Raw genomic sequence first — 72,089 nt, forward strand, 5'->3', positions numbered from 1 at the left:
TATCTATCCCAAGTGTGTCTGTATTGTACATGTGACATATTTATAGATTATACTGGAACATAAAGCTCCTCCCTATCCCAGGTGTATATTGTACATGTGACATGTATAGATTACACTGGAACATAAAGCTCCTCCATATCTATCCCAGGTGTCTCTTTATTGTACATATGTCATATTTATACATTACACTGGAACATAAAACTCCTCCATATCTATCCCAGGTGTCTCTGTATTGTACATGTGTCATATGTATAAAATTACACTTGAACATAAAGCTCCTCCATATTTATCACAGGTGTGTCTGTATTGTACATGTGACATATTAATAGATTACACTGGAACATAAAGCTCCTCCATATCTATCCCAGGTGTCTCTTTATTGTACATATGTCATATTTATAGATTACACTGGAACATAAAGCTCCTCCATATCTATCCCAGGTGTCTCTGTATTGTACATGTGTCATTTGTATAGATTACACTGGAACATAAAGCTCCTCCATATCTATCCCAGATGTCTCTGTATTGTACATGTGACATGTATAGATTACACTGGAACATAAAGCTCCTCCATATCTATCCCAGGTGTCTCTGTATTGTACATGTGACATATTTATAGATTACACTGGAACATAAAGCTCCTCCATATCTATCCCAGGCGTCTCTGTATTGTACATGTGTCATATGTATAGATTACACTGGAACATAAAGCTCCTCCATATCTATCCCAGGTGTCTCTGTATTGTACATGTGTCATATTTATAGATTACACTGGAACATAAAGCTCCTCCATATCTATCCCAGGTGTCTCTGTATTGTACATGTGACATATTTATAGATTACACTGGAACATAAAGCTCCTCCCTATCCCAGGTTTCGATTGTACATGTGACATGTATAGATTACACTGGAACATAAAGCTCCTCCATATCTACCCCAGGTGTTTCTGTATTGTACATGTGAACATATGTATAGATTACACTGGAACAGAAAGCTCCTCCATATCTATCCCAGGTGTCTCTGTATTGTACATGTTTCATATTTAAAGATTACACTGGAACATAAAGCTCCTCCATATCTATCCCAGGTGTCTCTGTATTGTACATGTGACATATTTATAGATTACACTGGAACATAAAGCTCCTCCATATCCCAGGTGTCTATTGTACATGTGACATGTATAGATTGCACTGGAACATAAAGCTCCTCCATATCTATCCCAGGTGTCTCTGTATTGTACATGTGTCATATTTATAGATTACAATGGAACATAAAGCTCCTCCATATCTATCCCAGGTGTCTCTGTATTGTACATGTGACATATTTATAGATTACACTGGAACATAAAGCTCCTCCCTATCCCATTTGTCTATTGTACATGTGACATGTATAGATTACTCTGGAACATAAAGCTCCTCCATATCTATCCCAGGTGTCTCTGTATTGTACATGTGACATGTATAGATTACACTGGAACATAAAGCTCCTCCATATCTATCCCAGGTGTCTCTGTATTGTACATGTGACATATTTATAGATTACACTGGAACATAAAGCTCCTCCATATCTATCCAAGGTGTCTCTTTATTGTACATATGTCAAATTTATAGATTACACTGGAACATAAAGCTCCTCCATATCTATCCCAGGTGTCTCTGTATTGTACATGTGTCATATCTATAGATTACACTGGAACATAAAGCTCCTCCATATCTATCCCAGGTGTCTCTGTATTGTACATGTGTCATATTTATAGATTACAATGGAAAATAAAGCTCCTCCATATCTATCCCAGGTGTCTCTGTATTGTACATGTGACATATTTATAGATTACACTGGAACATAAAGCTCCTCCCTATCCCAGGTGTCTATTGTACATGTAGCATGTGTAGATTACACTGCAACATAAAGCTCCTCCATATCTATCCCAGGTGTCTCTTTATTGTACATATGTCATATTTATAGATTACACTGGAACATAAAGCTCCTCCATATCTATCCCAGGTGTCTCTGTATTGTACATGTGTCATATGTATAGATTACACTGGAACATAAAGCTCCTCCATATCTATCCCAGGTGTCTCTGTATTGTACATGTGTCATATTTATAGATTACACTGGAACATGAAGCTCCTCCATATCTATCCCAGGTGTCTCTGTATTGTACATATGTGATATTTATAGATTACAATGGAACATAAAGCTCCTCCATATGTATCCCAATTGTGTCTGTATTGTACATGTGACATATTTATAGATTACACTGGAACGTAAAGCTCCTCCATATCTATCCCAGGTGTCTCTTTATTGTCCATATGTCATATTTATAGATTACACTGGAACATAAAGCTCCTCCATATCTATCCCAGGTGTCTCTGTATTGTACATGTGTCATATGTATAGATTACACTGGAACATAAAGCTCCTCCATATCTATCCCAGGTGTCTCTTTATTGCACATATGTCATATTTATAGATTACACTGTAACATAAAGCTCCTCCATATCTATCCCAGGTGTCTCTGTATTGTACATGTGTCATAAGTATAGATTACACTGGAACATAAAGCTCCTCCATATCTATCCCAAGTGTCTCTGTATTGTACATGTGTCATATTTATAGTTTACACTGGAACATAAAGCTCCTCCATATCTAACCCAGGTGTCTCTGTATTGTACATGTGACATATTTATAGATTACACTGGAACATAAAGCTACTCCATATCCCATTTGTCTATTGTACATGTGACATGTATAGATTACACTGGAACATAAAGCTCCTCCATATCTATCCCAGGTGTCTCTTTATTGTACATGTGTCATATTTATAGATTACACTGGAACATAAAGCTCCTCCATATCTATCCCAGGTGTCTTTGTATTGTACATGTGACATGTATAGATTTCACTGGAACATAAAGCTCCTCCATATCTATCCCAGGTGTCTCTGTATTGTACATGTGACATATTTATAGATTACACTGGAACATAAAGCTCCTCCATATCTATCCCAGGTGTCTCTGTATTGTACATGTGTCATATTTATAGTTTACACTGGAACATAAAGCTCCTCCATATCTATCCCAGGTGTCTCTGTATTGTACATGTGACATATTTATAGATTACACTGGAACATAAAGCTACTCCCTATCCCATTTGTCAATTGTACATGTGACATGTATAGATTACACTGGAACATAAAGCTCCTCCATATCTATCCCAGGTGTCTCTTTATTGTACATGTGTCATATTTATAGATTACACAGGAACATAAAGCTCCTCCAAATCTTTCCCAGGTGTCTCTGTTTTGTACATGTGTCATATGTATAGATTACACTGGAACATAAAGCTCCTCCATATCTATCCCAGGTGTCTCTGTATTGTACATGTGACATGTATAGATTTCACTGGAACATAAAGCTCCTCCATATCTATCCCAGGTGTCTCTGTATTGTATATGTTTCATATTTAAAGATTACACTGGAACATAAAGCTCCTCCATATCTATCCCAGGTGTCTCTGTATTGTACATGTGACATATTTATAGATTACACTGGAACATAAAGCTCCTCCATATCCCAGGTGTCTATTGTACATGTGACATGTATAGATTGCACTGGAACATAAAGCTCCTCCATATCTATCCCAGGTGTCTCTGTATTGTACATGTGTCATATTGATAGATTACAATGGAACATAAAGCTCCTCCATATCTATCCCAGGTGTCTCTGTATTGTACATGTGACATATTTATAGATTACACTGGAACATAAAGCTCCTCCCTATCCCATTTGTCTATTGTACATGTGACATGTATAGATTACTCTCGAACATAAAGCTCCTCCATATCTATCCCAGGTGTCTCTGTATTGTACATGTGACATGTATAGATAACACTGGAACATAAAGCTCCTCCATATCTATCCCAGGTATCTCTGTATTGTACATGTGACATATTTATAGATTACACTGGAACATAAAGCTCCTCCATATCTATCCAAGGTGTCTCTTTAATGTACATATGTCAAATTTATAGATTACACTGGAACATAAAGCTCCTCCATATCTATCCCAGGTGTCTCTGTATTGTACATGTGTCATATCTATAGATTACACTGGAACATAAAGCTCCTCCATATCTATCCCAGGTGTCTCTGTATTGTACATGTGTCATATTTATAGATTACAATGGAAAATAAAGCTCCTCCATATCTATCCCAGGTGTCTCTGTATTGTACATGTGACATATTTATAGATTACACTGGAACATAAAGCTCCTCCCTATCCCAGGTGTCTATTGTACATGTAGCATGTGTAGATTACAATGGAACATAAAGCTCCTCCATATGTATCCCAATTGTGTCTGTATTGTACATGTGACATATTTATAGATTACACTGGAACATAAAGCTCCTCCATATCTATCCCAGGTGTCTCTTTATTGTCCATATGTCATATTTATAGATTACACTGGAACATAAAGCTCCTCCATATCTATCCCAGGTGTCTCTGTATTGTACATGTGTCATATGTATAGATTACACTGGAACATAAAGCTCCTCCATATCTATCCCAGGTGTCTCTTTATTGCACATATGTCATATTTATAGATTACACTGGAACATAAAGCTCCTCCATATCTATCCCAGGTGTCTCTGTATTTTACATGTGTCATAAGTATAGATTACACTGGAACATAAAGCTCCTCCATATCTATCCCAAGTGTCTCTGTATTGTACATGTGTCATATTTATAGTTTACACTGGAACATAAAGCTCCTCCATATCTAACCCAGGTGTCTCTGTATTGTACATGTGACATATTTATAGATTACACTGGAACATAAAGCTACTCCATATCCCATTTGTCTATTGTACATGTGACATGTATAGATTACACTGGAACATAAACCTCCTCCATATCTATCCCAGGTGTCTCTTTATTGTACATGTGTCATATTTATAGATTACACTGGAACATAAAGCTCCTCCATATCTATCCCAGGTGTCTCTGTTTTGTACATGTGTCATATGTTTAGATTACACTGGAACATAAAGCTCCTCCATATCTATCCCAGGTGTCTTTGTATTGTACATGTGACATGTATAGATTTCACTGGAACATAAAGCTCCTCTATATCTATCCCAGGTGTCTCTGTATTGTACATGTGTCATATTTATAGTTTACACTGGAACTTAAAGCTCCTCCATATGTATCCCAGGTGTCTCTGTATTGTACATGTGACATAATTATAGATTACACTGGAACATAAAGCTACTCCCTATCCCATTTGTCAATTGTACATGTGACATGTATAGATTACACTGGAACATAAAGCTCCTCCATATCTATCCCAGGTGTCTCTGTATTGTACATGTGACATATTTATAGATTACACTGGAACATAAATCTCCTCCATATCTATCCCAGGTGTCTCTTTATTGTACATATGTCATATTTATAGATTACACTGGAACATAAAGCTCCTCCATATCTATCCCAGGTGTCTCTGTATTGTACATGTGTCGTATGTATAGATTACACTGGAACATAAAGCTCCTAAATATCTATCCCAGGTGTCTCTGTATTCTACATGTGTCATATTTATAGTTTACACTGGAACATAAAGCTCCTCCATATCTATCCCAGGTGTCTCTGTATTGTATATGTGACATATTTATAGATTACACTGGAACATAAAGCTCCTCCCTGTCCCAGGTGTCTATTGTACATGTGACATGTATAGATTACACTGGAACATAAAGCTCCTCCATATCTATCCCAGGTGTCTCTTTATTGTACATGTGTCACATTTATAGATTACACTGGAACATAAAGCTCCTCCATATCTATCCCAGGTGTCTCTGTTTTGTACATATGTGATATTTATAGATTACACTGGAACATAAAGCTCCTCCATATCTATCAAAGGTTTCTCTGTATTGTACATGTGACATATTTATAGATTACACTGGAACAAAAAGCTCCTCCATATCTATCCCAGGTGTCTCTGTATTGTACATGTGTCATATGTATAGATTACACTGGAACATAAAGCTCCAACATATCTATCCCAGGTGTCTCTGTATTGTACATGTGACATGTATAGATTACACTGGAACATAAAGCTCCTCCATATCTATCCCAGGTGTCTCTGTATTGTACATGTGACATATTTATAGATTACACAGGAACATAAAGCTCCTCCATATCTATCCCAGGTGTGTCTTTATTGTACATATGTCATATTTATAGATTACACTGGAACATAAAGCTCCTCCATATCTATCCCAGGTGTCTCTGTATTGTACATGTGTCATATGTATAGATTACACTGGAACATAAAGCTCCTAAATATCTATCCCAGGTGTCTCTGTATTGTACATGTGTCATATTTTAAGATTAAAGCTCCTCCATATCTATCCCAGGTGTGTCTGTATTGTACATGTGACATATTTATAGATTACACTGGAACATAAAGCTCCTCCATATCTATCCCAGGTGTCTCTGTATTGTACATGTGTCGTATGTATAGATTACACTGGAACATAAAGCTCCTCCATGTCTATCCCAGGTGTCTCTGTATTGTACATGTGTCATATTTATAGTTTACACTGGAACTTAAAGCTCCTCCATATGTATCCCAGGTGTCTCTGTATTGTACATGTGACATAATTATAGATTACACTGGAACATAAAGCTACTCCCTATCCCATTTGTCAATTGTACATGTGACATGTATAGATTACACTGGAACATAAAGCTCCTCCATATCTATCCCAGGTGTCTCTGTATTGTACATGTGACATATTTATAGATTACACTGGAACATAAAGCTCCTCCATATCTATCCCAGGTGTCTCTTTATTGTCCATATGTCATATTTATAGATTACACTGGAACATAAAGCTCCTCCATATCTATCCCAGGTGTCTCTGTATTGTACATGTGTCGTATGTATAGATTACACTGGAACATAAAGCTCCTAAATATCTATCCCAGGTGTCTCTGTATTCTACATGTGACATATTTATAGATTACACTGGAACATAAAGCTCCTCCCTATCCCAGGTGTCTATTGTACATGTGACATGTGTAGATTACACTGCAACATAAACCTCCTCCCTATCCCAGGTGTATATTGTACATGTGACATGTATAGATTACACTGGAACATAAAGCTCCTCCATATCTATCCCAGGTGTCTCTTTATTGTACATGTGTCATATGTATAGATTACACTGGAACATAAAGCTCCTCCATATCTATCCCAGGTGTCTCTGTATTGTACATGTGTCATATTTATAGTTTACACTGGAACATAAAGCTCCTCCATATCTAACCCAGGTGTCTCTGTATTGTACATGTGACATATTTATAGATTACACTGGAACATAAAGCTACTCCATATCCCATTTGTCAATTGTACATGTGACATGAATAGATTACACTGGAACATAAAGCTCCTCCATATCTATCCCAGGTGTCTCTTTATTGTACATGTGTCATATTTATAGATTACACTGGAACATAAAGCTCCTCCATATCTATCCCAGGTGTCTCTGTTTTGTACATGTGTCATATGTATAGATTACACTGGAACATAAAGCTCCTCCATATCTATCCCAGGTGTCTCTGTATTGTACATGTGACATGTATAGATTTCACTGGAACATAAAGCTCCTCCATATCTATCCCAGGTGTCTCTGTATTGTACATGTGACATATTTATAGATTACACTGGAACATAAAGCTCCTCCATATCTTTCCCAGGTGTCTCTTTATTGTACATATGTCATATTTATAGATTACACTGGAACATAAAGCTCCTCCATATCTATCCCAGGTGTCTCTGTATTGTACATGTGTCGTATGTATAGATTACACTGGAACATAAAGCTCCTCCATATCTATCCCAGGTGTCTCTGTATTGTACATGTGTCATATTTATAGTTTACACTGGAACATAAAGCTCCTCCATATATATCCCAGGTGTCTCTGTATTGTACATGTGACATAATTATAGATTACACTGGAACATAAAGCTACTCCCTATCCCATTTGTCAATTGTACATGTGACATGTATAGATTACACTGGAACATAAAGCTCCTCCATATCTATCCCAGGTGTCTCTGTATTGTATATGTTTCATATTTAAAGATTACACTTGAACATAAAGCTCCTCCATATCTCTCCCAGGTGTCTCTGTATTGTACATGTGACATATTTATAGATTACACTGGAACATAAAGCTCCTCCATATCCCAGGTGTCTATTGTACATGTGACATGTATAGATTGCACTGGAACATAAAGCTCCTCCATATCTATCCCAGGTGTCTCTGTATTGTACATGTGTCATATTTATAGATTACAATGGAACATAAAGCTCCTCCATATCTATCCCAGGTGTCTCTGTATTGTACATGTGACATATTTATAGATTACACTGGAACATAAAGCTCCTCCATATCTATCCAAGGTGTCTCTTTATTGTACATATGTCAAATTTATAGATTACACTGGAACATAAAGCTCCTCCATATCTATCCCAGGTGTCTCTGTATTGTACATGTGTCATATCTATAGATTACACTGGAACATAAAGCTCCTCCATATCTATCCCAGGTGTCTCTGTATTGTACATGTGTCATATTTATAGATTACAATGGAAAATAAAGCTCCTCCATATCTATCCCAGGTGTCTCTGTATTGTACATGTGACATATTTATAGATTACACTGGAACATAAAGCTCCTCCCTATCCCAGGTGTCTATTGTACATGTAGCATGTGTAGATTACACTGCAACATAAAGCTCCTCCATATCTATCCCAGGTGTCTCTTTATTGTACATATGTCATATTTATAGATTACACTGGAACATAAAGCTCCTCCATATCTATCCCAGGTGTCTCTGTATTGTACATGTGTCATATGTATAGATTACACTGGAACATAAAGCTCCTCCATATCTATCCCAGGTGTCTCTGTATTGTACATGTGTCATATTTATAGATTACACTGGAACATGAAGCTCCTCCATATCTATCCCAGGTGTCTCTGTATTGTACATATGTGATATTTATAGATTACAATGGAACATAAAGCTCCTCCATATGTATCCCAATTGTGTCTGTATTGTACATGTGACATATTTATAGATTACACTGGAACATAAAGCTCCTCCATATCTATCCCAGGTGTCTCTTTATTGTCCATATGTCATATTTATAGATTACACTGGAACATAAAGCTCCTCCATATCTATCCCAGGTGTCTCTGTATTGTACATGTGTCATATGTATAGATTACACTGGAACATAAAGCTCCTCCATATCTATCCCAGGTGTCTCTTTATTGCACATATGTCATATTTATAGATTACACTGGAACATAAAGCTCCTCCATATCTATCCCAGGTGTCTCTGTATTGTACATGTGTCATAAGTATAGATTACACTGGAACATAAAGCTCCTCCATATCTATCCCAAGTGTCTCTGTATTGTACATGTGTCATATTTATAGTTTACACTGGAACATAAAGCTCCTCCATATCTAACCCAGGTGTCTCTGTATTGTACATGTGACATATTTATAGATTACACTGGAACATAAAGCTACTCCATATCCCATTTGTCTATTGTACATGTGACATGTATAGATTACACTGGAACATAAAGCTCCTCCATATCTATCCCAGGTGTCTCTGTTTTGTAAATGTGTCATATGTTTAGATTACACTGGAACATAAAGCTCCTCCATATCTATCCCAGGTGTCTTCGTATTGTACATGTGACATGTATAGATTTCACTGGAACATAAAGCTCCTCCATATCTATCCCAGGTGTCTCTGTATTGTACATGTGACATATTTATAGATTACACTGGAACATAAAGCTCCTCCATATCTATCCCAGGTGTCTCTTTATTGTACATATGTCATATTTATAGATTACACTGGAACATAAAGCTCCTCCATATCTTTCCCAGGTGTCTCTGTATTGTACATGTGTCATATGTATAGATTACACTGGAACATAAAGCTCCTTCATATCTATCCCAGGTGTCTCTGTATTGTACATGTGTCATATTTATAGTTTACACTGGAACATAAAGCTCCTCCATATCTATCCCAGGTGTCTCTGTATTGTACATGTGTCATATGTATAGATTACACTGGAACATAAAGCTCCAACATATCTATCCCAGGTGTCTCTGTATTGTACATGTGACATGTATAGATTACACTGGAACATAAAGCTCCTCCATATCTATCCCAGGTGTCTCTGTATTGTACATGTGACATATTTATAGATTACACAGGAACATAAAGCTCCTCCATATCTATCCCAGGTGTGTCTTTATTGTACATATGTCATATTTATAGATTACACTGGAACATAAAGCTCCTCCATATCTATCCCAGGTGTCTCTGTATTGTACATGTGTCATATGTATAGATTACACTGGAACATAAAGCTCCTAAATATCTATCCCAGGTGTCTCTGTATTGTACATGTGTCATATTTTAAGATTAAAGCTCCTCCATATCTATCCCAGGTGTGTCTGTATTGTACATGTGACATATTTATAGATTACACTGGAACATAAAGCTCCTCCATATCTATCCCAGGTGTCTCTGTATTGTACATGTGTCGTATGTATAGATTACACTGGAACATAAAGCTCCTCCATGTCTATCCCAGGTGTCTCTGTATTGTACATGTGTCATATTTATAGTTTACACTGGAACTTAAAGCTCCTCCATATGTATCCCAGGTGTCTCTGTATTGTACATGTGACATAATTATAGATTACACTGGAACATAAAGCTACTCCCTATCCCATTTGTCAATTGTACATGTGACATGTATAGATTACACTGGAACATAAAGCTCCTCCATATCTATCCCAGGTGTCTCTGTATTGTACATGTGACATATTTATAGATTACACTGGAACATAAAGCTCCTCCATATCTATCCCAGGTGTCTCTTTATTGTCCATATGTCATATTTATAGATTACACTGGAACATAAAGCTCCTCCATATCTATCCCAGGTGTCTCTGTATTGTACATGTGTCGTATGTATAGATTACACTGGAACATAAAGCTCCTAAATATCTATCCCAGGTGTCTCTGTATTCTACATGTGACATATTTATAGATTACACTGGAACATAAAGCTCCTCCCTATCCCAGGTGTCTATTGTACATGTGACATGTGTAGATTACACTGCAACATAAACCTCCTCCCTATCCCAGGTGTATATTGTACATGTGACATGTATAGATTACACTGGAACATAAAGCTCCTCCATATCTATCCCAGGTGTCTCTTTATTGTACATGTGTCATATGTATAGATTACACTGGAACATAAAGCTCCTCCATATCTATCCCAGGTGTCTCTGTATTGTACATGTGTCATATTTATAGTTTACACTGGAACATAAAGCTCCTCCATATCTAACCCAGGTGTCTCTGTATTGTACATGTGACATATTTATAGATTACACTGGAACATAAAGCTACTCCATATCCCATTTGTCAATTGTACATGTGACATGAATAGATTACACTGGAACATAAAGCTCCTCCATATCTATCCCAGGTGTCTCTTTATTGTACATGTGTCATATTTATAGATTACACTGGAACATAAAGCTCCTCCATATCTATCCCAGGTGTCTCTGTTTTGTACATGTGTCATATGTATAGATTACACTGGAACATAAAGCTCCTCCATATCTATCCCAGGTGTCTCTGTATTGTACATGTGACATGTATAGATTTCACTGGAACATAAAGCTCCTCCATATCTATCCCAGGTGTCTCTGTATTGTACATGTGACATATTTATAGATTACACTGGAACATAAAGCTCCTCCATATCTTTCCCAGGTGTCTCTTTATTGTACATATGTCATATTTATAGATTACACTGGAACATAAAGCTCCTCCATATCTATCCCAGGTGTCTCTGTATTGTACATGTGTCGTATGTATAGATTACACTGGAACATAAAGCTCCTCCATATCTATCCCAGGTGTCTCTGTATTGTACATGTGTCATATTTATAGTTTACACTGGAACATAAAGCTCCTCCATATATATCCCAGGTGTCTCTGTATTGTACATGTGACATAATTATAGATTACACTGGAACATAAAGCTACTCCCTATCCCATTTGTCAATTGTACATGTGACATGTATAGATTACACTGGAACATAAAGCTCCTCCATATCTATCCCAGGTGTCTCTGTATTGTATATGTTTCATATTTAAAGATTACACTTGAACATAAAGCTCCTCCATATCTCTCCCAGGTGTCTCTGTATTGTACATGTGACATATTTATAGATTACACTGGAACATAAAGCTCCTCCATATCCCAGGTGTCTATTGTACATGTGACATGTATAGATTGCACTGGAACATAAAGCTCCTCCATATCTATCCCAGGTGTCTCTGTATTGTACATGTGTCATATTTATAGATTACAATGGAACATAAAGCTCCTCCATATCTATCCCAGGTGTCTCTGTATTGTACATGTGACATATTTATAGATTACACTGGAACATAAAGCTCCTCCATATCTATCCAAGGTGTCTCTTTATTGTACATATGTCAAATTTATAGATTACACTGGAACATAAAGCTCCTCCATATCTATCCCAGGTGTCTCTGTATTGTACATGTGTCATATCTATAGATTACACTGGAACATAAAGCTCCTCCATATCTATCCCAGGTGTCTCTGTATTGTACATGTGTCATATTTATAGATTACAATGGAAAATAAAGCTCCTCCATATCTATCCCAGGTGTCTCTGTATTGTACATGTGACATATTTATAGATTACACTGGAACATAAAGCTCCTCCCTATCCCAGGTGTCTATTGTACATGTAGCATGTGTAGATTACACTGCAACATAAAGCTCCTCCATATCTATCCCAGGTGTCTCTTTATTGTACATATGTCATATTTATAGATTACACTGGAACATAAAGCTCCTCCATATCTATCCCAGGTGTCTCTGTATTGTACATGTGTCATATGTATAGATTACACTGGAACATAAAGCTCCTCCATATCTATCCCAGGTGTCTCTGTATTGTACATGTGTCATATTTATAGATTACACTGGAACATGAAGCTCCTCCATATCTATCCCAGGTGTCTCTGTATTGTACATATGTGATATTTATAGATTACAATGGAACATAAAGCTCCTCCATATGTATCCCAATTGTGTCTGTATTGTACATGTGACATATTTATAGATTACACTGGAACATAAAGCTCCTCCATATCTATCCCAGGTGTCTCTTTATTGTCCATATGTCATATTTATAGATTACACTGGAACATAAAGCTCCTCCATATCTATCCCAGGTGTCTCTGTATTGTACATGTGTCATATGTATAGATTACACTGGAACATAAAGCTCCTCCATATCTATCCCAGGTGTCTCTTTATTGCACATATGTCATATTTATAGATTACACTGGAACATAAAGCTCCTCCATATCTATCCCAGGTGTCTCTGTATTGTACATGTGTCATAAGTATAGATTACACTGGAACATAAAGCTCCTCCATATCTATCCCAAGTGTCTCTGTATTGTACATGTGTCATATTTATAGTTTACACTGGAACATAAAGCTCCTCCATATCTAACCCAGGTGTCTCTGTATTGTACATGTGACATATTTATAGATTACACTGGAACATAAAGCTACTCCATATCCCATTTGTCTATTGTACATGTGACATGTATAGATTACACTGGAACATAAAGCTCCTCCATATCTATCCCAGGTGTCTCTGTTTTGTAAATGTGTCATATGTTTAGATTACACTGGAACATAAAGCTCCTCCATATCTATCCCAGGTGTCTTCGTATTGTACATGTGACATGTATAGATTTCACTGGAACATAAAGCTCCTCCATATCTATCCCAGGTGTCTCTGTATTGTACATGTGACATATTTATAGATTACACTGGAACATAAAGCTCCTCCATATCTATCCCAGGTGTCTCTTTATTGTACATATGTCATATTTATAGATTACACTGGAACATAAAGCTCCTCCATATCTTTCCCAGGTGTCTCTGTATTGTACATGTGTCATATGTATAGATTACACTGGAACATAAAGCTCCTTCATATCTATCCCAGGTGTCTCTGTATTGTACATGTGTCATATTTATAGTTTACACTGGAACATAAAGCTCCTCCATATCTATCCCAGGTGTCTCTGTATTGTACATGTGACATATTTATAGATTACACTGGAACATAAAGCTACTCCCTATCCCATTTGTCAATTGTACATGTGACATGTATAGATTACACTGGAACATAAAGCTCCTCCATATCTATCCCAGGTGTCTCTTTATTGACATTTGTGTCATATTTATAGATTACACAGGAACATAAAGCTCCTCCAAATCTTTCCCAGGTGTCTCTGTTTTGTACATGTGTCATATGTATAGATTACACTGGAACATAAAGCTCCTCCATATCTATCCCAGGTGTCTCTGTATTGTACATGTGACATGTATAGATTTCACTGGAACATAAAGCTCCTCCATATCTATCCCAGGTGTCTCTGTATTGTACATGTGACATATTTATAGATTACACTGGAACATAAAGCTCCTCCATATCTATCCCAGGTGTCTCTTTATTGTACATATGTCATATTTATAGATTACACTGGAACATAAAGCTCCTCCATATCTATCCCAGGTGTCTCTGTATTGTACATGTGTCGTATGTATAGATTACACTGGAACATAAAGCTCCTCCATGTCTATCCCAGGTGTCTCTGTATTGTACATGTGTCATATTTATAGTTTACACTGGAACTTAAAGCTCCTCCATATGTATCCCAGGTGTCTCTGTATTGTACATGTGACATAATTATAGATTACACTGGAACATAAAGCTACTCCCTATCCCATTTGTCAATTGTACATGTGACATGTATAGATTACACTGGAACATAAAGCTCCTCCATATCTATCCCAGGTGTCTCTGTATTGTACATGTGACATATTTATAGATTACACTGGAACATAAAGCTCCTCCATATCTATCCCAGGTGTCTCTTTATTGTACATATGTCATATTTATAGATTACACTGGAACATAAAGCTCCTCCATATCTATCCAAGGTGTCTCTGTATTGTACATGTGTCGTATGTATAGATTACACTGGAACATAAAGCTCCTAAATATCTATCCCAGGTGTCTCTGTATTCTACATGTGTCATATTTATAGTTTACACTGGAACATAAAGCTCCTCCATATCTATCCCAGGTGTCTCTGTACTGTATATGTGACATATTTATAGATTACACTGGAACATAAAGCTCCTCCCTGTCCCAGGTGTCTATTGTACATGTGACATGTATAGATTACACTGGAACATAAAGCTCCTCCATATCTATCCCAGGTGTCTCTTTATTGTACATGTGTCATATTTATAGATTACACTGGAACATAAAGCTCCTCCATATCTATCCCAGGTGTCTCTGTTTTGTACATATGTGATATTTATAGATTACACTGGAACATAAAGCTCCTCCATATCTATCAAAGGTTTCTCTGTATTGTACATGTGACATATTTATAGATTACACTGGAACAAAAAGCTCCTCCATATCTATCCCAGGTGTCTCTGTATTGTACATGTGTCATATGTATAGATTACACTGGAACATAAAGCTCCAACATATCTATCCCAGGTGTCTCTGTATTGTACATGTGACATGTATAGATTACACTGGAACATAAAGCTCCTCCATATCTATCCCAGGTGTCTCTGTATTGTACATGTGACATATTTATAGATTACACAGGAACACAAAGCTCCTCCATATCTATCCCAGGTGTGTCTTTATTGTACATATGTCATATTTATAGATTACACTGGAACATAAACTCCTCCATATCTATCCCAGGTGTCTCTGTATTGTACATGTGTCATATGTATAGATTACACTGGAACATAAAGCTCCTAAATATCTATCCCAGGTGTCTCTGTATTGTACATGTGTCATATTTTAAGATTAAAGCTCCTCCATATCTATCCCAGGTGTGTCTGTATTGTACATGTGACATATTTATAGATTACACTGGAACATAAAGCTCCTCCCTATCCCAGGTGTATATTGTACATGTGACATGTATAGATTACACTGGAACATAAAGCTCCTCCATATCTATCCCAGGTGTCTCTTTATTGTACATATGTCATATTTATAGATTACACTGGAACATAAAGCTCCACCATATCTATCCCAGGAATCTCTGTATTGTACATGTGACATGTATAGATTACAATGGAACATAAAGCTCCTCCATATCTATCCAAGGTGTCTCTGTATTGTACATGTGACATATTTATAGATTACACTGGAACATAAAGCTCCTCCATATCTGTCCCAGGTGTCTCTTTATTGTACATATGTCATATTTATAGATTACACTGGAATATAAAGCTCCTCCATATCTATCCCAGGTGTCTCTGTATTGTACATGTGTCATATGTATAGATTACACTGGAACATAAAGCTCCTCCATATCTATCCCAGGTGTCTCTGTATTGTACATGTGTCATATTTATAGATTTCAATGGAACATAAAGCTCCTCCATATCTATCCCAGGTGTCTCTGTATTGTACATGTGACATATTTATAGATTACACTGGAACATATAACTCCTCCCTATCCCAGGTGTCTATTGTACATGTGACATGTGTAGATTACACTGCAACATAAACCTCCTCCCTATCCCAGGTGTATATTGTACATGTGACATGTATAGATTACACTGGAACATAAAGCTCCTCCATATCTATCCCAGGTGTCTCTTTATTGTACATGTGTCATATGTATAGATTACACTGGAACATAAAGCTCCTCCATATCTATCCCAGGTGTCTCTGTATTGTACATGTGTCATATTTATAGTTTACACTGGAACATAAAGCTCCTCCATATCTAACCCAGGTGTCTCTGTATTGTACATGTGACATATTTATAGATTACACTGGAACATAAAGCTACTCCATATCCCATTTGTCAATTGTACATGTGACATGTATAGATTACACTGGAACATAAAGCTCCTCCATATCTATCCCAGGTGTCTCTTTATTGTACATGTGTCATATTTATAGATTACACTGGAACATAAAGCTCCTCCATATCTATCCCAGGTGTCTCTGTTTTGTACATGTGTCATATGTATAGATTACACTGGAACATAAAGCTCCTCCATATCTATCCCAGGTGTCTCTGTATTGTACATGTGACATGTATAGATTTCACTGGAACATAAAGCTCCTCCATATCTATCCCAGGTGTCTCTGTATTGTACATGTGACATATTTATAGATTACACTGGAACATAAAGCTCCTCCATATCTTTCCCAGGTGTCTCTTTATTGTACATATGTCATATTTATAGATTACACTGGAACATAAAGCTCCTCCATATCTATCCCAGGTGTCTCTGTATTGCACATGTGTCATATGTATAGATTACACTGGAACATAAAGCTCCTCCATATCTATCCCAGGTGTCTCTGTATTGTACATGTGTCATATTTATAGTTTACACTGGAACATAAAGCTCCTCCATATCTATCCGAGGTGTCTCTGTATTGTACATGTGACATAATTATAGATTACACTGGAACATAAAGCTACTCCCTATCCCATTTGTCAATTGTACATGTGACATGTATAGATTACACTGGAACATAAAGCTCCTCCATATCTACCCAGGTGTCTCTTTATTGTACATGTGTCATATTTATAGATTACACTGGAACATAAAGCTCCTCCATATCTATCCCAGGTGTCTCTGTATTGTACATGTGACATATTTATAGATTACACTGGAACATAAAGCTCCTCCATATCTATCCCAGGTGTCTCTTTATTGTACATATGTCATATTTATAGATTACACTGGAACATAAAGCTCCTCCATATCTATCCCAGGTGTCTCTGTATTGTACATGTGTCGTATGTATAGATTACACTGGAACATAAAGCTCCTAAATATCTATCCCTGGTGTCTCTGTATTCTACATGTGTCATATTTATAGTTTACACTGGAACATAAAGCTCTTCCATATCTATCCCAGGTGTCTCTGTATTGTATATGTGACATATTTATAGATTACACTGGAACATAAAGCTCCTCCCTATCCCAGGTGTCTATTGTACATGTGACATGTATAGATTACACTGGAACATAAAGCTCCTCCATATCTATCCCAGGTGTCTCTTTATTGTACATGTGTCTTATTTATAGATTACACTGGAACATAAAGCTCCTCCATATCTATCCCAGGTGTCTCTGTTTTGTACATATGTGATATTTATAGATTACACTGGAACATAAAGCTCCTCCATATCTATCAAAGGTGTCTCTGTATTGTACATGTGACATATTTATAGATTACACTGGAACATAAATCTCCTCCATATCTATCCCAGGTGTCTCTGTATTGTACATGTGTGATATTTATAGATTACACTGGAACATAAAGCTCCTTCATATCTATCCCAGGTGTGTCTGTATTGTACATGTGTCATATTTATAGATTACACTGGAACAAAAAGCTCCTCCATATCTATCCCAGGTGTCTCTGTATTGTACATGTGTCATATGTATAGATTACACTGGAACATAAAGCTCCAACATATCTATCCCAGGTGTCTCTGTATTGTACATGTGACCTGTATAGATTACACTGGAACATAATGCTCCTCCATATCTATCCCAGGTGTCTCTGTATTGTACATGTGACATATTTATAGATTACACTGGAACATAAAGCTCCTCCATATCTATCCCAGGTGTGTCTTTATTGTACATATGTCATATTTATAGATTACACTGGAACAAAAAGCTCCTCCATATCTATCCCAGGTGTCTCTGTATTGTACATGTGTCATATGTATAGATTACACTGGAACATAAAGCTCCTAAATATCTATCCCAGGTGTCTCTGTATTGTACATGTGTCATATTTTAAGATTAAAGCTCCTCCATATCTATCCCAGGTGTCTCTGTATTGTACATGTGACCTGTATAGATTACACTGCAACATAAAGCTCCTCCATATCTATCCCAGGTGTCTCTGTATTGTACATGTGACATATTTATAGATTACACTGGAACATAAAGCTCCTCCATATCTATCCCAGGTGTGTCTTTATTGTACATATGTCATATTTATAGATTACACTGGAACAAAAAGCTCCTCCATATCTATCCCAGGTGTCTCTGTATTGTACATGTGTCGTATGTATAGATTACACTGGAACATAAAGCTCCTCCATGTCTACCCAGGTGTCTCTGTATTGTACATGTGTCATATTTATAGTTTACACTGGAACTTAAAGCTCCTCCATATGTATCCCAGGTGTCTCTGTATTGTACATGTGACAAAATTATAGATTACACTGGAACATAAAGCTACTCCCTATCCCATTTGTCAATTGTACATGTGACATGTATAGATTACACTGGAACATAAAGCTCCTCCATATCTATCCCAGGTGTCTCTGTATTGTACATGTGACATATTTATAGATTACACTGGAACATAAAGCTCCTCCATATCTATCCCAGGTGTCTCTTTATTGTACATATGTCATATTTATAGATTACACTGGAACATAAAGCTCCTCCATATCTATCCCAGGTGTCTCTGTATTGTACATGTGTCGTATGTATAGATTACACTGGAACATAAAGCTCCTAAATATCTATCCCAGGTGTCTCTGTATTCTACATGTGTCATATTTATAGTTTACACTGGAACATAAAGCTCCTCCATATCTATCCCAGGTGTCTCTGTATTGTATATGTGACATATTTATAGATTACACTGGAACATAAAGCTCCTCCCTGTCCCAGGTGTCTATTGTACATGTGACATGTATAGATTACACTGGAACATAAAGCTCCTCCATATCTATCCCAGGTGTCTCTTTATTGTACATGTGTCATATTTATAGATTACACTGGAACATAAAGCTCCTCCATATCTATCCCAGGTGTCTCTGTTTTGTACATATGTGATATTTATAGATTACACTGGAACATAAAGCTCCTCCATATCTATCAAAGGTTTCTCTGTATTGTACATGTGACATATTTATAGATTACACTGGAACAAAAAGCTCCTCCATATCTATCCCAGGTGTCTCTGTATTGTAAATGTGTCATATGTATAGATTACACTGGAACATAAAGCTCCAACATATCTATCCCAGGTGTCTCTGTATTGTACATGTGACATGTATAGATTACACTGGAACATAAAGCTCCTCCATATCTATCCCAGGTGTCTCTGTATTGTACATGTGACATATTTATAGATTACACAGGAACACAAAGCTCCTCCATATCTATCCCAGGTGTGTCTTTATTGTACATATGTCATATTTATAGATTACACTGGAACATAAAGCTCCTCCATATCTATCCCAGGTGTCTCTGTATTGTACATGTGTCATATGTATAGATTACACTGGAACACAAAGCTCCTAAATATCTATCCCAGGTGTCTCTGTATTGTACATGTGTCATATTTTAAGATTAAAGCTCCTCCATATCTATCCCAGGTGTGTCTGTATTGTACATGTGACATATTTATAGATTACACTGGAACATAAAGCTCCTCCCTATCCCAGGTGTATATTGTACATGTGACATGTATAGATTACACTGGAACATAAAGCTCCTCCATATCTATCCCAGGTGTCTCTTTATTGTACATATGTCATATTTATAGATTACACTGGAACATAAAGCTCCACCATATCTATCCCAGGAATCTCTGTATTGTACATGTGACATGTATAGATTACACTGGAACATAAAGCTCCTCCATATCTATCCCAGGTGTCTCTGTATTGTACATGTGACCTGTATAGATTACACTGGAACATAATGCTCCTCCATATCTATCCCAGGTGTCTCTGTATTGTACATGTGACATATTTATAGATTACACTGGAACATAAAGCTCCTCCATATCTATCCCAGGTGTGTCTTTATTGTACATATGTCATATTTATAGATTACACTGGAACAAAAAGCTCCTCCATATCTATCCCAGGTGTCTCTGTATTGTACATGTGTCATATGTATAGATTACACTGGAACATAAAGCTCCTAAATATCTATCCCAGGTGTCTCTGTATTGTACATGTGTCATATTTTAAGATTAAAGCTCCTCCATATCTATCCCAGGTGTCTCTGTATTGTACATGTGACCTGTATAGATTACACTGGAACATAAAGCTCCTCCATATCTATCCCAGGTGTCTCTGTATTGTACATGTGACATATTTATAGATTACACTGGAACATAAAGCTCCTCCATATCTATCCCAGGTGTGTCTTTATTGTACATATGTCATATTTATAGATTACACTGGAACAAAAAGCTCCTCCATATCTATCCCAGGTGTCTCTGTATTGTACATGTGTCGTATGTATAGATTACACTGGAACATAAAGCTCCTCCATGTCTATCCCAGGTGTCTCTGTATTGTACATGTGTCATATTTATAGTTTACACTGGAACTTAAAGCTCCTCCATATGTATCCCAGGTGTCTCTGTATTGTACATGTGACATAATTATAGATTACACTGGAACATAAAGCTACTCCCTATCCCATTTGTCAATTGTACATGTGACATGTATAGATTACACTGGAACATAAAGCTCCTCCATATCTATCCCAGGTGTCTCTGTATTGTACATGTGACATATTTATAGATTACACTGGAACATAAAGCTCCTCCATATCTATCCCAGGTGTCTCTTTATTGTACATATGTCATATTTATAGATTACACTGGAACATAAAGCTCCTCCATATCTATCCCAGGTGTCTCTGTATTGTACATGAGTCGTATGTATAGATTACACTGGAACATAAAGCTCCTAAATATCTATCCCAGGTGTCTCTGTATTCTACATGTGTCATATTTATAGTTTACACTGGAACATAAAGCTCCTCCATATCTATCCCAGGTGTCTCTGTATTGTATATGTGACATATTTATAGATTACACTGGAACATAAAGCTCCTCCCTGTCCCAGGTGTCTATTGTACATGTGACATGTATAGATTACACTGGAACATAAAGCTCCTCCATATCTATCCCAGGTGTCTCTTTATTGTACATGTGTCATATTTATAGATTACACTGGAACATAAAGCTCCTCCATATCTATCCCAGGTGTCTCTGTTTTGTACATATGTGATATTTATAGATTACACTGGAACATAAAGCTCCTCCATATCTATCAAAGGTTTCTCTGTATTGTACATGTGACATATTTATAGATTACACTGGAACAAAAAGCTCCTCCATATCTATCCCAGGTGTCTCTGTATTGTACATGTGTCATATGTATAGATTACACTGGAACATAAAGCTCCAACATATCTATCCCAGGTGTCTCTGTATTGTACATGTGACATGTATAGATTACACTGGAACATAAAGCTCCTCCATATCTATCCCAGGTGTCTCTGTATTGTACATGTGACATATTTATAGATTACACAGGAACACAAAGCTCCTCCATATCTATCCCAGGTGTGTCTTTATTGTACATATGTCATATTTATAGATTACACTGGAACATAAAGCTCCTCCATATCTATCCCAGGTGTCTCTGTATTGTACATGTGTCATATGTATAGATTACACTGGAACACAAAGCTCCTAAATATCTATCCCAGGTGTCTCTGTATTGTACATGTGTCATATTTTAAGATTAAAGCTCCTCCATATCTATCCCAGGTGTGTCTGTATTGTACATGTGACATATTTATAGATTACACTGGAACATAAAGCTCCTCCCTATCCCAGGTGTATATTGTACATGTGACATGTATAGATTACACTGGAACATAAAGCTCCTCCATATCTATCCCAGGTGTCTCTTTATTGTACATATGTCATATTTATAGATTACACTGGAACATAAAGCTCCACCATTTCTATCCCAGGAATCTCTGTATTGTACATGTGACATGTATAGATTACACTGGAACATAAAGCTCCTCCATATCTATCCCAGGTGTCTCTGTATTGTACATGTGACATATTTATAGATTACACTGGAACATAAAGCTCCTCCATATCTGTCCCAGGTGTCTCTTTATTGTACATATGTCATATTTATAGATTACACTGGAATATAAAGCTCCTCCATATCTATCCCAGGTGTCTCTGTATTGTACATGTGTCATATGTATAGATTACACTGGAACATAAAGCTCCTCCATATCTATCCCAGGTGTCTCTGTATTGTACATGTGTCATATTTATAGATTTCAATGGAACATAAAGCTCCTCCATATCTATCCCAGGTGTCTCTGTATTGTACATGTGACATATTTATAGATTACACTGGAACATAAAGCTCCTCCCTATCCCAGGTGTCTATTGTACATGTGACATGTGTAGATTACACTGCAACATAAACCTCCTCCCTATCCCAGGTGTATATTGTACATGTGACATGTATAGATTACACTGGAACATAAAGCTCCTCCATATCTATCCCAGGTGTCTCTTTATTGTACATGTGTCATATGTATAGATTACACTGGAACATAAAGCTCCTCCATATCTATCCCAGGTGTCTCTGTATTGTACATGTGTCATATTTATAGTTTACACTGGAACATAAAGCTCCTCCATATCTAACCCAGGTGTCTCTGTATTGTACATGTGACATATTTATAGATTACACTGGAACATAAAGCTACTCCATATCCCATTTGTCAATTGTACATGTGACATGTATAGATTACACTGGAACATAAAGCTCCTCCATATCTATCCCAGGTGTCTCTTTATTGTATATGTGTCATATTTATAGATTACACTGGAACATAAAGCTCCTCCATATCTATCCCAGGTGTCTCTGTTTTGTACATGTGTCATATGTATAGATTACACTGGAACATAAAGCTCCTCCATATCTATCCCAGGTGTATCTGTATTGTACATGTGACATGTATAGATTTCACTGGAACATCAAGCTCCTCCATATCTATCCCAGGTGTCTCTGTATTGTACATGTGACATATTTATAGATTACACTGGAACATAAAGCTCCTCCATATCTTTCCCAGGTGTCTCTTTATTGTACATATGTCATATTTATAGATTACACTGGAACATAAAGCTCCTCCATATCTATCCCAGGTGTCTCTGTATTGTACATGTGTCGTATGTATAGATTACACTGGAACATAAAGCTCCTCCATATCTATCCCAGGTGTCTCTGTATTGTACATGTGTCATATTTATAGTTTACACTGGAACATAAAGCTCCTCCATATCTATCCCAGGTGTCTCTGTATTGTACATGTGACATAATTATAGATTACACTGGAACATAAAGCTACTCCCTATCCCATTTGTCAATTGTACATGTGACATGTATAGATTACACTGGAACATAAAGCTCCTCCATATCTACCCAGGTGTCTCTTTATTGTACATGTGTCATATTTATAGATTACACTGGAACATAAAGCTCCTCCATATCTATCCCAGGTGTCTCTGTATTGTACATGTGACATATTTATAGATTACACTGGAACATAAAGCTCCTCCATATCTATCCCAGGTGTCTCTTTATTGTACATATGTCATATTTATAGATTACACTGGAACATAAAGCTCCTCCATATCTATCCCAGGTGTTTCTGTATTGTACATGTGTCGTATGTATAGATTACACTGGAACATAAAGCTCCTAAATATCTATCCCTGGTGTCTCTGTATTCTACATGTGTCATATTTATAGTTTACACTGGAACATAAAGCTCTTCCATATCTATCCCAGGTGTCTCTGTATTGTATATGTGACATATTTATAGATTACACTGGAACATAAAGCTCCTCCCTATCCCAGGTGTCTATTGTACATGTGACATGTATAGATTACACTGGAACATAAAGCTCCTCCATATCTATCCCAGGTGTCTCTTTATTGTACATGTGTCTTATTTATAGATTACACTGGAACATAAAGCTCCTACATATCTATCCCAGGTGTCTCTGTTTTGTACATATGTGATATTTATAGATTACACTGGAACATAAAGCTCCTCCATATCTATCAAAGTTGTCTCTGTATTGTACATGTGACATATTTATAGATTACACTGGAACATAAATCTCCTCCATATCTATCCCAGGTGTCTCTGTATTGTACATGTGTGATATTTATAGATTACACTGGAACATAAACCTCCTCCATATCTATCCCAGGTGTGTCTATATTGTACATGTGTCATATTTATAGATTACACTGGAACAAAAAGCTCCTCCATATCTATCCCAGGTGTCTCTGTATTGTACATGTGTCATATGTATAGATTACACTGGAACATAAAGCTCCAACATATCTATCCCAGGTGTCTCTGTATTGTACATGTGACCTGTATAGATTACACTGGAACATAATGCTCCTCCATATCTATCCCAGGTGTCTCTGTATTGTACATATGACATATTTATAGATTACACTGGAACATAAAGCTCCTCCATATCTATCCCAGGTGTGTCTTTATTGTACATATGTCATATTTATAGATTACACTGGAACAAAAAGCTCCTAAATATCTATCCCAGGTGTCTCTGTATTGTACATGTGTCATATTTTAAGATTAAAGCTCCTCCATATCTATCCCAGGTGTCTCTGTATTGTACATGTGACCTGTATAGATTACACTGGAACATAAAGCTCCTCCATATCTATCCCAGGTGTCTCTGTATTGTACATGTGACATATTTATAGATTACACTGGAACATAAAGCTCCTCCATATCTATCCCAGGTGTGTCTTTATTGTACATATGTCATATTTATAGATTACACTGGAACAAAAAGCTCCTCCATATCTATCCCAGGTGTCTCTGTATTGTACATGTGTCATATTTATAGATTACAATGGAAAATAAAGCTCCTCCATATCTATCCCAGGTGTCTCTGTATTGTACATGTGACATATTTATAGATTACACTGGAACATAAAGCTCCTCCCTATCCAAGGTGTCTATTGTACATGTAACATGTGTAGATTACACTGCAACATAAGGCTCCTCCATATCTATCCCAGGTGTCTCTTTATTGTACATATGTCATATTTATAGATTACACTGGAACATAAAGCTCCTCCATATCTATCCCAGGTGTCTCTGTATTGTACATGTGTCATATTTATAGATTACACTGGAACATAAAGCTCCTCCATATCTATCCCAGGTGTCTCTGTATTGTACATATGTGATATTTATAGATTACAATGGAACATAAAGCTACTCCATATGTATCCCAATTGTGTCTGTATTGTACATGTGACATATTTATAGATTACACTGGAACGTAAAGCTCCTCCATATCTATCCCAGGTGTCTCTTTATTGTCCATATGTCATATTTATAGATTACACTGGAAGTTAAAGCTCCTCCATATCTATCCCAGGTGTCTCTGTATTGTACATGTGTCATATGTATAGATTACACTGGAACATAAAGCTCCTCCATATCTATCCCAGGTGTCTCTTTAGTGCACATATGTCATATTTATAGATTACACTGGAACATAAAGCTACTCCATATCCCATTTGTCAATTGTACATGTGACATGTATAGATTACACTGGAACATAAAGCTCCTCCATATCTATCCCAGGTGTCTCTTTATTGTACATGTGTCATATTTATAGATTACACTGGAACATAATGCTCCTCCATATCTATCCCAGGTGTCTCTGTTTTGTACATGTGTCATATGTTTAGATTACACTGGAACATAAAGCTCCTCCATATCTATCCCAGGTGTCTTTGTGTTGTACATGTGACATGTATAGATTTCACTGGAACATAAAGCTCCTCCATATCTATCCCAGGTGTCTCTGTATTGTACATGTGACATATTTATAGATTACACTGGAACATAAAGCTCCTCCATATCTATCCCAGGTGTCTCTTTATTGTACATATGTCATATTTATAGATTACACTGGAACATAAAGCTCCTGCATATCTATCCCAGGTGTCTCTGTATTGTACATGTGTCGTATGTATAGATTACACTGGAACATAAAGCTCCTCCATATCTATCCCAGGTGTCTCTGTATTGTACATGTGTCATATTTATAGTTTACACTGGAACATAAAGCTCCTCCATATCTATCCCAGGTGTCTCTGTATTGTACATGTGACATATTTATAGATTACACTGGAACATAAAGCTACTCCCTATCCCATTTGTCAATTGTACATGTGACATGTATAGATTACACTGGAACATAAAGCTCCTCCATATCTATCCCAGGTGTCTCTTTATTGTACATGTGTCATATTTATAGATTACACTGGAACATAAAGCTCCTCCATATGTATCCCAGGTGTCTTTGTATTGTACATGTGACATGTATAGATTTCACTGGAACATAAAGCTCCTCCATATATATCCCAGGTGTCTCTTTATTGTACATGTGACATATTTATAGATTACACTGGAACATAAAGCTCCTCCATATCTATCCCAGGTGTCTCTTTATTGTACATATGTCATATTTATAGATTACACTGGAACATAAAGCTCCTCCATATCTTTCCCAGGTGTCTCTGTATTGTACATGTGTCGTATATATAGATTACACTGGAACATAAAGCTCCTCCATATCTATCCCAGGTGTCTCTGTATTGTACATGTGTCATATTTATAGTTTACACTGGAACATAAAGCTCCTCCATATCTATCCCAGGTGTCTCTGTATTGTACATGTGACATATTTATAGATTACACTGGAACATAAAGCTACTCCCTATCCCATTTGTCAATTGTACATGTGACATGTATAGATTACACTGGAACATAAAGCTCCTCCATATCTATCCCAGGTGTCTCTTTATTGTACATGTGTCATATTTATAGATTACACAGGAACATAAAGCTCCTCCAAATCTTTCCCAGGTGTCTCTGTTTTGTACATGTGTCATATGTATAAATTACACTGGAACATAAAGCTCCTCCATATCTATCCCACGTGTCTCTGTATTGTACATGTGACATGTATAGATTTCACAGGAACATAAAGCTCCTCCATATCTATCCCAGGTGTCTCTGTATTGTACATGTGACATATTTATAGATTACACTGGAACATAAAGCTCCTCCATATCTATCCCAGGTGTCTCTTTATTGTACATATGTCATATTTATAGATTACACTGGAACATAAAGCTCCTCCATATCTATCCCAGGTGTCTCTGTATTGTACATGTGTCGTATGTATAGATTACACTGGAGCATAAAGCTCTTCCATGTCTATCCCAGGTGTCTCTGTATTGTACATGTGTCATATTTATAGTTTACACTGGAACATAAAGCTCCTCCATATCTATCCCAGGTGTCTCTGTATTGTACATGTGACATAATTATAGATTACACTGGAACGTAAAGCTACTCCCTATCCCATTTGTCAATTGTACATGTGACATGTATAGATTACACTGGAACATAAAGCTCCTCCATATCTATCCCAGGTGTCTCTTTATTGTACATGTGTCATATTTATAGATTACACTGGAACATAAAGCTCCTCCATATCTATCCCAGGTGTCTCTGTATTGTACATGTGACATATTTATAGATTATACTGGAACATAAAGCTCCTCCATATCTATCCCAGGTGTCTCTTTATTGTACATATGTCATATTTATAGATTACACTGGAACATAAAGCTCCTCCATATCTATCCCAGGTGTCTCTGTATTGTACATGTGTCGTATGTATAGATTACACTGGAACATAAAGCTCCTAAATATCTATCCCAGGTGTCTCTGTATTCTACATGTTTCATATTTATAGTTTACACTGGAACATAAAGCTCCTCCATATCTATCCCAGGTGTCTCTGTATTGTATATGTGACATATTTATAGATTACACTGGAACATAAAGCTCCTCCATGTCCCAGGTGTCTATTGTACATGTGACATGTATAGATTACACTGGAACATAAAGCTCCTCCATATCTATCCCAGGTGTCTCTTTATTGTACATGTGTCATATTTATAGATTACACTGGAACATAAAGCTCCTCCATATCTATCCCAGGTGTCTCTGTTTTGTACATATGTGATATTTATAGATTACACTGGAACATAAAGCTCCTCCATATCTATCAAAGGTTTCTCTGTATTGTACATGTGACATATTTATAGATTACACTGGAACATAAAGCTCCTCCATATCTATCCAAGGTGTCTCTGTATTGTACATGTGTAATATTTATAGATTACACTGGAACATAAAGCTCCTCCATATCTATCCCAGGTGTGTCTATATTATACATGTGTCATATTTATAGATTACACTGGAACAAAAAGCTCCTCCATATCTATCCCAGGTGTCTCTGTATTGTACATGTGTCATATGTATAGATTACACTGGAACATAAAGCTCCAACATATCTATCCCAGGTGTCTCTGTATTGTACATGTGACATGTATAGATTACACTGGAACATAAAGCTCCTCCATATCTATCCCAGGTGTCTCTGTATTGTACATGTGACATATTTATAGATTACACAGGAACATAAAGCTCCTCCATATCTATCCCAGGTGTGTCTTTATTGTACATATGTCATATTTATAGATTACACTGGAACATAAAGCTCCTCCATATCTATCCCAGGTGTCTCTGTATTGTACATGTGTCATATGTATAGATTACACTGGAACATAAAGCTCCTAAATATCTATCCCAGGTGTCTCTGTATTGTACATGTGTCATATTTTAAGATTAAAGCTCCTCCATATCTATCCCAGGTGTGTCTGTATTGTACATGTGACATATTTATAGATTACACTGGAACATAAAGCTCCTCCCTATCCCAGGTGTATATTGTACATGTGACATGTATAGATTACACTGGAACATAAAGCTCCTCCATATCTATCACAGGTGTCTCTTTATTGTACATATGTCATATTTATAGATTACACTGGAACATAAAGCTCCACCATATCTATCCCAGGAATCTCTGTATTGTACATGTGACATGTATAGATTACACTGGAACATAAAGCTCCTCCATATCTATCCCAGGTGTCTCTGTATTGTACATGTGACATATTTATAGATTACACTGGAACATAAAGCTACTCCCTATCCCATTTGTCAATTGTACATGTGACATGTATAGATTACACTGGAACATAAAGCTCCTCCATATCTATCCCAGGTGTCTCTTTATTGTACATGTGTCATATTTATAGATTACACTGGAACATAAAGCTCCTCCATATGTATCCCAGGTGTCTTTGTATTGTACATGTGACATGTATAGATTTCACTGGAACATAAAGCTCCTCCATATATATCCCAGGTGTCTCTTTATTGTACATGTGACATATTTATAGATTACACTGGAACATAAAGCTCCTCCATATCTATCCCAGGTGTCTCTTTATTGTACATATGTCATATTTATAGATTACACTGGAACATAAAGCTCCTCCATATCTTTCCCAGGTGTCTCTGTATTGTACATGTGTCGTATATATAGATTACACTGGAACATAAAGCTCCTCCATATCTATCCCAGGTGTCTCTGTATTGTACATGTGTCATATTTATAGTTTACACTGGAACATAAAGCTCCTCCATATCTATCCCAGGTGTCTCTGTATTGTACATGTGACATATTTATAGATTACACTGGAACATAAAGCTACTCCCTATCCCATTTGTCAATTGTACATGTGACATGTATAGATTACACTGGAACATAAAGCTCCTCCATATCTATCCCAGGTGTCTCTTTATTGTACATGTGTCATATTTATAGATTACACAGGAACATAAAGCTCCTCCAAATCTTTCCCAGGTGTCTCTGTTTTGTACATGTGTCATATGTATAGATTACACTGGAACATAAAGCTCCTCCATATCTATCCCATGTGTCTCTGTATTGTACATGTGACATGTATAGATTTCACAGGAACATAAAGCTCCTCCATATCTATCCCAGGTGTCTCTGTATTGTACATGTGACATATTTATAGATTACACTGGAACATAAACCTCCTCCATATCTATCCCAGGTGTCTCTTTATTGTACATATGTCATATTTATAGATTACACTGGAACATAAAGCTCCTCCATATCTATCCCAGGTGTCTCTGTATTGTACATGTGTCGTATGTATAGATTACACTGGAACATAAAGCTCTTCCATGTCTATCCCAGGTGTCTCTGTATTGTACATGTGTCATATTTATAGTTTACACTGGAACATAAAGCTCCTCCATATCTATCCCAGGTGTCTCTGTATTGTACATGTGACATAATTATAGATTACACTGGAACGTAAAGCTACTCCCTATCCCATTTGTCAATTGTACATGTGACATGTATAGATTACACTGGAACATAAAGCTCCTCCATATCTATCCCAGGTGTCTCTTTATTGTACATGTGTCATATTTATAGATTACACTGGAACATAAAGCTCCTCCATATCTATCCCAGGTGTCTCTGTATTGTACATGTGACATATTTATAGATTATACTGGAACATAAAGCTCCTCCATATCTATCCCAGGTGTCTCTTTATTGTACATATGTCATATTTATAGATTACACTGGAACATAAAGCTCCTCCATATCTATCCCAGGTGTCTCTGTATTGTACATGTGTCGTATGTATAGATTACACTGGAACATAAAGCTCCTAAATATCTATCCCAGGTGTCTCTGTATTCTACATGTTTCATATTTATAGTTTACACTGGAACATAAAGCTCCTCCATATCTATCCCAGGTGTCTCTGTATTGTATATGTGACATATTTATAGATTACACTGGAACATAAAGCTCCTCCATGTCCCAGGTGTCTATTGTACATGTGACATGTATAGATTACACTGGAACATAAAGCTCCTCCATATCTATCCCAGGTGTCTCTTTATTGTACATGTGTCATATTTATAGATTACACTGGAACATAAAGCTCCTCCATATCTATCCCAGGTGTCTCTGTTTTGTACATATGTGATATTTATAGATTACACTGGAACATAAAGCTCCTCCATATCTATCCAAGGTGTCTCTGTATTGTACATGTGTAATATTTATAGATTACACTGGAACATAAAGCTCCTCCATATCTATCCCAGGTGTGTCTATATTATACATGTGTCATATTTATAGATTACACTGGAACAAAAAGCTCCTCCATATCTATCCCAGGTGTCTCTGTATTGTACATGTGTCATATGTATAGATTACACTGGAACATAAAGCTCCAACATATCTATCCCAGGTGTCTCTGTATTGTACATGTGACATGTATAGATTACACTGGAACATAAAGCTCCTCCATATCTATCCCAGGTGTCTCTGTATTGTACATGTGACATATTTATAGATTACACAGGAACATAAAGCTCCTCCATATCTATCCCAGGTGTGTCTTTATTGTACATATGTCATATTTATAGATTACACTGGAACATAAAGCTCCTCCATATCTATCCCAGGTGTCTCTGTATTGTACATGTGTCATATGTATAGATTACACTGGAACATAAAGCTCCTAAATATCTATCCCAGGTGTCTCTGTATTGTACATGTGTCATATTTTAAGATTAAAGCTCCTCCATATCTATCCCAGGTGTGTCTGTATTGTACATGTGACATATTTATAGATTACACTGGAACATAAAGCTCCTCCCTATCCCAGGTGTATATTGTACATGTGACATGTATAGATTACACTGGAACATAAAGCTCCTCCATATCTATCCCAGGTGTCTCTTTATTGTACATATGTCATATTTATAGATTACACTGGAACATAAAGCTCCACCATATCTATCCCAGGAATCTCTGTATTGTACATGTGACATGTATAGATTACACTGGAACATAAAGCTCCTCCATATCTATCCCAGGTGTCTCTGTATTGTACATGTGACATATTTATAGATTACACTGGAACATAAAGCTCCTCCATATCTGTCCCAGGTGTCTCTTTATTGTACATATGTCATATTTATAGATTACACTGGAATATAAAGCTCCTCCATATCTATCCCAGGTGTCTCTGTATTGTACATGTGTCATATGTATAGATTACACTGGAACATAAAGCTCCTCCATATCTATCCCAGGTGTCTCTGTATTGTACATGTGTCATATTTATAGATTTCAATGGAACATAAAGCTCCTCCATATCTATCCCAGGTGTCTCTGTATTGTACATGTGACATATTTATAGATTACACTGGAACATAAAGCTCCTCCCTATCCCAGGTGTCTATTGTACATGTGACATGTGTAGATTACACTGCAACATAAACCTCCTCCCTATCCCAGGTGTATATTGTACATGTGACATGTATAGATTACACTGGAACATAAAGCTCCTCCATATCTATCCCAGGTGTCTCTTTATAGTACATGTGTCATATGTATAGATTACACTGGAACATAAAGCTCCTCCATATCTATCCCAGGTGTCTCTGTATTGTACATGTGTCATATTTATAGTTTACACTGGAACATAAAGCTCCTCCATATCTAACCCAGGTGTCTCTGTATTGTACATGTGACATATTTATAGATTACACTGGAACATAAAGCTACTCCATATCCCATTTGTCAATTGTACATGTGACATGTATAGATTACACTGGAACATAAAGCTCCTCCATATCTATCCCAGGTGTCTCTTTATTGTATATGTGTCATATTTATAGATTACACTGGAACATAAAGCTCCTCCATATCTATCCCAGGTGTCTCTGTTTTGTACATGTGTCATATGTATAGATTACACTGGAACATAAAGCTCCTCCATATCTATCCCAGGTGTATCTGTATTGTACATGTGACATGTATAGATTTCACTGGAACATAAAGCTCCTCCATATCTATCCCAGGTGTCTCTGTATTGTACATGTGACATATTTATAGATTACACTGGAACATAAAGCTCCTCCATATCTTTCCCAGGTGTCTCTTTATTGTACATATGTCATATTTATAGATTACACTGGAACATAAAGCTCCTCCATATCTATCCAAGGTGTCTCTGTATTGTACATGTGTCGTATGTATAGATTACACTGGAACATAAAGCTCCTCCATATCTATCCCAGGTGTCTCTGTATTGTACATGTGTCATATTTATAGTTTACACTGGAACATAAAGCTCCTCCATATCTATCCCAGGTGTCTCTGTATTGTACATGTGACATAATTATAGATTACACTGGAACATAAAGCTACTCCCTATCCCATTTGTCAATTGTGCATGTGACATGTATAGATTACACTGGAACATAAAGCTCCTCCATATCTACCCAGGTGTCTCTTTATTGTACATGTGTCATATTTATAGATTACACTGGAACATAAAGCTCCTCCATATCTATCCCAGGTGTCTCTGTATTGTACATGTGACATATTTATAGATTACACTGGAACATAAAGCTCCTCCATATCTATCCCAGGTGTCTCTTTATTGTACATATGTCATATTTATAGATTACACTGGAACATAAAGCTCCTCCATATCTATCCCAGGTGTCTCTGTATTGTACATGTGTCATATGTATAGATTACACTGGAACATAAAGCTCCTAAATATCTATCCCTGGTGTCTCTGTATTCTACATGTGTCATATTTATAGTTTACACTGGAACATAAAGCTCTTCCATATCTATCCCAGGTGTCTCTGTATTGTATATGTGACATATTTATAGATTACACTGGAACATAAAGCTCCTCCCTATCCCAGGTGTCTATTGTACATGTGACATGTATAGATTACACTGGAACATAAAGCTCCTCCATATCTATCCCAGGTGTCTCTTTATTGTACATGTGTCTTATTTATAGATTACACTGGAACATAAAGCTCCTACATATCTATCCCAGGTGTCTCTGTTTTGTACATATGTGATATTTATAGATTACACTGGAACATAAAGCTCCTCCATATCTATCAAAGTTGTCTCTGTATTGTACATGTGACATATTTATAGATTACACTGGAACATAAATCTCCTCCATATCTATCCCAGGTGTCTCTGTATTGTACATGTGTGATATTTATAGATTACACTGGAACATAAAGCTCCTCCATATCTATCCCAGGTGTGTCTGTATTGTACATGTGTCATATTTATAGATTACACTGGAACAAAAAGCTCCTCCATATCTATCCCAGGTGTCTCTGTATTGTACATGTGTCATATGTATAGATTACACTGGAACATAAAGCTCCAACATATCTATCCCAGGTGTCTCTGTATTGTACATGTGACCTGTATAGATTACACTGGAACATAATGCTCCTCCATATCTATCCCAGGTGTCTCTGTATTGTACATGTGACATATTTATAGATTACACTGGAACATAAAGCTCCTCCATATCTATCCCAGGTGTGTCTTTATTGTACATATGTCATATTTATAGATTACACTGGAACAAAAAGCTCCTCCATATCTATCCCAGGTGTCTCTGTATTGTACATGTGTCATATGTATAGATTACACTGGAACATAAAGCTCCTACATATCTATCCCAGGTGTCTCTGTATTGTACATGTGTCATATTTTAAGATTAAAGCTCCTCCATATCTATCCCAGGTGTCTCTGTATTGTACATGTGACCTGTATAGATTACACTGGAACATAAAGCTCCTCCATATCTATCCCAGGTGTCTCTGTATTGTACATGTGACATATTTATAGATTACACTGGAACATAAAGCTCCTCCATATCTATCCCAGGTGTGTCTTTATTGTACATATGTCATATTTATAGATTACACTGGAACAAAAAGCTCCTCCATATCTATCCCAGGTGTCTCTGTATTGTACATGTGTCATATTTATAGATTACAATGGAAAATAAAGCTCCTCCATATCTATCCCAGGTGTCTCTGTATTGTACATGTGACATATTTATAGATTACACTGGAACATAAAGCTCCTCCCTATCCAAGGTGTCTATTGTACATGTAACATGTGTAGATTACACTGCAACATAAGGCTCCTCCATATCTATCCCAGGTGTCTCTTTATTGTACATATGTCATATTTATAGATTACACTGGAACATAAAGCTCCTCCATATCTATCCCAGGTGTCTCTGTATTGTACATGTGTCATATTTATAGATTACACTGGAACATAAAGCTCCTCCATATCTATCCCAGGTGTCTCTGTATTGTACATATGTGATATTTATAGATTACAATGGAACATAAAGCTCCTCCATATGTATCCCAATTGTGTCTGTATTGTACATGTGACATATTTATAGATTACACTGGAACGTAAAGCTCCTCCATATCTATCCCAGGTGTCTCTTTATTGTCCATATGTCATATTTATAGATTACACTGGAAGTTAAAGCTCCTCCATATCTATCCCAGGTGTCTCTGTATTGTACATGTGTCATATGTATAGATTACACTGGAACATAAAGCTCCTCCATATCTATCCCAGGTGTCTCTTTAGTGCACATATGTCATATTTATAGATTACACTGGAACATAAAGCTCCTCCATATCTATCCCAGGTGTCTCTGTATTGTACATGTGTCATAAGTATAGATTACACTGAAACATAAAGCTCCTCCATATCTATCCCAAGTGTCTCTGTATTGTACATGTGTCATATTTATAGTTTACACTGGAACATAAAGCTCCTCCATATCTAACCCAGGTGTCTCTGTATTGTACATGTGACATATTTATAGATTACACTGGAACATAAAGCTACTCCATATCCCATTTGTCAATTGTACATGTGACATGTATAGATTACACTGGAACATAAAGCTCCTCCATATCTATCCCAGGTGTCTCTGTATTGTACATGTGTCATATTTATAGATTACACTGGAACATAATGCTCCTCCATATCTATCCCAGGTGTCTCTGTTTTGTACATGTGTCATATGTTTAGATTACACTGGAACATAAAGCTCCTCCATATCTATCCCAGGTGTCTTTGTGTTGTACATGTGACATGTATAGATTTCACTGGAACATAAAGCTCCTCCATATCTATCCCAGGTGTCTCTGTATTGTACATGTGACATATTTATAGATTACACTGGAACATAAAGCTCCTCCATATCTATCCCAGGTGTCTCTTTATTGTACATATGTCATATTTATAGATTACACTGGAACATAAAGCTCCTGCATATCTATCCCAGGTGTCTCTGTATTGTACATGTGTCGTATGTATAGATTACACTGGAACATAAAGCTCCTCCATATCTATCCCAGGTGTCTCTGTATTGTACATGTGTCATATTTATAGTTTACACTGGAACATAAAGCTCCTCCATATCTATCCCAGGTGTCTCTGTATTGTACATGTGACATATTTATAGATTACACTGGAACATAAAGCTACTCCCTATCCCATTTGTCAATTGTACATGTGACATGTATAGATTACACTGGAACATAAAGCTCCTCCATATCTATCCCAGGTGTCTCTTTATTGTACATGTGTCATATTTATAGATTACACTGGAACATAAAGCTCCTCCATATGTATCCCAGGTGTCTTTGTATTGTACATGTGACATGTATAGATTTCACTGGAACATAAAGCTCCTCCATATATATCCCAGGTGTCTCTGTATTGTACATGTGACATATTTATAGATTACACTGGAACATAAAGCTCCTCCATATCTATCCCAGGTGTCTCTTTATTGTACATATGTCATATTTATAGATTACACTGGAACATAAAGCTCCTCCATATCTTTCCCAGGTGTCTCTGTATTGTACATGTGTCGTATATATAGATTACACTGGAACATAAAGCTCCTCCATATCTATCCCAGGTGTCTCTGTATTGTATATGTGTCATATTTATAGTTTACACTGGAACATAAAGCTCCTCCATATCTATCCCAGGTGTCTCTGTATTGTACATGTGACATATTTATAGATTACACTGGAACATAAAGCTACTCCCTATCCCATTTGTCAATTGTACATGTGACATGTATAGATTACACTGGAACATAAAGCTCCTCCATATCTATCCCAGGTGTCTCTTTATTGTACATGTGTCATATTTATAGATTACACAGGAACATAAAGCTCCTCCAAATCTTTCCCAGGTGTCTCTGTTTTGTACATGTGTCATATGTATAGATTACACTGGAACATAAAGCTCCTCCATATCTATCCCACGTGTCTCTGTATTGTACATGTGACATGTATAGATTTCACAGGAACATAAAGCTCCTCCATATCTATCCCAGGTGTCTCTGTATTGTACATGTGACATATTTATAGATTACACTGGAACATAAAGCTCCTCCATATCTATCCCAGGTGTCTCTTTATTGTACATATGTCATATTTATAGATTACACTGGAACATAAAGCTCCTCCATATCTATCCCAGGTGTCTCTGTATTGTACATGTGTCGTATGTATAGATTACACTGGAACATAAAGCTCTTCCATGTCTATCCCAGGTGTCTCTGTATTGTACATGTGTCATATTTATAATTTACACTGGAACATAAAGCTCCTCCATATCTATCCCAGGTGTCTCTGTATTGTACATGTGACATAATTATAGATTACACTGGAACGTAAAGCTACTCCCTATCCCATTTGTCAATTGTACATGTGACATGTATAGATTACACTGGAACATAAAGCTCCTCCATATCTATCCCAGGTGTCTCTTTATTGTACATGTGTCATATTTATAGATTACACTGGAACATAAAGCTCCTCCATATCTATCCCAGGTGTCTCTGTATTGTACATGTGACATATTTATAGATTATACTGGAACATAAAGCTCCTCCATATCTATCCCAGGTGTCTCTTTATTGTACATATGTCATATTTATAGATTACACTGGAACATAAAGCTCCTCCATATCTATCCCAGGTGTCTCTGTATTGTACATGTGTCGTATGTATAGATTACACTGGAACATAAAGCTCCTAAATATCTATCCCAGGTGTCTCTGTATTCTACATGTTTCATATTTATAGTTTACACTGGAACATAAAGCTCCTCCATATCTATCCCAGGTGTCTCTGTATTGTATATGTGACATATTTATAGATTACACTGGAACATAAAGCTCCTCCCTGTCCCAGGTGTCTATTGTACATGTGACATGTATAGATTACACTGGAACATAAAGCTCCTCCATATCTATCCCAGGTGTCTCTTTATTGTACATGTGTCATATTTATAGATTACACTGGAACATAAAGCTCCTCCATATCTATCCCAGGTGTCTCTGTTTTGTACATATGTGATATTTATAGATTACACTGGAACATAAAGCTCCTCCATATCTATCAAAGGTTTCTCTGTATTGTACATGTGACATATTTATAGATTACACTGGAACATAAAGCTCCTCCATATCTATCCAAGGTGTCTCTGTATTGTACATGTGTAATATTTATAGATTACACTGGAACATAAAGCTCCTCCATATCTATCCCAGGTGTGTCTATATTATACATGTGTCATATTTATAGATTACACTGGAACAAAAAGCTCCTCCATATCTATCCCAGGTGTCTCTGTATTGTACATGTGTCATATGTATAGATTACACTGGAACATAAAGCTCCAACATATCTATCCCAGGTGTCTCTGTATTGTACATGTGACATGTATAGATTACACTGGAACATAAAGCTCCTCCATATCTATCCCAGGTGTCTCTGTATTGTACATGTGACATATTTATAGATTACACAGGAACATAAAGCTCCTCCATATCTATCCCAGGTGTGTCTTTATTGTACATATGTCATATTTATAGATTACACTGGAACATAAAGCTCCTCCATATCTATCCCAGGTGTCTCTGTATTGTACATGTGTCATATGTATAGATTACACTGGAACATAAAGCTCCTAAATATCTATCCCAGGTGTCTCTGTATTGTACATGTGTCATATTTTAAGATTAAAGCTCCTCCATATCTATCCCAGGTGTGTCTGTATTGTACATGTGACATATTTATAGATTACACTGGAACATAAAGCTCCTCCCTATCCCAGGTGTATATTGTACATGTGACATGTATAGATTACACTGGAACATAAAGCTCCTCCATATCTATCCCAGGTGTCTCTTTATTGTACATATGTCATATTTATAGATTACACTGGAACATAAAGCTCCACCATATCTATCCCAGGAATCTCTGTATTGTACATGTGACATGTATAGATTACACTGGAACATAAAGCTCCTCCATATCTATCCCAGGTGTCTCTGTATTGTACATGTGACATATTTATAGATTACACTGGAACATAAAGCTCCTCCATATCTGTCCCAGGTGTCTCTTTATTGTACATATGTCATATTTATAGATTACACTGGAATATAAAGCTCCTCCATATCTATCCCAGGTGTCTCTGTATTGTACATGTGTCATATGTATAGATTACACTGGAACATAAAGCTCCTCCATATCTATCCCAGGTGTCTTTGTATTGTACATGTGTCATATTTATAGATTTCAATGGAACATAAAGCTCCTCCATATCTATCCCAGGTGTCTCTGTATTGTACATGTGACATATTTATAGATTACACTGGAACATAAAGCTCCTCCCTATCCCAGGTGTCTATTGTACATGTGACATGTGTAGATTACACTGCAACATAAAGCTCCTCCATATCTATCCAAGGTGTCTCTTTATTGTACATATGTCATATTTATAGATTACACTGGAACATAAAGCTCCTCCATATCTATCCCAGGTGTCTCTGTATTGTACATATGTCATATGTATAGATTACACTGGAACATAAAGCTCCTCCATAACTATCCCAGGTGTCTCTGTATTGTACGTGTCATATTTATAGATTACACTGGAACATAAAGCTCCTCCATATCTATCCAAGGTGTCTCTGTATTGTACATATGTGATATTTATAGATTACAATGGAACATAAAGCTCCTCCATAAGTACACCAGGTGTGTCTGTATTGTACATGTGACATATTTATATATTACACTGGAACGTAAACCTCCTCCATATCTATCCCAGGAGTCTCTTTATTGTCCATATGTCATATTTATAGATTACACTAGAACATAAAGCTCCACCATATCTATCCCAGGAATCTCTGTATTGTACATGTGACATGTATAGATTACACTGGAACATAAAGCTCCTCCATATCTATCCCAGGTGTCTCTTTATTGTACATGTGTCATATTTATAGATTACACTGGAACATAAAGCTCCTCCATATCTATCCCAGGTGTCTCTGTTTTGTACATATGTGATATTTATAGATTACACTGGAACATAAAGCTCCTCCATATCTATCAAAGGTTTCTCTGTATTGTACATGTGACATATTTATAGATTACACTGGAACATAAAGCTCCTCCATGTCTATCCAAGGTGTCTCTGTATTGTACATGTGTAATATTTATAGATTACACTGGAACATAAAGCTCCTCCATATCTATCCCAGGTGTGTCTATATTGTACATGTGTCATATTTATAGATTACACTGGAACAAAAAGCTCCTCCATATCTATCCCAGGTGTCTCCGTATTGTACATGTGTCATATGTATAGATTACACTGGAACATAAAGCTCCAACATATCTATCCCAGGTGTCTCTGTATTGTACATGTGACATATTTATAGATTACACAGGAACATAAAGCTCCTCCATATCTATCCCAGGTGTGTCTTTATTGTACATAAGTCATATTTATAGATTACACTGGAACATAAAGCTCTCCATATCTATCCCAGGTGTCTCTGTATTGTACATGTGTCATATGTATAGATTACACTGGAACATAAAGCTCCTAAATATCTATCCCAGGTGTCTCTGTATTGTACATGTGTCATATTTTAAGATTAAAGCTCCTCCATATCTATCCCAGGTGTGTCTGTATTGTACATGTGACATATTTATAGATTACACTGGAACATAAAGCTCCTCCCTATCCCAGGTGTATATTGTACATGTGACATGTATAGATTACACTGGAACATAAAGCTCCTCCATATCTATCCCAGGTGTCTTTTTATTGTACATATGTCATATTTATAGATTACACTGGAACATAAAGCTCCACCATATCTATCCCAGGAATCTCTGTATTGTAAATGTGACATGTATAGATTACACTGGAACATAAAGCTCCTCCATATCTATCCCAGGTGTCTCTGTATTGTACATGTGACATATTTATAGATTACACTGGAACATAAAGCTCCTCCATATCTGTCCCAGGTGTCTCTTTATTGTACATTTGTCATATTTATAGATTACACTGGAATATAAAGCTCCTCCATATCTATCCCAGGTGTCTCTGTATTGTACATGTGTCATATGTATAGATTACACTGGAACATAAAGCTCCTCCATATCTATCCCAGGTGTCTCTGTATTGTACATGTGTCATATTTATAGATTTCAATGGAACATAAAGCTCCTCCATATCTATCCCAGGTGTCTCTGTATTGTACATGTGACATATTTATAGATTACACTGGAACATAAAGCTACTCCATATCCCATTTGTCAATTGTACATGTGACATGTATAGATTACACTGGAACATAAAGCTCCTCCATATCTATCCCAGGTGTCTCTTTATTGTACATGTGTCATATTTATAGATTACACTGGAACATAATGCTCCTCCATATCTATCCCAGGTGTCTCTGTTTTGTACATGTGTCATATGTTTAGATTACACTGGAACATAAAGCTCCTCCATATCTATCCCAGGTGTCTTTGTGTTGTACATGTGACATGTATAGATTTCACTGGAACATAAAGCTCCTCCATATCTATCCCAGGTGTCTCTGTATTGTACATGTGACATATTTATAGATTACACTGGAACATAAAGCTCCTCCATATCTATCCCAGGTGTCTCTTTATTGTACATATGTCATATTTATAGATTACACTGGAACATAAAGCTCCTGCATATCTATCCCAGGTGTCTCTGTTTTGTACATGTGTCGTATGTATAGATTACACTGGAACATAAAGCTCCTCCATATCTATCCCAGGTGTCTCTGTATTGTACATGTGTCATATTTATAGTTTACACTGGAACATAAAGCTCCTCCATATCTATCCCAGGTGTCTCTGTATTGTACATGTGACATATTTATAGATTACACTGGAACATAAAGCTACTCCCTATCCCATTTGTCAATTGTACATGTGACATGTATAGATTACACTGGAACATAAAGCTCCTCCATATCTATCCCAGGTGTCTCTTTATTGTACATGTGTCATATTTATAGATTACACTGGAACATAAAGCTCCTCCATATGTATCCCAGGTGTCTTTGTATTGTACATGTGACATGTATAGATTTCACTGGAACATAAAGCTCCTCCATATATATCCCAGGTGTCTCTGTATTGTACATGTGACATATTTATAGATTACACTGGAACATAAAGCTCCTTCATATCTATCCCAGGTGTCTCTTTATTGTACATATGTCATATTTATAGATTACACTGGAACATAAAGCTCCTCCATATCTTTCCCAGGTGTCTCTGTATTGTACATGTGTCGTATATATAGATTACACTGGAACATAAAGCTCCTCCATATCTATCCCAGGTGTCTCTGTATTGTACATGTGTCATATTTATAGTTTACACTGGAACATAAAGCTCCTCCATATCTATCCCAGGTGTCTCTGTATTGTACATGTGACATATTTATAGATTACACTGGAACATAAAGCTACTCCCTATCCCATTTGTCAATTGTACATGTGACATGTATAGATTACACTGGAACATAAAGCTCCTCCATATCTATCCCAGGTGTCTCTTTATTGTACATGTGTCATATTTATAGATTATACAGGAACATAAAGCTCCTCCAAATCTTTCCCAGGTGTCTCTGTTTTGTACATGTGTCATATGTATAGATTACACTGGAACATAAAGCTCCTCCATATCTATCCCACGTGTCTCTGTATTGTACATGTGACATGTATAGATTTCACAGGAACATAAAGCTCCTCCATATCTATCCCAGGTGTCTCTGTATTGTACATGTGACATATTTATAGATTACACTGGAACATAAAGCTCCTCCATATCTATCCCAGGTGTCTCTTTATTGTACATATGTCATATTTATAGATTACACTGGAACATAAAGCTCCTCCATATCTATCCCAGGTGTCTCTGTATTGTACATGTGTCGTATGTATAGATTACACTGGAACATAAAGCTCTTCCATGTCTATCCCAGGTGTCTCTGTATTGTACATGTGTCATATTTATAGTTTACACTGGAACATAAAGCTCCTCCATATCTATCCCAGGTGTCTCTGTATTGTACATGTGACATAATTATAGATTACACTGGAACGTAAAGCTACTCCCTATCCCATTTGTCAATTGTACATGTGACATGTATAGATTACACTGGAACATAAAGCTCCTCCATATCTATCCCAGGTGTCTCTTTATTGTACATGTGTCATATTTATAGATTACACTGGAACATAAAGCTCCTCCATATCTATCCCAGGTGTCTCTGTATTGTACATGTGACATATTTATAGATTATACTGGAACATAAAGCTCCTCCATATCTATCCCAGGTGTCTCTGTATTCTACATGTTTCATATTTATAGTTTACACTGGAACATAAAGCTCCTCCATATCTATCCCAGGTGTCTCTGTATTGTACATGTGTCGTATGTATAGATTACACTGGAACATAAAGCTCCTAAATATCTATCCCAGGTGTCTCTGTATTCTACATGTTTCATATTTATAGTTTACACTGGAACATAAAGCTCCTCCATATCTATCCCAGGTGTCTCTGTATTGTATATGTGACATATTTATAGATTACACTGGAATATAAAGCTCCTCCCTGTCCCAGGTGTCTATTGTACATGTGACATGTATAGATTACACTGGAACATAAAGCTCCTCCATATCTATCCCAGGTGTCTCTTTATTGTACATGTGTCATATTTATAGATTACACTGGAACATAAAGCTCCTCCATATCTATCCCAGGTGTCTCTGTTTTGTACATATGTGATATTTATAGATTACACTGGAACATAAAGCTCCTCCATATCTATCAAAGGTTTCTCTGTATTGTACATGTGACATATTTATAGATTACACTGGAACATAAAGCTCCTCCATATCTATCCAAGGTGTCTCTGTATTGTACATGTGTAATATTTATAGATTACACTGGAACATAAAGCTCCTCCATATCTATCCCAGGTGTGTCTATATTGTACATGTGTCATATTTATAGATTACACTGGAACAAAAAGCTCCTCCATATCTATCCCAGGTGTCTCTGTATTGTACATGTGTCATATGTATAGATTACAATGGAACATAAAGCTCCAACATATCTATCCCAGGTGTCTCTGTATTGTACATGTGACATGTATAGATTACACTGGAACATAAAGCTCCTCCATATCTATCCCAGGTGTCTCTGTATTGTACATGTGACATATTTATAGATTACACAGGAACATAAAGCTCCTCCATATCTATCCCAGGTGTGTCTTTATTGTACATAAGTCATATTTATAGATTACACTGGAACATAAAGCTCCTCCATATCTATCCCAGGTGTCTCTGTATTGTACATGTGTCATATGTATAGATTACACTGGAACATAAAGCTCCTAAATATCTATCCCAGGTGTCTCTGTATTGTACATGTGTCATATTTTAAGATTAAAGCTCCTCCATATCTATCCCAGGTGTGTCTGTATTGTACATGTGACATATTTATAGATTACACTGGAACATAAAGCTCCTCCCTATCCCAGGTGTATATTGTACATGTGACATGTATAGATTACACTGGAACATAAAGCTCCTCCATATCTATCCCAGGTGTCTTTTTATTGTACATATGTCATATTTATAGATTACACTGGAACATAAAGCTCCACCATATCTATCCCAGGAATCTCTGTATTGTAAATGTGACATGTATAGATTACACTGGAACATAAAGCTCCTCCATATCTATCCCAGGTGTCTCTGTATTGTACATGTGACATATTTATAGATTACACTGGAACATAAAGCTCCTCCATATCTGTCCCAGGTGTCTCTTTATTGTACATATGTCATATTTATAGATTACACTGGAATATAAAGCTCCTCCATATCTATCCCAGGTGTCTCTGTATTGTACATGTGTCATATGTATAGATTACACTGGAACATAAAGCTCCTCCATATCTATCCCAGGTGTCTCTGTATTGTACATGTGTCATATTTATAGATTTCAATGGAACATAAAGCTCCTCCATATCTATCCCAGGTGTCTCTGTATTGTACATGTGACATATTTATAGATTACACTGGAACATAAAGCTCCTCCCTATCCCAGGTGTCTATTGTACATGTGACATGTGTAGATTACACTGCAACATAAAGCTCCTCCATATCTATCCAAGGTGTCTCTTTATTGTACATATGTCATATTTATAGACTACACTGGAACATAAAGCTCCTCCATATCTATCCCAGGTGTCTCTGTTTTGTACATATGTCATATGTATAGATTACACTGGAACATAAAGCTCCTCCATAACTATCCCAGGTGTCTCTGTATTGTACGTGTCATATTTATAGATTACACTGGAACATAAAGCTCCTCCATATCTATCCAAGGTGTCTCTGTATTGTACATATGTGATATTTATAGATTACAATGGAACATAAAGCTCCTCCATAAGTATACCAGGTGTGTCTGTATTGTACATGTGACATATTTATATATTACACTGGAACGTAAACCTCCTCCATATCTATCCCAGGAGTCTCTTTATTGTCCATATGTCATATTTATAGATTACACTGGAACATAAAGCTCCACCATATCTATCCCAGGAATCTCTGTATTGTACATGTGACATGTATAGATTACACTGGAACATAAAGCTCCTCCATATTTATCCCAGGTGTCTCTGTATTGTACATGTGACATATTTATAGATTACACTGGAACATAAAGCTCCTCCATATCTGTCCCAGGTGTCTCTTTATTGTACATATGTCATATTTATAGATTACACTGGAATATAAAGCTCCTCCATATCTATCCCAGGTGTCTCTGTATTGTACATGTGTCATATGTATAGATTACACTGGAACATAAAGCTCCTCCATATCTATCCCAGGTGTCTCTGTATTGTACATGTGTCATATTTATAGATTTCAATGGAACATAAAGCTCCTCCATATCTATCCCAGGTGTCTCTGTATTGTACATGTGACATATTTATAGATTACACTGGAACATAAAGCTCCTCCCTATCCCAGGTGTCTATTGTACATGTGACATGTGTAGATTACACTGCAACATAAAGCTCCTCCATATCTATCCAAGGTGTCTCTTTATTGTACATATGTCATATTTATAGATTACACTGGAACATAAAGCTCCTCCATATCTATCCCAGGTGTCTCTGTATTGTACATATGTCATATGTATAGATTACACTGGAACATAAAGCTCCTCCATAACTATCCCAGGTGTCTCTGTATTGTACGTGTCATATTTATAGATTACACTGGAACATAAAGCTCCTCCATATCTATCCAAGGTGTCTCTGTATTGTACATATGTGATCTTTATAGATTACAATGGAACATAAAGCTCCTCCATAAGTATCCCAGGTGTGTCTGTATTGTACATGTGACATATTTATATATTACACTGGAACGTAAACCTCCTCCATATCTATCCCAGGAGTCTCTTTATTGTCCATATGTCATATTTATAGATTACACTGGAACATAAAGCTCCTCCATATCTATCCCAGGTGTCTCTGTATTGTACATGTGTCATATGTATAGATTACACTGGAACATAAAGCTCCTCCATATCTATCCCAGGTGTCTCTTTATTGTACATATGTCATATTTATAGATTACACTGGAACATAAAGCTCCTCCATATCTATCCCAGGTGTCTCTGTATTGTACATGTGTCATATGTATAGATTACACTGGAACATAAAGCTCCTCCATATCTATCCCAGGTGTCTCTGTATTGTACATGTGTCATATTTATAGTTTACACTGGAACATAAAGCTCCTCCATATCTATCCCAGGTGTCTCTGTATTGTACATGTGACATAATTATAGATTACACTGGAATGTAAAGCTACTCCCTATCCCATTTGTCAATTGTACATGTGACATGTATAGATTACACTGGAACATAAAGCTCCTCCATATCTATCCCAGGTGTCTCTTTATTGTACATGTGTCATATTTATAGATTACACTGGAACATAAAGCTCCTCCATATCTATCCCAGGTGTCTCTGTATTGTACATGTGACATATTTATAGATTATACTGGAACATAAAGCTCCTCCATATCTATCCCAGGTGTCTCTTTATTGTACATATGTCATATTTATAGATTACACTGGAACATAAAGCTCCTCCATATCTATCCCAGGTGTCTCTGTATTGTACATGTGTCGTATGTATAGATTACACTGGAACATAAAGCTCCTAAATATCTATCCCAGGTGTCTCTGTATTCTACATGTTTCATATTTATAGTTTACACTGGAACATAAAGCTCCTCCATATCTATCCCAGGTGTCTCTGTATTGTATATGTGACATATTTATAGATTACACTGGAACATAAAGCTCCTCCCTGTCCCAGGTGTCTATTGTACATGTGACATGTATAGATTACACTGGAACATAAAGCTCCTCCATATCTATCCCAGGTGTCTCTTTATTGTACATGTGTCATATTTATAGATTACACTGGAACATAAAGCTCCTCCATATCTATCCCAGGTGTCTCTGTTTTGTACATATGTGATATTTATAGATTACACTGGAACATAAAGCTCCTCCATATCTATCAAAGGTTTCTCTGTATTGTACATGTGACATATTTATAGATTACACTGGAACATAAAGCTCCTCCATATCTATCCAAGGTGTCTCTGTATTGTACATGTGTAATATTTATAGATTACACTGGAACATAAAGCTCCTCCATATCTATCCCAGGTGTGTCTATATTATACATGTGTCATATTTATAGATTACACTGGAACAAAAAGCTCCTCCATATCTATCCCAGGTGTCTCTGTATTGTACATGTGTCATATGTATAGATTACACTGGAACATAAAGCTCCAACATATCTATCCCAGGTGTCTCTGTATTGTCATGTGACATGTATAGATTACACTGGAACATAAAGCTCCTCCATATCTATCCCAGGTGTCTCTGTATTGTACATGTGACATATTTATAGATTACACAGGAACATAAAGCTCCTCCATATCTATCCCAGGTGTGTCCTTTATTGTACATATGTCATATTTATAGATTACACTGGAACATAAAGCTCCTCCATATCTATCCCAGGTGTCTCTGTATTGTACATGTGTCATATGTATAGATTACACTGGAACATAAAGCTCCTAAATATCTATCCCAGGTGTCTCTGTATTGTACATGTGTCATATTTTAAGATTAAAGCTCCTCCATATCTATCCCAGGTGTGTCTGTATTGTACATGTGACATATTTATAGATTACACTGGAACATAAAGCTCCTCCCTATCCCAGGTGTATATTGTACATGTGACATGTATAGATTACACTGGAACATAAAGCTCCTCCATATCTATCCCAGGTGTCTCTTTATTGTACATATGTCATATTTATAGATTACACTGGAACATAAAGCTCCACCATATCTATCCCAGGAATCTCTGTATTGTACATGTGACATGTATAGATTACACTGGAACATAAAGCTCCTCCATATCTATCCCAGGTGTCTCTGTATTGTACATGTGACATATTTATAGATTACACTGGAACATAAAGCTCCTCCATATCTGTCCCAGGTGTCTCTTTATTGTACATATGTCATATTTATAGATTACACTGGAACATAAAGCTCCTCCATATCTATCCCAGGTGTCTCTGTATTGTACATGTGTCATATGTATAGATTACACTGGAACATAAAGCTCCTCCATATCTATCCCAGGTGTCTCTGTATTGTACATGTGTCATATTTATAGTTTACACTGGAACATAAAGCTCCTCCATATCTATCCCAGGTGTCCTGTATTGTACATGTGACATAATTATAGATTACACTGGAATGTAAAGCTACTCCCTATCCCATTTGTCAATTGTACATGTGACATGTATAGATTACACTGGAACATAAAGCTCCTCCATATCTATCCCAGGTGTCTCTTTATTGTACATGTGTCATATTTATAGATTACACTGGAACATAAAGCTCCTCCATATCTATCCCAGGTGTCTCTGTATTGTACATGTGACATATTTATAGATTATACTGGAACATAAAGCTCCTCCATATCTATCCCAGGTGTCTCTTTATTGTACATATGTCATATTTATAGATTACACTGGAACATAAAGCTCCTCCATATCTATCCCAGGTGTCTCTGTATTGTACATGTGTCGTATGTATAGATTACACTGGAACATAAAGCTCCTAAATATCTATCCCAGGTGTCTCTGTATTCTACATGTTTCATATTTATAGTTTACACTGGAACATAAAGCTCCTCCATATCTATCCCAGGTGTCTCTGTATTGTATATGTGACATATTTATAGATTACACTGGAACATAAAGCTCCTCCCTGTCCCAGGTGTCTATTGTACATGTGACATGTATAGATTACACTGGAACATAAAGCTCCTCCATATCTATCCCAGGTGTCTCTTTATTGTACATGTGTCATATTTATAGATTACACTGGAACATAAAGCTCCTCCATATCTATCCCAGGTGTCTCTGTTTTGTACATATGTGATATTTATAGATTACACTGGAACATAAAGCTCCTCCATATCTATCAAAGGTTTCTCTGTATTGTACATGTGACATATTTATAGATTACACTGGAACATAAAGCTCCTCCATATCTATCCAAGGTGTCTCTGTATTGTACATGTGTAATATTTATAGATTACACTGGAACATAAAGCTCCTCCATATCTATCCCAGGTGTGTCTATATTATACATGTGTCGTATTTATAGATTACACTGGAACAAAAAGCTCCTCCATATCTATCCCAGGTGTCTCTGTATTGTACATGTGTCATATGTATAGATTACACTGGAACATAAAGCTCCAACATATCTATCCCAGGTGTCTCTGTATTGTACATGTGACATGTATAGATTACACTGGAACATAAAGCTCCTCCATATCTATCCCAGGTGTCTCTGTATTGTACATGTGACATATTTATAGATTACACAGGAACATAAAGCTCCTCCATATCTATCACAGGTGTGTCTTTATTGTACATATGTCATATTTATAGATTACACTGGAACATAAAGCTCCTCCATATCTATCCCAGGTGTCTCTGTATTGTACATGTGTCATATGTATAGATTACACTGGAACATAAAGCTCCTAAATATCTATCCCAGGTGTCTCTGTATTGTACATGTGTCATATTTTAAGATTAAAGCTCCTCCATATCTATCCCAGGTGTGTCTGTATTGTACATGTGACATATTTATAGATTACACTGGAACATAAAGCTCCTCCCTATCCCAGGTGTATATTGTACATGTGACATGTATAGATTACACTGGAACATAAAGCTCCTCCATATCTATCCCAGGTGTCTCTTTATTGTACATATGTCATATTTATAGATTACACTGGAACATAAAGCTCCACCATATCTATCCCAGGAATCTCTGTATTGTACATGTGACATGTATAGATTACACTGGAACATAAAGCTCCTCCATATCTATCCCAGGTGTCTCTGTATTGTACATGTGACATATTTATAGATTACACTGGAACATAAAGCTCCTCCATATCTGTCCCAGGTGTCTCTTTATTGTACATATGTCATATTTATAGATTACACTGGAATATAAAGCTCCTCCATATCTATCCCAGGTGTCTCTGTATTGTACATGTGTCATATGTATAGATTACACCGGAACATAAAGCTCCTCCATATCTATCCCAGGTGTCTCTGTATTGTACATGTGTCATATTTATAGATTTCAATGGAACATAAAGCTCCTCCATATCTATCCCAGGTGTCTCTATATTGTACATGTGACATATTTATAGATTACACTGGAACATAAAGCTCCTCCCTATCCCAGGTGTCTATTGTACATGTGACATGTGTAGATTACACTGCAACATAAAGCTCCTCCATATCTATCCAAGGTGTCTCTTTATTGTACATATGTCATATTTATAGATTACACTGGAACATAAAGCTCCTCCATATCTATCCCAGGTGTCTCTGTATTGTACATATGTCATATGTATAGATTACACTGGAACATAAAGCTCCTCCATAACTATCCCAGGTGTCTCTGTATTGTACGTGTCATATTTATAGATTACACTGGAACATAAAGCTCCTCCATATCTATCCAAGGTGTCTCTGTATTGTACATATGTGATATTTATAGATTACAATGGAACATAAAGCTCCTCCATAAGTATACCAGGTGTGTCTGTATTGTACATGTGACATATTTATATATTACACTGGAACGTAAACCTCCTCCATATCTATCCCAGGAGTCTCTTTATTGTCCATATGTCATATTTATAGATTACACTGGAACATAAAGCTCCACCATATCTATCCCAGGAATCTCTGTATTGTACATGTGACATGTATAGATTACACTGGAACATAAAGCTCCTCCATATCTATCCCAGGTGTCTCTTTATTGTACATTTGTCATATTTATAGATTACACTGGAACATAAAGCTCCTCCATATCTATCCCAGGTGTCTCTGTTTTGTACATATGTGATATTTATAGATTACACTGGAACATAAAGCTCCTCCATATCTATCAAAGGTTTCTCTGTATTGTACATGTGACATATTTATAGATTACACTGGAACATAAAGCTCCTCCATATCTATCCAAGGTGTCTCTGTATTGTACATGTGTAATATTTATAGATTACACTGGAACATAAAGCTCCTCCATATCTATCCCAGGTGTGTCTATATTGTACATGTGTCATATTTATAGATTACACTGGAACAAAAAGCTCCTCCATATCTATCCCAGGTGTCTCTGTATTGTACATGTGTCATATGTATAGATTACACTGGAACATAAAGCTCCAACATATCTATCCCAGGTGTCTCTGTATTGTACATGTGACATGTATAGATTACACTGGAACATAAAGCTCCTCCATATCTATCCCAGGTGTCTCTGTATTGTACATGTGACATATTTATAGATTACACAGGAACATAAAGCTCCTCCATATCTATCCCAGGTGTGTCTTTATTGTACATATGTCATATTTATAGATTACACTGGAACATAAAGCTCCTCCATATTTATCCCAGGTGTCTCTGTATTGTACATGTGTCATATGTATAGATTACACTGGAACATAAAGCTCCTAAATATCTATCCCAGGTGTCTCTGTATTGTACATGTGTCATATTTTAAGATTAAAGCTCCTCCATATCTATCCCAGGTGTGTCTGTATTGTACATGTGACATATTTATAGATTACACTGGAACATAAAGCTCCTCCCTATCCCAGGTGTATATTGTACATGTGACATATTTATAGATTACACAGGAACATAAAGCTCCTCCATATCTATCCCAGGTGTGTCTTTATTGTACATGTGTCATATGTATAGATTACACTGGAACATAAAGCTCCTCCATATCTATCCCAGGTGTCTCTGTATTGTACATGTGTCATATTTATAGTTTACACTGGAACATAAAGCTCCTCCATATCTATCCCAGGTGTCTCTGTTTTGTACATGTGTCATATGTATAGATTACACTGGAACATAAAGCTCCTCCATATCTATCCCAGGTGTATCTGTATTGTACATGTGACATGTATAGATTTCACTGGAACATAAAGCTCCTCCATATCTATCCCAGGTGTCTCTGTATTGTACATGTGACATATTTATAGATTACACTGGAACATAAAGCTCCTCCATATCTATCCCAGGTGTCTCTTTATTGTACATATGTCATATTTATAGATTACACTGGAACATAAAGCTCCTCCATATCTATCCCAGGTGTCTCTGTATTGTACATGTGTCGTATGTATAGATTACACTGGAACATAAAGCTCCTTCATATCTATCCCAGGTGTCTCTGTATTGTACATGTGTCATATTTATAGTTTACACTGGAACATAAAGCTCCTCCATATCTATCCCAGGTGTCTCTGTATTGTACATGTGACATAATTATAGATTACACTGGAACATAAAGCTACTCCCTATCCCATTTGTCAATTGTACATGTGACATGTATAGATTACACTGGAACATAAAGCTCCTCCATATCTATCCCAGGTGTCTCTTTATTGTACATGTGTCATATTTATAGATTACACTGGAATATAAAGCTCCTCCATATCTATCCCAGGTGTCTCTGTATTGTACATGTGACATATTTATAGATTACACTGGAACATAAAGCTCCTCCATATCTATCCCAGGTGTCTCTTTATTGTACATATGTCATATTTATAGATTACACTGGAACATAAAGCTCCTCCATATCTATCCCAGGTGTCTCTGTATTGTACATGTGTCGTATGTATAGATTACACTGGAACATAAAGCTCCTAAATATCTATCCCTGGTGTCTCTGTATTCTACATGTGTCATATTTATAGTTTACACTGGAACATAAAGCTCCTCCATATCTATCCCAGGTTTCTCTGTATTGTATATGTGACATATTTATAGATTACACTGGAACATAAAGCTCCTCCCTATCCCAGGTGTCTATTGTACATCTGACATGTATAGATTACACTGGAACTTAAAGCTCCTCCATATCTATCCCAGGTGTCTCTTTATTGTACATGTGTCATATTTATAGATTATACTGGAACATAAAGCTCCTCCATATCTATCCCAGGTGTCTCTGTTTTGTACATATGTGATATTTATAGATTACACTGGAACATAAAGCTCCTCCATATCTATCAAAGGTGTCTCTGTATTGTACATGTGACATATTTATAGATTACACTGGAACATAAATCTCCTCCATATCTATCCCAGGTGTCTCTGTATTGTACATGTGTGATATTTATAGATTACACTGGAACATAAAGCTCCACCATATCTATCCCAGGTGTGTCTGTATTGTACATGTGTCATATTTATAGATTACACTGGAACAAAAAGCTCCTCCATATCTATCCCAGGTGTCTCTGTATTGTACATGTGTCATATGAATAGATTACACTGGAACATAAAGCTCCAACATATCTATCCCAGGTGTCTCTGTATTGTACATGTGACCTGTATAGATTACACTGGAACATATAGCTCCTCCATATCTATCCCAGGTGTCTCTGTATTGTACATGTGACATATTTATAGATTACACTGGAACATAAAGCTCCTCCATATCTATCCCAGGTGTGTCTTTATTGTACATATGTCATATTTATAGATTACACTGAAACAAAAAGCTCCTCCATATCTATCCCAGGTGTCTCTGTATTGTACATGTGTCATATGTATAGATTACACTGGAACATAAAGCTCCTAAATATCTATCCCAGGTGTCTCTGTATTGTACATGTGTCATATTTTAAGATTAAAGCTCCTCCATATCTATCCCAGTTGTGTCTGTATTGTACATGTGACATATTTATAGATTATACTGGAACATAAAGCTCCTCCCTATCCCAGGTGTATATTGTACATGTGACATGTATAGATTACACTGGAACATAAAGCTCCTCCATATCTATCCCAGGTGTCTCTTTATTGTACATATGTCATTTTTATAGATTACACTGGAACATAAAGCTCCTCCATATCTATCCCAGGTGTCTCTGTATTGTACATGTGTCATATGTATAGATTACACTTGAACATAAAGCTCCTCCATATTTATCACAGGTGTGTCTGTATTGTACATGTGACATATTAATAGATTACACTGGAACATAAAGCTCCTCCATATCTATCCCAGGTGTCTCTTTATTGTACATATGTCATATTTATAGATTACACTGGAACATAAAGCTCCTCCATATCTATCCCAGGTGTCTCTGTATTGTACATGTGTCGTATGTATAGATTACACTGGAACATAAAGCTCCTTCATATCTATCCCAGGTGTCTCTGTATTGTACATGTGTCATATTTATAGTTTACACTGGAACATAAAGCTCCTCCATATCTATCCCAGGTGTCTCTGTATTGTACATGTGACATAATTATAGATTACACTGGAACATAAAGCTACTCCCTATCCCATTTGTCAATTGTACATGTGACATGTATAGATTACACTGGAACATAAAGCTCCTCCATATCTATCCCAGGTGTCTCTTTATTGTACATGTGTCATATTTATAGATTACACTGGAATATAAAGCTCCTCCATATCTATCCCAGGTGTCTCTGTATTGTACATGTGACATATTTATAGATTACACTGGAACATAAAGCTCCTCCATATCTATCCCAGGTGTCTCTTTATTGTACATATGTCATATTTATAGATTACACTGGAACATAAAGCTCCTCCATATCTATCCCAGGTGTCTCTGTATTGTACATGTGTCGTATGTATAGATTACACTGGAACATAAAGCTCCTAAATATCTATCCCTGGTGTCTCTGTATTCTACATGTGTCATATTTATAGTTTACACTGGAACATAAAGCTCCTCCATATCTATCCCAGGTTTCTCTGTATTGTATATGTGACATATTTATAGATTACACTGGAACATAAAGCTCCTCCCTATCCCAGGTGTCTATTGTACATCTGACATGTATAGATTACACTGGAACTTAAAGCTCCTCCATATCTATCCCAGGTGTCTCTTTATTGTACATGTGTCATATTTATAGATTACACTGGAACATAAAGCTCCTCCATATCTATCCCAGGTGTCTCTGTTTTGTACATATGTGATATTTATAGATTACACTGGAACATAAAGCTCCTCCATATCTATCAAATGTGTCTCTGTATTGTACATGTGACATATTTATAGATTACACTGGAACATAAATCTCCTCCATATCTATCCCAGGTGTCTCTGTATTGTACATGTGTGATATTTATAGATTACACTGGAACATAAAGCTCCACCATATCTATCCCAGGTGTGTCTGTATTGTACATGTGTCATATTTATAGATTACACTGGAACAAAAAGCTCCTCCATATCTATCCCAGGTGTCTCTGTTTTGTACATGTGTCATATGAATAGATTACACTGGAACATAAAGCTCCAACATATCTATCCCAGGTGTCTCTGTATTGTACATGTGACCTGTATAGATTACACTGGAACATATAGCTCCTCCATATCTATCCCAGGTGTCTCTGTATTGTACATGTGACATATTTATAGATTACACTGGAACATAAAGCTCCTCCATATCTATCCCAGGTGTGTCTTTATTGTACATATGTCATATTTATAGATTACACTGAAACAAAAAGCTCCTCCATATCTATCCCAGGTGTCTCTGTATTGTACATGTGTCATATGTATAGATTACACTGGAACATAAAGCTCCTAAATATCTATCCCAGGTGTCTCTGTATTGTACATGTGTCATATTTTAAGATTAAAGCTCCTCCATATCTATCCCAGTTGTGTCTGTATTGTACATGTGACATATTTATAGATTATACTGGAACATAAAGCTCCTCCCTATCCCAGGTGTATATTGTACATGTGACATGTATAGATTACACTGGAACATAAAGCTCCTCCATATCTATCCCAGGTGTCTCTTTATTGTACATATGTCATTTTTATAGATTACACTGGAACATAAAGCTCCTCCATATCTATCCCAGGTGTCTCTGTATTGTACATGTGTCATATGTATAGATTACACTTGAACATAAAGCTCCTCCATATTTATCACAGGTGTGTCTGTATTGTACATGTGACATATTAATAGATTACACTGGAACATAAAGCTCCTCCATATCTATCCCAGGTGTCTCTTTATTGTACATATGTCATATTTATAGATTACACTGGAACATAAAGCTCCTCCATATCTATCCCAGGTGTCTCTGTATTGTACATGTGTCATTTGTATAGATTACACTGGAACATAAAGCTCCTCCATATCTATCCCAGATGTCTCTGTATTGTACATGTGACATGTATAGATTACACTGGAACATAAAGCTCCTCCATATCTATCCCAGGAGTCTCTGTATTGTACATGTGACATATTTATAGATTACACTGGAACATAAAGCTCCTCCATATCTATCCCAGGTGTCTCTTTATTGTACATATGTCATATTTTTAGATTACACTGGAACATAAAGCTCCTCCATATCTATCCCAGGTGTCTCTGTATTGTACATGTGTCATATGTATAGATTACACTGGAACATAAAGCTCCTCCATATCTATCCCAGGTGTCTCTGTATTGTACATGTGTCATATTTATAGATTACACTGGAACATAAAGCTGCTCCATATCTATCCCAGGTGTCTCTGTATTGTACATGTGACATATTTATAGATTACACTGGAACATAAAGCTCCTCCCTATCCCAGGTTTCTATTGTACATGTGACATGTATAGATTACACTGGAACATAAAGCTCCTCCATATCTACCCCAGGTGTTTCTGTATTGTACATGTGAACATATGTATAGATTACACTGGAACAGAAAGCTCCTCCATATCTATCCCAGGTGTCTCTGTATTGTACATGTGACATATTTATAGATTACACTGGAACATAAAGCTCCTCCATATCCCAGGTGTCTATTGTACATGTGACATGTATAGATTGCACTGGAACATAAAGCTCCTCCATATCTATCCCAGGTGTCTCTGTATTGTACATGTGTCATATTTATAGATTACAATGGAACATAAAGCTCCTCCATATCTATCCCAGGTGTCTCTGTATTGTACATGTGACATATTTATAGATTACACTGGAACATAAAGCTCCTCCCTATCCCATTTGTCTATTGTACATGTGACATGTATAGATTACTCTGGAACATAAAGCTCCTACATATCTATCCCAGGTGTCTCTGTATTGTACATGTGACATGTATAGATTACACTGGAACATAAAGCTCCTCCATATCTATCCCAGGTGTCTCTGTATTGTACATGTGACATATTTATAGATTACACTGGAACATAAAGCTCCTCCATATCTATCCCAGGTGTCTCTTTATTGTACATATGTCAAATTTATAGATTACACTGGAACATAAAGCTCCTTCATATCTATCCCAGGTGTCTCTGTATTGTACATGTGTCATATTTATAGTTTACACTGGAACATAAAGCTCCTCCATATCTATTCCAGGTGTCTCTGTATTGTACATGTGACATAATTATAGATTACACTGGAACATAAAGCTACTCCCTATCCCATTTGTCAATTGTACATGTGACATGTATAGATTACACTGGAACATAAAGCTCCTCCATATCTATCCCAGGTGTCTCTTTATTGTACATGTGTCATATTTATAGATTACACTGGAATATAAAGCTCCTCCATATCTATCCCAGGTGTCTCTGTATTGTACATGTGACATATTTATAGATTACACTGGAACATAAAGCTCCTCCATATCTATCCCAGGTGTCTCTTTATTGTACATATGTCATATTTATAGATTACACTGGAACATAAAGCTCCTCCATATCTATCCCAGGTGTCTCTGTATTGTACATGTGTCGTATGTATAGATTACACTGGAACATAAAGCTCCTAAATATCTATCCCTGGTGTCTCTGTATTCTACATGTGTCATATTTATAGTTTACACTGGAACATAAAGCTCCTCCATATCTATCCCAGGTTTCTCTGTATTGTATATGTGACATATTTATAGATTACACTGGAACATAAAGCTCCTCCCTATCCCAGGTGTCTATTGTACATCTGACATGTATAGATTACACTGGAACTTAAAGCTCCTCCATATCTATCCCAGGTGTCTCTTTATTGTACATGTGTCATATTTATAGATTACACTGGAACATAAAGCTCCTCCATATCTATCCCAGGTGTCTCTGTTTTGTACATATGTGATATTTATAGATTACACTGGAACATAAAGCTCCTCCATATCTATCAAAGGTGTCTCTGTATTGTACATGTGACATATTTATAGATTACACTGGAACATAAATCTCCTCCATATCTATCCCAGGTGTCTCTGTATTGTACATGTGTGATATTTATAGATTACACTGGAACATAAAGCTCCACCATATCTATCCCAGGTGTGTCTGTATTGTACATGTGTCATATTTATAGATTACACTGGAACAAAAAGCTCCTCCATATCTATCCCAGGTGTCTCTGTATTGTACATGTGTCATATGAATAGATTACACTGGAACATAAAGCTCCAACATATCTATCCCAGGTGTCTCTGTATTGTACATGTGACCTGTATAGATTACACTGGAACATATAGCTCCTCCATATCTATCCCAGGTGTCTCTGTATTGTACATGTGACATATTTATATATTACACTGGAACATAAAGCTCCTCCATATCTATCCCAGGTGTGTCTTTATTGTACATATGTCATATTTATAGATTACACTGAAACAAAAAGCTCCTCCATATCTATCCCAGGTGTCTCTGTATTGTACATGTGTCATATGTATAGATTACACTGGAACATAAAGCTCCTAAATATCTATCCCAGGTGTCTCTGTATTGTACATGTGTCATATTTTAAGATTAAAGCTCCTCCATATCTATCCCAGTTGTGTCTGTATTGTACATGTGACATATTTATAGATTATACTGGAACATAAAGCTCCTCCCTATCCCAGGTGTATATTGTACATGTGACATGTATAGATTACACTGGAACATAAAGCTCCTCCATATCTATCCCAGGTGTCTCTTTATTGTACATATGTCATTTTTATAGATTACACTGGAACATAAAGCTCCTCCATATCTATCCCAGGTGTCTCTGTATTGTACATGTGTCATATGTATAGATTACACTTGAACATAAAGCTCCTCCATATTTATCACAGGTGTGTCTGTATTGTACATGTGACATATTAATAGATTACACTGGAACATAAAGCTCCTCCATATCTATCCCAGGTGTCTCTTTATTGTACATATGTCATATTTATAGATTACACTGGAACATAAAGCTCCTCCATATCTATCCCAGGTGTCTCTGTATTGTACATGTGTCATTTGTATAGATTACACTGGAACATAAAGCTCCTCCATATCTATCCCAGATGTCTCTGTATTGTACATGTGACATGTATAGATTACACTGGAACATAAAGCTCCTCCATATCTATCCCAGGAGTCTCTGTATTGTACATGTGACATATTTATAGATTACACTGGAACATAAAGCTCCTCCATATCTATCCCAGGTGTCTCTTTATTGTACATATGTCATATTTTTAGATTACACTGGAACATAAAGCTCCTCCATATCTATCCCAGGTGTCTCTGTATTGTACATGTGTCATATGTATAGATTACACTGGAACATAAAGCTCCTCCATATCTATCCCAGGTGTCTCTGTATTGTACATGTGTCATATTTATAGATTACACTGGAACATAAAGCTGCTCCATATCTATCCCAGGTGTCTCTGTATTGTACATGTGACATATTTATAGATTACACTGGAACATAAAGCTCCTCCCTATCCCAGGTTTCTATTGTACATGTGACATGTATAGATTACACTGGAACATAAAGCTCCTCCATATCTACCCCAGGTGTTTCTGTATTGTACATGTGAACATATGTATAGATTACACTGGAACAGAAAGCTCCTCCATATCTATCCCAGGTGTCTCTGTATTGTACATGTGACATATTTATAGATTACACTGGAACATAAAGCTCCTCCATATCCCAGGTGTCTATTGTACATGTGACATGTATAGATTGCACTGGAACATAAAGCTCCTCCATATCTATCCCAGGTGTCTCTGTATTGTACATGTGTCATATTTATAGATTACAATGGAACATAAAGCTCCTCCATATCTATCCCAGGTGTCTCTGTATTGTACATGTGACATATTTATAGATTACACTGGAACATAAAGCTCCTCCCTATCCCATTTGTCTATTGTACATGTGACATGTATAGATTACTCTGGAACATAAAGCTCCTACATATCTATCCCAGGTGTCTCTGTATTGTACATGTGACATGTATAGATTACACTGGAACATAAAGCTCCTCCATATCTATCCCAGGTGTCTCTGTATTGTACATGTGACATATTTATAGATTACACTGGAACATAAAGCTCCTCCATATCTATCCCAGGTGTCTCTTTATTGTACATATGTCAAATTTATAGATTACACTGGAACATAAAGCTCCTCCATATCTATCCAAGGTGTCTCTGTATTGTACATGTGTCATATTTATAGATTACAATGGAAAATAAAGCTCCTCCATATCTATCCCAGGTGTCTCTGTATTGTACATGTGACATATTTATAGATTACACTGGAACATAAAGCTCCTCCCTATCCAAGGTGTCTATTGTACATGTAACATGTGTAGATTACACTGCAACATAAAGCTCCTCCATATCTATCCCAGGTGTCTCTTTATTGTACATATGTCATATTTAAAGATTACACTGGAACATAAAGCTCCTCCATATCTATCCCAGGTGTCTCTGTATTGTACATGTGTCATATGTATAGATTACACTGGAACATAAAGCTCCTCCATATCTATCCCAGGTGTCTCTGTATTGTACATGTGTCATATTTATAGATTACACTGGAACATAAAGCTCCTCCATATCTATCCCAGGTGTCTCTGTATTGTACATATGTGATATTTATAGATTACAATGGAACATAAAGCTCCTCCATATGTATCCCAATTGTGTCTGTATTGTACATGTGACATATTTATAGATTACAATGGAACGTAAAGCTCCTCCATATCTATCCCAGGTGTCTCTTTATTGTCCATATGTCATATTTATAGATTACACTGGAACATAAAGCTCCTCCATATCTATCCCAGGTGTCTCTGTATTGTACATGTGTCATATGTATAGATTACACTGGAACATAAAGCTCCTCCATATCTATCCCAGGTGTCTCTTTAGTGCACATATGTCATATTTATAGATTACACTGGAACATTAAGCTCCTCCATATCTATCCCAGGTGTCTCTGTATTGTACATGTGTCATAAGTATAGATTACACTGGAACATAAAGCTCCTCCATATCTATCCCAAGTGTCTCTGTATTGTACATGTGTCATATTTATAGTTTACACTGGAACATAAAGCTCCTCCATATCTAACCCAGGTGTCTCTGTATTGTACATGTGACATATTTATAGATTACACTGGAACATAAAGCTACTCCATATCCCATTTGTCAATTGTACATGTGACATGTATAGATTACACTGGAACATAAAGCTCCTCCATATCTATCCCAGGTGTCTCTGTTTTGTACATGTGTCATATGTTTAGATTACACTGGAACATAAAGCTCCTCCATATCTATCGCAGGTGTCTTTGTATTGTACATGTGACATGTATAGATTTCACTGGAACATAAAGCTCCTCCATATCTATCCCAGGTGTCTCTGTATTGTACATGTGACATATTTATAGATTACACTGGAACATAAAGCTTCTCCATATCTATCCCAGGTGTCTCTTTATTGTTCATATGTCATATTTATAGATTACACTGGAACATAAAGCTCCTCCATATCTATCCCAGGTGTCTCTGTATTGTACATGTGTCGTATGTATAGATTACACTGGAACATAAAGCTACTCCCTATCCCATTTGTCAATTGTACATGTGACATGTATAGATTACACTGGAACATAAAGCTCCTCCATATCTATCCCAGGTGTCTCTTTATTTACATGTGTCATATTTATAGATTACACTGGAACATAAAGCTCCTCCATATCTATCCCAGGTGTCTCTGTTTTGTACATGTGTCATATGTATAGATTACACTGGAACATAAAGCTACTCCATATCTATCCCAGTTGTCTCTGTATTGTACATGTGACATGTATAGATTACACTGGAACATAAAGCTCCTCCATATCTATCCCAGGTGTCTCTGTATTGTACATGTGACATATTTATAGATTACACTGGAACATAAAGCTCCTCCTTATCTATCCCTGGTGTCTCTTTATTGTACATATGTCATATTTATAGATTACACTGGAACATAAATCTCCTCCATATCTATCCCAGGTGTCTCTGTATTGTACATGTGTCGTATGTATAGATTTCACTGGAACATAAAGCTCCTCCATATCTATCCCAGGTGTCTCTGTATTCTACATGTGTCATATTTATAGTTTACACTGGAACATAAAGCTCCTCCATATCTATCCCAGGTGTCTCTGTATTGTACATGTGATATATTTATAGATTACACTGGAACATAAAGCTCCTCCCTATCCCAGGTGTCTTTTGTACATGTGACATGTATAGATTACACTGGAACATAAAGCTCCTCCATATCTATCCCAGGTGTCTCTTTATTGTACATGTGTCATATTTATAGATTACACTGGAACATAAAGCTCCTCCATATCTATCCCAGGTGTCTCTGTTTTGTACATATGTGATATTTATAGATTACACTGGAACATAAAGCTCCTCCATATCTATCAAAGGTTTCTCTGTATTGTACATGTGACATATTTTTAGATTACACTGGAACATAAAGCTCCTCAATATCTATCCGAGGTGTCTCTGTATTGTACATGTGTAATATTTATAGATTACACTGGAACATAAAGCTCCTCCATATCTATCCCAGGTGTGTCTATATTGTACATGTGTCATATTTATAGATTACACTGGAACAAAAAGCTCCTCCATATCTATCCCAGGTGTCTCTGTATTGTACATGTGTCATATGTATAGATTACACTGGAACATAAAGCTCCAACATATCTATCCCAGGTGTCTCTGTATTGTTCATGTGACATGTATAGATTACACTGGAACATAAAGCTCCTCCATATCTATCCCAGGTGTCTCTGTATTGTACATGTGACATATTTATAGATTACACAGGAACATAAAGCTCCTCCATATCTATCCCAGGTGTGTCTTTATTGTACATATGTCATATTTATAGATTACACTGGAACATAAAGCTCCTCCATATCTATCCCAGGTGTCTCTGTATTGTACATGTGTCATATGTATAGATTACACTGGAACATAAAGCTCCTAAATATCTATCCCAGGTGTCTCTGTATTGTACATGTGTCATATTTTAAGATTAAAGCTCCTCCATATCTATCCCAGGTGTGTCTGTATTGTACATGTGACATATTTATAGATTACACTGGAACATAAAGCTCCTCCCTATCCCAGGTGTATATTGTACATGTGACATGTATAGATTACACTGGAACATAAAGCTCCTCCATATCTATCCCAGGTGTCTCTTTATTGTACATATGTCATATTTATAGATTACACTGGAACATAAAGCTCCTCCATATCTATCCCAGGAATCTCTGTATTGTACATGTGACATGGATAGATTACACTGGAACATAAAGCTCCTCCATATCTATCCCAGGTGTCTCTGTATTGTACATGTGACATATTTATAGATTACACTGGAACATAAAGCTCCTCCATATCTGTCCCAGGTGTCTCTTTATTGTACATATGTCATATTTATAGATTACACTGGAATATAAAGCTCCTCCATATCTATCCCAGGTGTCTCTGTATTGTACATGTGTCATATGTATAGATTACACTGGAACATAAAGCTCCTCCATATCTATCCCAGGTGTCTCTGTATTGTACATGTGTCATATTTATAGATTTCAATGGAACATAAAGCTCCTCCATATCTATCCCAGGTGTCTCTGTATTGTACATGTGACATATTTATAGATTACACTGGAACATAAAGCTCCTCCCTATCCCAGGTGTCTATTGTACATGTGACATGTGTAGATTACACTTCAACATAAAGCTCCTCCATATCTATCCAAGGTGTCTCTTTATTGTACATATGTCATATTTATAGATTACACTGGAACATAAAGCTCCTCCATATCTATCCCAGGTGTCTCTGTATTGTACATATGTCATATGTATAGATTACACTGGAACATAAAGCTCCTCCATAACTATCCCAGGTGTCTCTGTATTGTACGTGTCATATTTATAGATTACACTGGAACATAAAGCTCCTCCATATCTATCCAAGGTGTCTCTGTATTGTACATATGTGATATTTATAGATTACAATGGAACATAAAGCTCCTCCATAAGTATCCCAGGTGTGTCTGTATTGTACATGTGACATATTTATATATTACACTGGAACGTAAACCTCCTCCATATCTATCCCAGGAGTCTCCTTATTGTCCATATGTCATATTTATAGATTACACTGGAACATAAAGCTCCTCCATATCTATCCCAGGTGTCTCTGTATTGTACATGTGTCATATGTATAGATTACACTGGAACATAAAGCTCCTCCATATATATCCCAGTTGTCTCTTTATTGTACATATGTCATATTTATAGATTACACTGGAACATAAAGCTCCTCCATATCTATCCCAGGTGTCTCTCTATTGTACATGTGTCATATGTATAGATTACACTGGAACATAAAGCTCCTCCATATCTATCCCAGGTGTCTCTGTATTGTACATGTGTCATATTTCTAGTTTACACTGGAACATAAAGCTCCTCCATATCTAACCCAGGTGTCTCTGTATTGTACATGTGACATATTTATAGATTACACTGGAACATAAAGCTACTCCATATCCCATTTGTCAATTGTACATGTGACATGTATAGATTACACTGGAACATAAAGCTCCTCCATATCTATCCCAGGTGTCTCTTTATTGTACATGTGTCATATTTATAGATTACACTGGAACATAAAGCTCCTCCATATCTATCCCAGGTGTCTCTGTTTTGTACATGTGTCATATGTATAGATTACACTGGAACATAAAGCTCCTCCATATCTATCCCAGGTGTCTCTGTATTGTACATGTGACATGTATAGATTTCACTGGAACATAAAGCTCCTCCATATCTCTCCCAGGTGTCTCTGTATTGTACATGTGACATATTTATAGTTTACACTGGAACATAAAGCTCCTCCATATCTATCCCAGGTGTCTCTGTATTGTACATGTGACATAATTATAGATTACACTGGAACACAAAGCTACTCCCTATCCCATTTGTCAATTGTACATGTGACATGTATAGATTACACTGGAACATAAAGCTCCTCCATATCTATCCCAGGTGTCTCTTTATTGTACATGTGTCATATTTATAGATTACACTGGAACATAAAGCTCCTCCATATCTATCCCAGGTGTCTCTGTATTGTACATGTGACATATTTATAGATTACACTGGAACATAAAGCTCCTCCATATCTATCCCAGGTGTCTCTTTATTGTACATATGTCATATTTATAGATTACACTGGAACATAAAGCTCCTCCATATCTATCCCAGGTGTCTCTGTATTGTACATGTGTCATATGTATAGATTACACTGGAACATAAAGCTCCTAAATATCTATCCCTGGTGTCTCTGTATTCCACATGTGTCATATTTATAGTTTACACTGGAACATAAAGCTCCTCCATATCTATCCCAGGTGTCTCTGTATTGTATATGTGACATATTTATAGATTACACTGGAACATAAAGCTCCTCCCTATCCCAGGTGTCTATTGTACATGTGACATGTATAGATTACACTGGAACATAAAGCTCCTCCATATCTATCCCAGGTGTCTCTTTATTGTACATGTGTCATATTTATAGATTACACTGGAACATAAAGCTCCTCCATATCTATCCCAGGTGTCTCTGTTTTGTACATATGTGATATTTATAGATTACACTGGAACATAAAGCTCCTCCATATCTATCCCAGGTGTCTCTTTATTGTACATATGTCATATTTATAGATTACACTGGAACATAAAGCTCCTCCATATCTATCCCAGGTGTCTCTGTATTGTACATGTGACATGTATACATTACACTGGAACATAAAGCTCCTCCATATCTATCCCAGGTGTCTCTTTATTGTACATGTGTCATTTGCATAGATTACACTGGAACATAAAGCTCCTCCATATCTATCCCAGATGTCTCTGTATTGTACATGTGACATGTATAGATTACACTGGAACATAAAGCTCCTCCATATCTATCCCACGAGTCTCTGTATTGTACATGTGACATATTTATAGATTACACTGGAACATAAAGCTCCTCCATATCTATCCCAGGTGTCTCTTTATTGTACATATGTCATATTTTTAGATTACACTGGAACATAAAGCTCCTCCATATCTATCCCAGGTGTCTCTGTATTGTACATGTGTCATATGTATAGATTACACTGGAACATCAAGCTCCTCCATATCTATCCCAGGTGTCTCTGTATTGTACATGTGTCATATTTATAGATTACACTGGAACATAAAGCTGCTCCATATCTATCCCAGGTGTCTCTGTATTGTACATGTGACATATTTATAGCTTACACTGGAACATAAAGCTCCTCCCTATCCCAGGTTTCTATTGTACATGTGACATGTATAGATTACACTGGAACATAAAGCTCCTCCATATCTACCCCAGGTGTTTCTGTATTGTACATGTGAACATATGTATAGATTACACTGGAACAGAAAGCTCCTCCATATCTATCCCAGGTGTCTCTGTATTGTACATGTTTCATATTTATAGATTACACTGGAACATAAAGCTCCTCCATATCTATCCCAGGTGTCTCTGTATTGTACATGTGACATATTTATAGATTACACTGGAACATAAAGCTCCTCCATATCCCAGGTGTCTATTGTACATGTGACATGTATAGATTGCACTGGAACATAAAGCTCCTCCATATCTATCCCAGGTGTCTCTGTATTGTACATGTGTCATATTTATAGATTACAATGGAACATAAAGCTCCTCCATATCTATCCCAGGTGTCTCTATATTGTACATGTGACATATTTATAGATTACACTTGAACATAAAGCTCCTCCCTATCCCATTTGTCTATTGTACATGTGACATGTAAAGATTACTCTGGAACATAAAGCTCCTCCATATCTATCCCAGGTGTCTCTGTATTGTACATGTGACATGTATAGATTACACTGGAACATAAAGCTCCTCCATATCTATCCCAGGTTTCTCTGTATTGTACATGTGACATATTTATAGATTACACTGGAACATAAAGCTCCTCCATATCTATCCCAGGTGTCTCTTTATTGTACATATGTCAAATTTATAGATTACACTGGAACATATAGCTCCTCCATATCTATCCAAGGTGTCTCTGTATTGTACATGTGTCATATCTATAGATTACACTGGAACATAAAGCTCCTCCATATCTATCCCAGGTGTCTCTGTATTGTACATGTGTCATATTTATAGATTACAATGGAAAATAAAGCTCCTCCATATCTACCCCAGGTGTCTCTGTATTGTACATGTGACATATTTATAGATTACACTGGAACATAAAGCTCCTCCCTATCCAAGGTGTCTATTGTACATGTAACATGTGTAGATTACACTGCAACATAAAGCTCCTCCATATCTATCCCAGGTGTCTCTTTATTGTACAAATGTCATATTTATAGATTACTCTGGAACATAAAGCTCCTCCATATCTATCCCAGGTGTCTCTGTATTGTACATGTGTCATATGTATAGATTACACTGGAACATAAAGCTCCTCCATATCTATCCCAGGTGTCTCTGTATTGTACATGTGTCATATTTATAGATTACACTGGAACATAAAGCTCCTCCATATCTATCCCAGGTGTCTCTGTATTGTACATATGTGATATTTATAGATTACAATGGAACATAAAGCTCCTCCATATGTATCCCAATTGTGTCTGTATTGTACATGTGACATATTTATAGATTACACTGGAACGTAAAGCTCCTCCATATCTATCCCAGGTGTCTCTTTATTGTCCATATGTCATATTTATAGATTACACTGGAACATAAAGCTCCTCCATATCTATCCCAGGTGTCTCTGTATTGTACATGTGTCATATCTATAGATTACACTGGAACATAAAGCTCCTCCATATCTATCCCAGGTGTCTCTTTAGTGCACATATGTCATATTTATAGATTACACTGGAACAGAAAGCTCCTCCATATCTATCCCAGGTGTCTCTGTATTGTACATGTGTCATAAGTATAGATTACACTGGAACATAAAGCTCCTAAATATCTATCCCTGGTGTCTCTGTATTCCACATGTGTCATATTTATAGTTTACACTGGAACATAAAGCTCCTCCATATCTATCCCAGGTGTCTCTGTATTGTATATGTGACATATTTATAGATTACACTGGAACATAAAGCTCCTCCCTATCCCAGGTGTCTATTGTACATGTGACATGTATAGATTACACTGGAACATAAAGCTCCTCCATATCTATCCCAGGTGTCTCTTTATTGTACATGTGTCATATTTATAGATTACACTGGAACATAAAGCTCCTCCATATCTATCCCAGGTGTCTCTGTTTTGTACATATGTGATATTTATAGATTACACTGGAACATAAAGCTCCTCCATATCTATCAAAGGTGTCTCTGTATTGTACATGTGACATATTTAAAGATTACACTGGAACATAAATCTCCTCCATATCTATCCCAGGTGTCTCTTTATTGTACATGTGTGATATTTATAGATTACACTGGAACATAAAGCTCCTTCATATCTATCCCAGGTGTGTCTGTATTGTACATGTGTCATATTTATAGATTACACTGGAACAAAAAGCTCCTCCATATCTATCCCAGGTGTCTCTGTATTGTACATGTGTCATATGTATAGATTACACTGGAACATAAAGCTCCAACATATCTATCCCAGGTGTCTCTGTATTGTACATGTGACCTGTATAGATTACACTGGAACATAAAGCTCCTCCATATCTATCCCAGGTGTCTCTGTATTGTACATGTGACATATTTATAGATTACACTGGAACATAAAGCTCCTCCATATCTATCCCAGGTGTGTCTTTATTGTACATATGTCATATTTATAGATTACACTGGAACAAAAAGCTCCTCCATATCTATCCCAGGTGTCTCTGTATTGTACATGTGTCATATGTATAGATTACACTGGAACATAAAGCTCCTAAATATCTATCCCAGGTGTCTCTGTATTGTACATGTGTCATATTTTAAGATTAAAGCTCCTCCATATCTATCCCAGGTGTGTCTGTATTGTACATGTGACATATTTATAGATTATACTGGAACATAAAGCTCCTCCCTATCCCAGGTGTATATTGAACATGTGACATGTATAGATTACACTGGAACATAAAGCTCCTCCATATCTATCCCAGGTGTCTCTTTATTGTACATATGTCATATTTATAGATTACACTGGAACATAAAGCTCCTCCATATCTATCCCAGGTGTCTCTGTATTGTACATGTGTCATATGTATAGATTAAACTTGAACATAAAGCTCCTCCATATTTATCACAGGTGTGTCTGTATTGTACATGTGACATATTAATAGATTACACTGGAACATAAAGCTCCTCCATATCTATCCCAGGTGTCTCTTTATTGTACATATGTCATATTTATAGATTACACTGGAACATAAAGCTCCTCCATATCTATCCCAGGTGTCTCTGTATTGTACATGTGACATGTATACATTACACTGGAACATAAAGCTC

This window comes from Taudactylus pleione, unplaced genomic scaffold (genome assembly GCF_031769625.1).
Source record: "Taudactylus pleione unplaced genomic scaffold, aTauple2 ptg001018l, whole genome shotgun sequence".
Lineage (NCBI taxonomy): Eukaryota > Metazoa > Chordata > Amphibia > Anura > Myobatrachidae > Taudactylus > Taudactylus pleione.